Source organism: Vicugna pacos, chromosome 30 (genome assembly GCF_048564905.1).
Source record: "Vicugna pacos chromosome 30, VicPac4, whole genome shotgun sequence".
Lineage (NCBI taxonomy): Eukaryota > Metazoa > Chordata > Mammalia > Artiodactyla > Camelidae > Vicugna > Vicugna pacos.
Window position 1 is genome coordinate 34,811,535 of NC_133016.1, and position 72,089 is coordinate 34,883,623.

The following is a 72,089-nucleotide window of genomic DNA, read 5'->3' on the forward strand; positions in this document are numbered from 1 at the left end:
GGGGAGACACGAAGAGAAGCTGGCCGAAAAGCTGGCTGAACGGATTGAGGAGAGATGCGAACACATGGATGAGAGATGTTCTGCTACAATGGAGAATACTGGCGTGGAGACAGCTGTAGAGGATACCAGGCTCAAAAGACCTTCATGAGACATATTGAACCTCGCTGATACTGGCAGAAACATACGGAGTGCCAACGTGGACTTGAGGAAGTTCCTCAATTCTCTTCTCCAAGAACGGGTCCAAGGTCCCTGACGTCTGCAAGAGAAGAGATGGCAGAGATGATCAAAACGCTCCTGTTCTTGGAAGAGGTCATGGGAATCCACACTTCCCAAGGGGCCTTCCCAAGCCATTCAGACCAGAATTCACCAAGCCCAGGTAAGCCTTTTCCCAGGTTTGGGCCTAGCTAGCAAGCACTTGCCTTCCCTCCCCTCCACACAGGCATCCATTTTGAAGGATCAGTAGCTGAGCTGCAATGAAGCCATTACGAGTAAAACAAGCCCCTCCTAGAATCAGAGTTCCTCCAGCTTCACACTCTGTGAACAACAGTGAACTCCTTAAAGGTCCAATAAACTTGGCTGAAATAGATAGGAATTGAATACTTAGCTCACACCTAGAAACGATGGCCTTCCGCTAGATTCAGCAAATGTTGTGTTTATGTCTTCCCTGGGGTGAAGGGAGTGTGGTAAGAGAGGGGAATCTGACTGAACTTGAATCTGTATTAGGCCTCAATTTTTCAAGACAGTATAGGTAAATAGTACAAGTCAGAAAGAGAACTGTGCTGTAAAAGTCGCCAATGATATAAAAGACACAGCTTATGTGGATCGTCTTTCACTTGAGTCAAGCCCCCGTGGGCACTATATCATGCGGGTGCAGACTTGGTTGCGTTAAATGGCTTTACCCAACATGATCGGATGATTAAGCGTTCTCATCACTGATAGAAGAACACCTGGTTCTCCATAGACTAGCATAATTGCAGCAGGGTTCTCCTAGCTAGAATGCCTCTAGGTGCTTTTGGATTCAAACCTAAATGTATATATTTGGTTTCTTTCCTCTTGTATTTTCCTAGAGAGGGATGTTACCCCTTGAAATGCCAATATTGGCCAGTAGGTGTCATTGGGAGTAAAGGGCACCAATGCACAAGTGTATCCAAGTTTGGGGGTTATTTCAAGTTTCCAATAGTTATTTCATGGTTCCTGTTGGTTTCGGAGGCCTCAACCGTAAAGAGCCGACATGAACCCTTTAACAGTTTGGACTGCCAATTTGCATTCTATCTGTCTAGGTTTTCCGTCGAGCTGACAAAATGTTACCAAAATTGACAAGTCTGGCTTCTAGGTCGATTGAGTGTGTTTCAAAAAATAACTTCATTTTCGTATAACTCCCAAAACATGTAAATGAATTCTTTTAAACTTCTTAAAGACTGCAAATGTGATATCAACACAATGTCAAAACAGGTGTATTCGGACCATCCCTCCCACCACGGCTGTATAGAAACAAAGAGCTAAGCAAATATCACATTTCTGTGAAATGTATCTGGATAGTGTTGATTCATCGATGCCCAGTTGGCAGAGAAGAAGTGCAACCTGCACTCACTCGCTCCCATGAACAGAGCAATGGAAACATCCACTCACCCAGCCCTTGGCACAGGACACTTGCCGAAGAGAGGTCTGTTACTTCCAAAGGCAGGATGAGGCCTCAGGGCACCTGGAAGCAGGAGAAGGCAAAGCAGGAAATGGAATCCAGTGAGGGTCTGACCCCTGGTGATGGAGCAACAAGGGTGAAACTCTGTTTAACTTGGACGCACACTCTCAAGCGGACAGGAGACATGGGATAGAAGGTGATGTGCTGAGATTTACAAGAGTGCACAGCAGATGCTTGGCTGACAGAACTCAAAGAAACCAGCGCAAAATATCCCCACAGTTGATTCGGAGTCCAAGATCCCAGCTGCCACATTTGAGGTAGCAGAGGCAACGTTCTGTGAGGGATAGGGCTACGAATGATGGCACACGCTGAGTCTCAGGGATCTGGAGTGCATTGTGGGATGTGGTGGGTCGAATCAAGAGAGCAAACCAAAATGTGTACCAATGATAAAGCATCAAAACTGGTCACGTGGTTGAGATTACCAATATGTCCCATGGCCACACCCAGTGCATCTGCAGGACCAGGGACCAATTGGGCATTTTGCCAATAGAGCACGTGTGGGGCTGAATCAGAGATATCGTTCATCTGGTCTGAGGGATCCAGGGGGCCTTGGTTTTGAAATCAGAATGAAAAGACTTAGGATCTGCTACATTCATAACCTGGGCTGGGATTATGGTTTGGTTTGAGGCACAGGATGCGCAACAGCTGTGTGGTTGCCTTCGTGCACCCGTGCCACAAGGATGAGAGGACAAGGAAGAGTGGTCCAAGTCCACAGCGTTAGAAGAGGAAGCATTACCTACAGCATTATCTCCCTAAAGCGGATGCTACATTTTGGATGGCACCAGCACGGTACGGCACCGAGGACACCAAGGTAGGTCTGCGGGATCATTCCAGCAGGCCCTGATATGTGACATCCATAGATATGCTTCCACTGGTGTTTCTGTAGACAGAGAAGCTCTGAGAAGAACTGCTTTCATTGGGACATTCCCGTGGAACTACAAAGCACAAGCGCACTCTCAGTTTGCTGTTTTGGAAACACTCCAAAATGACATAGAGCAGAATGCAGAGCTGAGAACCTTTAAAAGCTTCATTTCCACAAGAGGAAGTGTCCTGCGCACTTTCAGAATTGTGAGATAAGCATCATCAAAATGAAGTTATGCAAATCGAAATAGTATTGGTTTTTCATCAAAACTAATGCAACAACAGCAATTGGAGATATACCAGACAACACACACAGGAACACGATATGGCATCAATGTCTAGGAGAAATTGTCCGCACAGAAATCCCATGGAATTGCGTAGAGCCAAAAGTCTAAAATTTTCACTTAACAAAGCCCTAGAAGTCCACATTACATACCTGATATTACCTGAGCAGTAGAGGTGAAGAAGTACAGTAAAAGAAACAGGAAGTACCATTTTCAGTTCCAAAGATATTGAAGGCCCAAAAGATAAGCTTTCAAACAACTAGACTGCAAAACGCTATCCAGACCATGTGTTGAAAATGGAGGTCAGGAAATCACTGAAAAACAACAGTGTCTCAGAATCACATAAGGCAGAATACCGGAAAAGGGGAAGAGAAAGTCTAAAGACGAGCCAAAAAATATCAGGAAACTCAATGGATGTGATAATATCAGGGCTAAAATTTAGTCGTAAGCAGACTAGATAATGCAGAGGGACGCGTGAATGACTGTGAAGACATGGGATCAGAAAAACCTCGGTCAGAAGCAGACATAGGAAAGCAAGTGCAAAGCAATGTAAACATTGCTGTTGAACCCTGGGTTAAGACAGGGCATGAAAGACTAGAATTCATAAGGGTCCCAGATGGAAAAGCAAGAGATAAGGAAACAAAAAATGTCTGAAAATTTATCTGTAGAAAAATCAGACTGAAACTTCCTGAAAGCCAAGAAAGAATCATGTATGCGAATTCAGGAATTACACAGCATCCAAAGGAGGTGGAATCCCAATAGACCTACCAGCAGCTGTATGATTCAAATCAACAAAGCTCACGAATATCACAGTGATTTAAAATGCACCTGGAGGAAACAACATAGTCACAAGGGAACCTCAAGAGGGGATTCAGCTGATATCTCGGCAGCAATATTGCAGGAGAGGGAGGAGTGCCAGGACACAGACCATATCCTGAATGGCCAAATGCTGCCACCTAGGGGAGCCTATGCCACATGACCGCCAGTCCTAATAACGGCAGAGCTAGAAAATTCCACAAACCGGCAAATCTTAAAAGAATTCAGCAGTTCAAAACTTATCCTACAAGAATGGTTGAGAAATCTACCCTGAATAGAAAAGCAGCAAGATGAAATGGAAAGAAGAAACCATTATTGGAAATGCAAGAAGAGCAGGAGTGGCAAAGAAGAAACAAGAAGAAGGCAAGGAGGACATCAAAACCCTAAAGATGGGAGAGGGAAGCAGGAAATCATAGGTGATTGGAAGCACTCTCTTAAGTGAATCAGCTTATTTGACTCTCTGTTTCAAGCTTAAGGAGAGATGCATGGCCTGTCGTGTTTGCAATACAAGCGAGAAGCAGACCAACAAAGAATCAAACCAACAAACAAACACCAAAATGGTACGGTTGGCTGATATTTACCAAGGGAACCATGATTATTCAAAAGAAAATACTTAAGGTGATGTCAAGGATCATTCAGCATGCATCGACCCATTATCGCGGCTTGCATGTACTCAGCACACTGCTATTCGGAGGCGTGCATTCATATTCGTAAATTTTGATTCATAAGAACATATCGTGACCTAACCCTAATGCCGATTTGGAATCAAATGGATTCCTAGTCCGTGATGTAGACTTGTATGTCTTCCAACAGGATGAAGGAATGCCATATTCTAGGCTACGTAGAGAAGAATTGTAAGAAGCCTATAACAAAGGCAAGTAGCTCTGCCAAAGTGTACTAAGAGCAAAAGAGACTGACAGCAAAGTGCACATTGGGGTTGGTTTCATTTCTTGGAATTTCAGCCCCCATGAAACCAATGGATCCATGTCCTGAGAGTGCGGGTGTTTCAGCAGAAATCAGGCGACGCATATGTATTCCGGGTGTACGGATATTATAGGAACATAAGTCTCCTTTAGTGGGTCTCTGTGTACTGTGAACTGTTAGAAAGTTTAAAGACGTGTGAAACCATCAACTGAAAAGGGACACACTTCCCTCCATTGGTACTGTGCATAGAGATCTGAACAAAAGGAAAGAGGGAAGAAGAAAGGCCCATGGGACGCTAGTGGGTAGAATCACATTTACCTTAGGAACTTCTCGTCGGATGCAGCCCCTCCCCCAACACTGACAAGATGCAGCAGCCATTGGGGATGGCAGTTAGCGGTTGGATTCCAGGTGGAATGTTGGTGTGTACCGCGAGGCTTGTTGTGGCTGTTGGATCCTAGGTAACCGGGCAGAGTTCTGTGGGTGGATCAGTGTGATGGAGGGGCTGCCGCCCTCTGTGGAGCTTGGCTTAGGTGTTTGGTCCGGGAAGCTGTGTAAGTTCGAGATACTGCTGCTGCCCAAAGACCTGAGGTCACAGGTCAGTTTCCAGAACCTGAAAGGGCAGACAGTGGAAGATCTGCCTGTCATCAGCTTACTGGTGAGGCTCCGAGGTACTTTCAGACTTGCCCAGTCCTGGTGAAGTCAACTTTAGGGGAGACACGAAGAGAAGCTGGCCGAAAAGCTGGCTGAACGGATTGAGGAGAGATGCGAACACATGGATGAGAGATGTTCTGCTACAATGGAGAATACTGGCGTGGAGACAGCTGTAGAGGATACCAGGCTCAAAAGACCTTCATGAGACATATTGAACCTCGCTGATACTGGCAGAAACATACGGAGTGCCAACGTGGACTTGAGGAAGTTCCTCAATTCTCTTCTCCAAGAACGGGTCCAAGGTCCCTGACGTCTGCAAGAGAAGAGATGGCAGAGATGATCAAAACGCTCCTGTTCTTGGAAGAGGTCATGGGAATCCACACTTCCCAAGGGGCCTTCCCAAGCCATTCAGACCAGAATTCACCAAGCCCAGGTAAGCCTTTTCCCAGGTTTGGGCCTAGCTAGCAAGCACTTGCCTTCCCTCCCCTCCACACAGGCATCCATTTTGAAGGATCAGTAGCTGAGCTGCAATGAAGCCATTACGAGTAAAACAAGCCCCTCCTAGAATCAGAGTTCCTCCAGCTTCACACTCTGTGAACAACAGTGAACTCCTTAAAGGTCCAATAAACTTGGCTGAAATAGATAGGTATTGAATACTTAGCTCACACCTAGAAACGATGGCCTTCTGCTAGATTCAGCAAATGTTGTGTTTATGTCTTCCCTGGGGTGAAGGGAGTGTGGTAAGAGAGGGGAATCTGACTGAACTTGAATCTGTATTAGGCCTCAATTTTTCAAGACAGTATAGGTAAATAGTACAAGTCAGAAAGAGAACTGTGCTGTAAAAGTCGCCAATGATATAAAAGACACAGCTTATGTGGATCGTCTTTCACTTGAGTCAAGCCCCCGTGGGCACTATATCATGCGGGTGCAGACTTGGTTGCGTTAAATGGCTTTACCCAACATGATCGGATGATTAAGCGTTCTCATCACTGATAGAAGAACACCTGGTTCTCCATAGACTAGCATAATTGCAGCAGGGTTCTCCTAGCTAGAATGCCTCTAGGTGCTTTTGGATTCAAACCTAAATGTATATATTTGGTTTGTTTCCTCTTGTATTTTTAGAGAGGGATGTTACCCCTTGAAATGCCAATATTGGCCAGTAGGTGTCATTGGGAGTAAAGGGCACCAATGCACAAGTGTATCCAAGTTTGGGGGTTATTTCAAGTTTCCAATAGTTATTTCATGGTTCCTGTTGGTTTCGGAGGCTTCAACCGTAAAGAGCCGACATGAACCCTTTAACAGTTTGGACTGCCAATTTGCATTCTATCTGTCTAGGTTTTCCGTCGAGCTGACAAAATGTTACCAAAATTGACAAGTCTGGCTTCTAGGTCGATTGAGTGTGTTTCAAAAATAACTTCATTTTCGTATAACTCCCAAAACATGTAAATGAATTCTTTTAAACTTCTTAAAGACTGCAAATGAGATATCAACACAATGTCAAAACAGGTGTATTCGGACCATCCCTCCCACCACGGCTGTATAGAAACAAAGAGCTAAGCAAATATCACATTTCTGTGAAATGTATCTGGATAGTGTTGATTCATCAATGCGCAGTTGGCAGAGAAGAAGTGCAACCTGCACTCACTCGCTCCCATGAACAGAGCAATGGAAACATCCACTCACCCAGCCCTTGGCACAGGACACTTGCCGAAGAGAGGTCTGTTACTTCCAAAGACAGGATGAGGCCTCAGGACACCTGGAAGCAGGAGAAGGCAAAGCAGGAAATGGAATCCAGTGAGGGTCTGACCCCTGGTGATGGAGCAACAAGGGTGAAACTCTGTTTAACTTGGACGCACACTCTCAAGCGGACAGGAGACATGGGATAGAAGGTGATGTGCTGAGATTTACAAGAGTGCACAGCAGATGCTTGGCTGACAGAACTCAAAGAAACCAGCGCAAAATATCCCCACAGTTGATTCGGAGTCCAAGATCCCAGCTGCCAAATTTGAGGTAGCAGAGGCAACGTTCTGTGAGGGATAGGGCTACGAATGATGGCACACGCTGAGTCTCAGGGATCTGGAGTGCATTGTGGGATGTGGTGGGTCGAATCAAGAGAGCAAACCAAAATGTGTACCAATGATAAAGCATCAAAACTGGTCACGTGGTTGAGATTACCAATATGTCCCATGGCCACACCCAGTGCATCTGCAGGACCAGGGACCAATTGGGCATTCTGCCAATAGAGCACGTGTGGGGCTGAATCAGAGATATCGTTCATCTGGTCTGAGGGATCCAGGGGGCCTTGGTTTTGAAATCAGAATGAAAAGACTTAGGATCTGCTACATTCATAACCTGGGCTGGGATTATGGTTTGGTTTGAGGCACAGGATGCGCAACAGCTGTGTGGTTGCCTTCGTGCACCCGTGCCACAAGGATGAGAGGACAAGGAAGAGTGGTCCAAGTCCACAGCGTTAGAAGAGGAAGCATTACCTACAGCATTATCTCCCTAAAGCGGATGCTACATTTTGGATGGCACCAGCACGGTACGGCACCGAGGACACCAAGGTAGGTCTGCGGGATCATTCCAGCAGGCCCTGATATGTGACATCCATAGATATGCTTCCACTGGTGTTTCTGTAGACAGAGAAGCTCTGAGAAGAACTGCTTTCATTGGCACATTCCCGTGGAACTACAAAGCACAAGCGCACTCTCAGTTTGCTGTTTTGGAAACACTCCAAAATGACATAGAGCAGAATGCAGAGCTGAGAACCTTTAAAAGCTTCATTTCCACAAGAGGAAGTGTCCTGCGCACTTTCAGAATTGTGAGATAAGCATTATCAAAATGAAGTTATGCAAATCGAAATAGTATTGGTTTTTCATCAAAACTAATGCAACAACAGCAATTGGAGATATACCAGACAACACACACAGGAACACGATATGGCATCAATGTCTAGGAGAAATTGTCCGCACAGAAATCCCATGGAATTGCGTAGAGCCAAAAGTCTAAAATTTTCACTTAACAAAGCCCTAGAAGTCCACATTACATACCTGATATTACCTGAGCAGTAGAGGTGAAGAAGTACAGTAAAAGAAACAGGAAGTACCATTTTCAGTTCCAAAGATATTGAAGGCCCAAAAGATAAGCTTTCAAACAACTAGACTGCAAAACGCTATCCAGACCATGTGTTGAAAATGGAGGTCAGGAAATCACTGAAAAACAACAGTGTCTCAGAATCACATAAGGCAGAATACCGGAAAAGGGGAAGAGAAAGTCTAAAGACGAGCCAAAAAATATCAGGAAACTCAATGGATGTGATAATATCAGGGCTAAAATTTAGTCGTAAGCAGACTAGATAATGCAGAGGGACGCGTGAATGACTGTGAAGACATGGGATCAGAAAAACCTCGGTCAGAAGCAGACATAGGAAAGCAAGTGCAAAGCAATGTAAACATTGCTGTTGAACCCTGGGTTAAGACAGGGCATGAAAGACTAGAATTCATAAGGGTCCCAGATGGAAAAGCAAGAGATAAGGAAACAAAAAATGTCTGAAAATTTATCTGTAGAAAAATCAGACTGAAACTTCCTGAAAGCCAAGAAAGAATCATGTATGCGAATTCAGGAATTACACAGCATCCAAAGGAGGTGGAATCCCAATAGACCTACCAGCAGCTGTATGATTCAAATCAACAAAGCTCACGAATATCACAGTGATTTAAAATGCACCTGGAGGAAACAACATAGTCACAAGGGAACCTCAAGAGGGGATTCAGCTGATATCTCGGCAGCAATATTGCAGGAGAGGGAGGAGTGCCAGGACACAGACCATATCCTGAATGGCCAAATGCTGCCACCTAGGGGAGCCTATGCCACATGACCGCCAGTCCTAATAACGGCAGAGCTAGAAAATTCCACAAACCGGCAAATCTTAAAAGAATTCAGCAGTTCAAAACTTATCCTACAAGAATGGTTGAGAAATCTACCCTGAATAGAAAAGCAGCAAGATGAAATGGAAAGAAGAAACCATTATTGGAAATGCAAGAAGAGCAGGAGTGGCAAAGAAGAAACAAGAAGAAGGCAAGGAGGACATCAAAACCCTAAAGATGGGAGAGGGAAGCAGGAAATCATAGGTGATTGGAAGCACTCTCTTAAGTGAATCAGCTTATTTGACTCTCTGTTTCAAGCTTAAGGAGAGATGCATGGCCTGTCGTGTTTGCAATACAAGCGAGAAGCAGACCAACAAAGAATCAAACCAACAAACAAACACCAAAATGGTACGGTTGGCTGATATTTACCAAGGGAACCATGATTATTCAAAAGAAAATACTTAAGGTGATGTCAAGGATCATTCAGCATGCATCGACCCATTATCGCGGCTTGCATGTACTCAGCACACTGCTATTCGGAGGCGTGCATTCATATTCGTAAATTTTGATTCATAAGAACATATCGTGACCTAACCCTAATGCCGATTTGGAATCAAATGGATTCCTAGTCCGTGATGTAGACTTGTATGTCTTCCAACAGGATGAAGGAATGCCATATTCTAGGCTACGTAGAGAAGACTTGTAAGAAGCCTATAACAAAGGCAAGTAGCTCTGCCAAAGTGTACTAAGAGCAAAAGAGACTGACAGCAAAGTGCACATTGGGGTTGGTTTCATTTCTTGGAATTTCAGCCCCCATGAAACCAATGGATCCATGTCCTGAGAGTGCGGGTGTTTCAGCAGAAATCAGGCGACGCATATGTATTCCGGGTGTACGGATATTATAGGAACATAAGTCTCCTTTAGTGGGTCTCTGTGTACTGTGAACTGTTAGAAAGTTTAAAGACGTGTGAAACCATCAACTGAAAAGGGACACACTTCCCTCCATTGGTACTGTGCATAGAGATCTGAACAAAAGGAAAGAGGGAAGAAGAAAGGCCCATGGGACGCTAGTGGGTAGAATCACATTTACCTTAGGAACTTCTCGTCGGATGCAGCCCCTCCCCCAACACTGACAAGATGCAGCAGCCATTGGGGATGGCAGTTAGCGGTTGGATTCCAGGTGGAATGTTGGTGTGTACCGCGAGGCTTGTTGTGGCTGGTGGATCCTAGGTAACCGGGCAGAGTTCTGTGGGTGGATCAGTGTGATGGAGGGGCTGCCGCCCTCTGTGGAGCTTGGCTTAGGTGTTTGGTCCGGGAAGCTGTGTAAGTTCGAGATACTGCTGCTGCCCAAAGACCTGAGGTCACAGGTCAGTTTCCAGAACCTGAAAGGGCAGACAGTGGAAGATCTGCCTGTCATCAGCTTACTGGTGAGGCTCCGAGGTACTTTCAGACTTGCCCAGTCCTGGTGAAGTCAACTTTAGGGGAGACACGAAGAGAAGCTGGCCGAAAAGCTGGCTGAACGGATTGAGGAGAGATGCGAACACATGGATGAGAGATGTTCTGCTACAATGGAGAATACTGGCGTGGAGACAGCTGTAGAGGATACCAGGCTCAAAAGACCTTCATGAGACATATTGAACCTCGCTGATACTGGCAGAAACATACGGAGTGCCAACGTGGACTTGAGGAAGTTCCTCAATTCTCTTCTCCAAGAACGGGTCCAAGGTCCCTGACGTCTGCAAGAGAAGAGATGGCAGAGATGATCAAAACGCTCCTGTTCTTGGAAGAGGTCATGGGAATCCACACTTCCCAAGGGGCCTTCCCAAGCCATTCAGACCAGAATTCACCAAGCCCAGGTAAGCCTTTTCCCAGGTTTGGGCCTAGCTAGCAAGCACTTGCCTTCCCTCCCCTCCACACAGGCATCCATTTTGAAGGATCAGTAGCTGAGCTGCAATGAAGCCATTACGAGTAAAACAAGCCCCTCCTAGAATCAGAGTTCCTCCAGCTTCACACTCTGTGAACAACAGTGAACTCCTTAAAGGTCCAATAAACTTGGCTGAAATAGATAGGTATTGAATACTTAGCTCACACCTAGAAACGATGGCCTTCTGCTAGATTCAGCAAATGTTGTGTTTATGTCTTCCCTGGGGTGAAGGGAGTGTGGTAAGAGAGGGGAATCTGACTGAACTTGAATCTGTATTAGGCCTCAATTTTTCAAGACAGTATAGGTAAATAGTACAAGTCAGAAAGAGAACTGTGCTGTAAAAGTCGCCAATGATATAAAAGACACAGCTTATGTGGATCGTATTTCACTTGAGTCAAGCCCCCGTGGGCACTATATCATGCGGGTGCAGACTTGGTTGCGTTAAATGGCTTTACCCAACATGATCGGATGATTAAGCGTTCTCATCACTGATAGAAGAACACCTGGTTCTCCATAGACTAGCATAATTGCAGCAGGGTTCTCCTAGCTAGAATGCCTCTAGGTGCTTTTGGATTCAAACCTAAATGTATATATTTGGTTTGTTTCCTCTTGTATTTTTAGAGAGGGATGTTACCCCTTGAAATGCCAATATTGGCCAGTAGGTGTCATTGGGAGTAAAGGGCACCAATGCACAAGTGTATCCAAGTTTGGGGGTTATTTCAAGTTTCCAATAGTTATTTCATGGTTCCTGTTGGTTTCGGAGGCTTCAACCGTAAAGAGCCGACATGAACCCTTTAACAGTTTGGACTGCCAATTTGCATTCTATCTGTCTAGGTTTTCCGTCGAGCTGACAAAATGTTACCAAAATTGACAAGTCTGGCTTCTAGGTCGATTGAGTGTGTTTCAAAAATAACTTCATTTTCGTATAACTCCCAAAACATGTAAATGAATTCTTTTAAACTTCTTAAAGACTGCAAATGAGATATCAACACAATGTCAAAACAGGTGTATTCGGACCATCCCTCCCACCACGGCTGTATAGAAACAAAGAGCTAAGCAAATATCACATTTCTGTGAAATGTATCTGGATAGTGTTGATTCATCAATGCGCAGTTGGCAGAGAAGAAGTGCAACCTGCACTCACTCGCTCCCATGAACAGAGCAATGGAAACATCCACTCACCCAGCCCTTGGCACAGGACACTTGCCGAAGAGAGGTCTGTTACTTCCAAAGACAGGATGAGGCCTCAGGACACCTGGAAGCAGGAGAAGGCAAAGCAGGAAATGGAATCCAGTGAGGGTCTGACCCCTGGTGATGGAGCAACAAGGGTGAAACTCTGTTTAACTTGGACGCACACTCTCAAGCGGACAGGAGACATGGGATAGAAGGTGATGTGCTGAGATTTACAAGAGTGCACAGCAGATGCTTGGCTGACAGAACTCAAAGAAACCAGCGCAAAATATCCCCACAGTTGATTCGGAGTCCAAGATCCCAGCTGCCAAATTTGAGGTAGCAGAGGCAACGTTCTGTGAGGGATAGGGCTACGAATGATGGCACACGCTGAGTCTCAGGGATCTGGAGTGCATTGTGGGATGTGGTGGGTCGAATCAAGAGAGCAAACCAAAATGTGTACCAATGATAAAGCATCAAAACTGGTCACGTGGTTGAGATTACCAATATGTCCCATGGCCACACCCAGTGCATCTGCAGGACCAGGGACCAATTGGGCATTTTGCCAATAGAGCACGTGTGGGGCTGAATCAGAGATATCGTTCATCTGGTCTGAGGGATCCAGGGGGCCTTGGTTTTGAAATCAGAATGAAAAGACTTAGGATCTGCTACATTCATAACCTGGGCTGGGATTATGGTTTGGTTTGAGGCACAGGATGCGCAACAGCTGTGTGGTTGCCTTCGTGCACCCGTGCCACAAGGATGAGAGGACAAGGAAGAGTGGTCCAAGTCCACAGCGTTAGAAGAGGAAGCATTACCTACAGCATTATCTCCCTAAAGCGGATGCTACATTTTGGATGGCACCAGCACGGTACGGCACCGAGGACACCAAGGTAGGTCTGCGGGATCATTCCAGCAGGCCCTGATATGTGACATCCATAGATATGCTTCCACTGGTGTTTCTGTAGACAGAGAAGCTCTGAGAAGAACTGCTTTCATTGGCACATTCCCGTGGAACTACAAAGCACAAGCGCACTCTCAGTTTGCTGTTTTGGAAACACTCCAAAATGACATAGAGCAGAATGCAGAGCTGAGAACCTTTAAAAGCTTCATTTCCACAAGAGGAAGTGTCCTGCGCACTTTCAGAATTGTGAGATAAGCATTATCAAAATGAAGTTATGCAAATCGAAATAGTATTGGTTTTTCATCAAAACTAATGCAACAACAGCAATTGGAGATATACCAGACAACACACACAGGAACACGATATGGCATCAATGTCTAGGAGAAATTGTCCGCACAGAAATCCCATGGAATTGCGTAGAGCCAAAAGTCTAAAATTTTCACTTAACAAAGCCCTAGAAGTCCACATTACATACCTGATATTACCTGAGCAGTAGAGGTGAAGAAGTACAGTAAAAGAAACAGGAAGTACCATTTTCAGTTCCAAAGATATTGAAGGCCCAAAAGATAAGCTTTCAAACAACTAGACTGCAAAACGCTATCCAGACCATGTGTTGAAAATGGAGGTCAGGAAATCACTGAAAAACAACAGTGTCTCAGAATCACATAAGGCAGAATACCGGAAAAGGGGAAGAGAAAGTCTAAAGACGAGCCAAAAAATATCAGGAAACTCAATGGATGTGATAATATCAGGGCTAAAATTTAGTCGTAAGCAGACTAGATAATGCAGAGGGACGCGTGAATGACTGTGAAGACATGGGATCAGAAAAACCTCGGTCAGAAGCAGACATAGGAAAGCAAGTGCAAAGCAATGTAAACATTGCTGTTGAACCCTGGGTTAAGACAGGGCATGAAAGACTAGAATTCATAAGGGTCCCAGATGGAAAAGCAAGAGATAAGGAAACAAAAAATGTCTGAAAATTTATCTGTAGAAAAATCAGACTGAAACTTCCTGAAAGCCAAGAAAGAATCATGTATGCGAATTCAGGAATTACACAGCATCCAAAGGAGGTGGAATCCCAATAGACCTACCAGCAGCTGTATGATTCAAATCAACAAAGCTCACGAATATCACAGTGATTTAAAATGCACCTGGAGGAAACAACATAGTCACAAGGGAACCTCAAGAGGGGATTCAGCTGATATCTCGGCAGCAATATTGCAGGAGAGGGAGGAGTGCCAGGACACAGACCATATCCTGAATGGCCAAATGCTGCCACCTAGGGGAGCCTATGCCACATGACCGCCAGTCCTAATAACGGCAGAGCTAGAAAATTCCACAAACCGGCAAATCTTAAAAGAATTCAGCAGTTCAAAACTTATCCTACAAGAATGGTTGAGAAATCTACCCTGAATAGAAAAGCAGCAAGATGAAATGGAAAGAAGAAACCATTATTGGAAATGCAAGAAGAGCAGGAGTGGCAAAGAAGAAACAAGAAGAAGGCAAGGAGGACATCAAAACCCTAAAGATGGGAGAGGGAAGCAGGAAATCATAGGTGATTGGAAGCACTCTCTTAAGTGAATCAGCTTATTTGACTCTCTGTTTCAAGCTTAAGGAGAGATGCATGGCCTGTCGTGTTTGCAATACAAGCGAGAAGCAGACCAACAAAGAATCAAACCAACAAACAAACACCAAAATGGTACGGTTGGCTGATATTTACCAAGGGAACCATGATTATTCAAAAGAAAATACTTAAGGTGATGTCAAGGATCATTCAGCATGCATCGACCCATTATCGCGGCTTGCATGTACTCAGCACACTGCTATTCGGAGGCGTGCATTCATATTCGTAAATTTTGATTCATAAGAACATATCGTGACCTAACCCTAATGCCGATTTGGAATCAAATGGATTCCTAGTCCGTGATGTAGACTTGTATGTCTTCCAACAGGATGAAGGAATGCCATATTCTAGGCTACGTAGAGAAGACTTGTAAGAAGCCTATAACAAAGGCAAGTAGCTCTGCCAAAGTGTACTAAGAGCAAAAGAGACTGACAGCAAAGTGCACATTGGGGTTGGTTTCATTTCTTGGAATTTCAGCCCCCATGAAACCAATGGATCCATGTCCTGAGAGTGCGGGTGTTTCAGCAGAAATCAGGCGACGCATATGTATTCCGGGTGTACGGATATTATAGGAACATAAGTCTCCTTTAGTGGGTCTCTGTGTACTGTGAACTGTTAGAAAGTTTAAAGACGTGTGAAACCATCAACTGAAAAGGGACACACTTCCCTCCATTGGTACTGTGCATAGAGATCTGAACAAAAGGAAAGAGGGAAGAAGAAAGGCCCATGGGACGCTAGTGGGTAGAATCACATTTACCTTAGGAACTTCTCGTCGGATGCAGCCCCTCCCCCAACACTGACAAGATGCAGCAGCCATTGGGGATGGCAGTTAGCGGTTGGATTCCAGGTGGAATGTTGGTGTGTACCGCGAGGCTTGTTGTGGCTGGTGGATCCTAGGTAACCGGGCAGAGTTCTGTGGGTGGATCAGTGTGATGGAGGGGCTGCCGCCCTCTGTGGAGCTTGGCTTAGGTGTTTGGTCCGGGAAGCTGTGTAAGTTCGAGATACTGCTGCTGCCCAAAGACCTGAGGTCACAGGTCAGTTTCCAGAACCTGAAAGGGCAGACAGTGGAAGATCTGCCTGTCATCAGCTTACTGGTGAGGCTCCGAGGTACTTTCAGACTTGCCCAGTCCTGGTGAAGTCAACTTTAGGGGAGACACGAAGAGAAGCTGGCCGAAAAGCTGGCTGAACGGATTGAGGAGAGATGCGAACACATGGATGAGAGATGTTCTGCTACAATGGAGAATACTGGCGTGGAGACAGCTGTAGAGGATACCAGGCTCAAAAGACCTTCATGAGACATATTGAACCTCGCTGATACTGGCAGAAACATACGGAGTGCCAACGTGGACTTGAGGAAGTTCCTCAATTCTCTTCTCCAAGAACGGGTCCAAGGTCCCTGACGTCTGCAAGAGAAGAGATGGCAGAGATGATCAAAACGCTCCTGTTCTTGGAAGAGGTCATGGGAATCCACACTTCCCAAGGGGCCTTCCCAAGCCATTCAGACCAGAATTCACCAAGCCCAGGTAAGCCTTTTCCCAGGTTTGGGCCTAGCTAGCAAGCACTTGCCTTCCCTCCCCTCCACACAGGCATCCATTTTGAAGGATCAGTAGCTGAGCTGCAATGAAGCCATTACGAGTAAAACAAGCCCCTCCTAGAATCAGAGTTCCTCCAGCTTCACACTCTGTGAACAACAGTGAACTCCTTAAAGGTCCAATAAACTTGGCTGAAATAGATAGGTATTGAATATTTAGCTCACACCTAGAAACGATGGCCTTCTGCTAGATTCAGCAAATGTTGTGTTTATGTCTTCCCTGGGGTGAAGGGAGTGTGGTAAGAGAGGGGAATCTGACTGAACTTGAATCTGTATTAGGCCTCAATTTTTCAAGACAGTATAGGTAAATAGTACAAGTCAGAAAGAGAACTGTGCTGTAAAAGTCGCCAATGATATAAAAGACACAGCTTATGTGGATCGTCTTTCACTTGAGTCAAGCCCCCGTGGGCACTATATCATGCGGGTGCAGACTTGGTTGCGTTAAATGGCTTTACCCAACATGATCGGATGATTAAGCGTTCTCATCACTGATAGAAGAACACCTGGTTCTCCATAGACTAGCATAATTGCAGCAGGGTTCTCCTAGCTAGAATGCCTCTAGGTGCTTTTGGATTCAAACCTAAATGTATATATTTGGTTTGTTTCCTCTTGTATTTTTAGAGAGGGATGTTACCCCTTGAAATGCCAATATTGGCCAGTAGGTGTCATTGGGAGTAAAGGGCACCAATGCACAAGTGTATCCAAGTTTGGGGGTTATTTCAAGTTTCCAATAGTTATTTCATGGTTCCTGTTGGTTTCGGAGGCTTCAACCGTAAAGAGCCGACATGAACCCTTTAACAGTTTGGACTGCCAATTTGCATTCTATCTGTCTAGGTTTTCCGTCGAGCTGACAAAATGTTACCAAAATTGACAAGTCTGGCTTCTAGGTCGATTGAGTGTGTTTCAAAAAATAACTTCATTTTCGTATAACTCCCAAAACATGTAAATGAATTCTTTTAAACTTCTTAAAGACTGCAAATGAGATATCAACACAATGTCAAAACAGGTGTATTCGGACCATCCCTCCCACCACGGCTGTATAGAAACAAAGAGCTAAGCAAATATCACATTTCTGTGAAATGTATCTGGATAGTGTTGATTCATCGATGCCCAGTTGGCAGAGAAGAAGTGCAACCTGCACTCACTCGCTCCCATGAACAGAGCAATGGAAACATCCACTCACCCAGCCCTTGGCACAGGACACTTGCCGAAGAGAGGTCTGTTACTTCCAAAGGCAGGATGAGGCCTCAGGGCACCTGGAAGCAGGAGAAGGCAAAGCAGGAAATGGAATCCAGTGAGGGTCTGACCCCTGGTGATGGAGCAACAAGGGTGAAACTCTGTTTAACTTGGACGCACACTCTCAAGCGGACAGGAGACATGGGATAGAAGGTGATGTGCTGAGATTTACAAGAGTGCACAGCAGATGCTTGGCTGACAGAACTCAAAGAAACCAGCGCAAAATATCCCCACAGTTGATTCGGAGTCCAAGATCCCAGCTGCCACATTTGAGGTAGCAGAGGCAACGTTCTGTGAGGGATAGGGCTACGAATGATGGCACACGCTGAGTCTCAGGGATCTGGAGTGCATTGTGGGATGTGGTGGGTCGAATCAAGAGAGCAAACCAAAATGTGTACCAATGATAAAGCATCAAAACTGGTCACGTGGTTGAGATTACCAATATGTCCCATGGCCACACCCAGTGCATCTGCAGGACCAGGGACCAATTGGGCATTTTGCCAATAGAGCACGTGTGGGGCTGAATCAGAGATATCGTTCATCTGGTCTGAGGGATCCAGGGGGCCTTGGTTTTGAAATCAGAATGAAAAGACTTAGGATCTGCTACATTCATAACCTGGGCTGGGATTATGGTTTGGTTTGAGGCACAGGATGCGCAACAGCTGTGTGGTTGCCTTCGTGCACCCGTGCCACAAGGATGAGAGGACAAGGAAGAGTGGTCCAAGTCCACAGCGTTAGAAGAGGAAGCATTACCTACAGCATTATCTCCCTAAAGCGGATGCTACATTTTGGATGGCACCAGCACGGTACGGCACCGAGGACACCAAGGTAGGTCTGCGGGATCATTCCAGCAGGCCCTGATATGTGACATCCATAGATATGCTTCCACTGGTGTTTCTGTAGACAGAGAAGCTCTGAGAAGAACTGCTTTCATTGGGACATTCCCGTGGAACTACAAAGCACAAGCGCACTCTCAGTTTGCTGTTTTGGAAACACTCCAAAATGACATAGAGCAGAATGCAGAGCTGAGAACCTTTAAAAGCTTCATTTCCACAAGAGGAAGTGTCCTGCGCACTTTCAGAATTGTGAGATAAGCATCATCAAAATGAAGTTATGCAAATCGAAATAGTATTGGTTTTTCATCAAAACTAATGCAACAACAACAATTGGAGATATACCAGACAACACACACAGGAACACGATATGGCATCAATGTCTAGGAGAAATTGTCCGCACAGAAATCCCATGGAATTGCGTAGAGCCAAAAGTCTAAAATTTTCACTTAACAAAGCCCTAGAAGTCCACATTACATACCTGATATTACCTGAGCAGTAGAGGTGAAGAAGTACAGTAAAAGAAACAGGAAGTACCATTTTCAGTTCCAAAGATATTGAAGGCCCAAAAGATAAGCTTTCAAACAACTAGACTGCAAAACGCTATCCAGACAATGTGTTGAAAATGGAGGTCAGGAAATCACTGAAAAACAACAGTGTCTCAGAATCACATAAGGCAGAATACCGGAAAAGGGGAAGAGAAAGTCTAAAGACGAGCCAAAAAATATCAGGAAACTCAATGGATGTGATAATATCAGGGCTAAAATTTAGTCGTAAGCAGACTAGATAATGCAGAGGGACGCGTGAATGACTGTGAAGACATGGGATCAGAAAAACCTCGGTCAGAAGCAGACATAGGAAAGCAAGTGCAAAGCAATGTAAACATTGCTGTTGAACCCTGGGTTAAGACAGGGCATGAAAGACTAGAATTCATAAGGGTCCCAGATGGAAAAGCAAGAGATAAGGAAACAAAAAATGTCTGAAAATTTATCTGTAGAAAAATCAGACTGAAACTTCCTGAAAGCCAAGAAAGAATCATGTATGCGAATTCAGGAATTACACAGCATCCAAAGGAGGTGGAATCCCAATAGACCTACCAGCAGCTGTATGATTCAAATCAACAAAGCTCACGAATATCACAGTGATTTAAAATGCACCTGGAGGAAACAACATAGTCACAAGGGAACCTCAAGAGGGGATTCAGCTGATATCTCGGCAGCAATATTGCAGGAGAGGGAGGAGTGCCAGGACACAGACCATATCCTGAATGGCCAAATGCTGCCACCTAGGGGAGCCTATGCCACATGACCGCCAGTCCTAATAACGGCAGAGCTAGAAAATTCCACAAACCGGCAAATCTTAAAAGAATTCAGCAGTTCAAAACTTATCCTACAAGAATGGTTGAGAAATCTACCCTGAATAGAAAAGCAGCAAGATGAAATGGAAAGAAGAAACCATTATTGGAAATGCAAGAAGAGCAGGAGTGGCAAAGAAGAAACAAGAAGAAGGCAAGGAGGACATCAAAACCCTAAAGATGGGAGAGGGAAGCAGGAAATCATAGGTGATTGGAAGCACTCTCTTAAGTGAATCAGCTTATTTGACTCTCTGTTTCAAGCTTAAGGAGAGATGCATGGCCTGTCGTGTTTGCAATACAAGCGAGAAGCAGACCAACAAAGAATCAAACCAACAAACAAACACCAAAATGGTACGGTTGGCTGATATTTACCAAGGGAACCATGATTATTCAAAAGAAAATACTTAAGGTGATGTCAAGGATCATTCAGCATGCATCGACCCATTATCGCGGCTTGCATGTACTCAGCACACTGCTATTCGGAGGCGTGCATTCATATTCGTAAATTTTGATTCATAAGAACATATCGTGACCTAACCCTAATGCCGATTTGGAATCAAATGGATTCCTAGTCCGTGATGTAGACTTGTATGTCTTCCAACAGGATGAAGGAATGCCATATTCTAGGCTACGTAGAGAAGAATTGTAAGAAGCCTATAACAAAGGCAAGTAGCTCTGCCAAAGTGTACTAAGAGCAAAAGAGACTGACAGCAAAGTGCACATTGGGGTTGGTTTCATTTCTTGGAATTTCAGCCCCCATGAAACCAATGGATCCATGTCCTGAGAGTGCGGGTGTTTCAGCAGAAATCAGGCGACGCATATGTATTCCGGGTGTACGGATATTATAGGAACATAAGTCTCCTTTAGTGGGTCTCTGTGTACTGTGAACTGTTAGAAAGTTTAAAGACGTGTGAAACCATCAACTGAAAAGGGACACACTTCCCTCCATTGGTACTGTGCATAGAGATCTGAACAAAAGGAAAGAGGGAAGAAGAAAGGCCCATGGGACGCTAGTGGGTAGAATCACATTTACCTTAGGAACTTCTCGTCGGATGCAGCCCCTCCCCCAACACTGACAAGATGCAGCAGCCATTGGGGATGGCAGTTAGCGGTTGGATTCCAGGTGGAATGTTGGTGTGTACCGCGAGGCTTGTTGTGGCTGTTGGATCCTAGGTAACCGGGCAGAGTTCTGTGGGTGGATCAGTGTGATGGAGGGGCTGCCGCCCTCTGTGGAGCTTGGCTTAGGTGTTTGGTCCGGGAAGCTGTGTAAGTTCGAGATACTGCTGCTGCCCAAAGACCTGAGGTCACAGGTCAGTTTCCAGAACCTGAAAGGGCAGACAGTGGAAGATCTGCCTGTCATCAGCTTACTGGTGAGGCTCTGAGGTACTTTCAGACTTGCCCAGTCCTGGTGAAGTCAACTTTAGGGGAGACACGAAGAGAAGCTGGCCGAAAAGCTGGCTGAACGGATTGAGGAGAGATGCGAACACATGGATGAGAGATGTTCTGCTACAATGGAGAATACTGGCGTGGAGACAGCTGTAGAGGATACCAGGCTCAAAAGACATTCATGAGACATATTGAACCTCGCTGATACTGGCAGAAACATACGGAGTGCCAACGTGGACTTGAGGAAGTTCCTCAATTCTCTTCTCCAAGAACGGGTCCAAGGTCCCTGACGTCTGCAAGAGAAGAGATGGCAGAGATGATCAAAACGCTCCTGTTCTTGGAAGAGGTCATGGGAATCCACACTTCCCAAGGGGCCTTCCCAAGCCATTCAGACCAGAATTCACCAAGCCCAGGTAAGCCTTTTCCCAGGTTTGGGCCTAGCTAGCAAGCACTTGCCTTCCCTCCCCTCCACACAGGCATCCATTTTGAAGGATCAGTAGCTGAGCTGCAATGAAGCCATTACGAGTAAAACAAGCCCCTCCTAGAATCAGAGTTCCTCCAGCTTCACACTCTGTGAACAACAGTGAACTCCTTAAAGGTCCAATAAACTTGGCTGAAATAGATAGGAATTGAATACTTAGCTCACACCTAGAAACGATGGCCTTCCGCTAGATTCAGCAAATGTTGTGTTTATGTCTTCCCTGGGGTGAAGGGAGTGTGGTAAGAGAGGGGAATCTGACTGAACTTGAATCTGTATTAGGCCTCAATTTTTCAAGACAGTATAGGTAAATAGTACAAGTCAGAAAGAGAACTGTACTGTAAAAGTCGCCAATGATATAAAAGACACAGCTTATGTGGATCGTATTTCACTTGAGTCAAGCCCCCGTGGGCACTATATCATGCGGGTGCAGACTTGGTTGCGTTAAATGGCTTTACCCAACATGATCGGATTATTAAGCGTTCTCATCACTGATAGAAGAACACCTGGTTCTCCATAGACTAGCATAATTGCAGCAGGGTTCTCCTAGCTAGAATGCCTCTAGGTGCTTTTGGATTCAAACCTAATTGTATGTATTTGGTTTCTTTCCTCTTGTATTTTCCTAGAGAGGGATGTTACCCCTTGAAATGCCAATATTGGCCAGTAGGTGTCATTGGGAGTAAAGGGCACCAATGCACAAGTGTATCCAAGTTTGGGGGTTATATCAAGTTTCCAATAGTTATTTCATGGTTCCTGTTGGTTTCGGAGGCTTCAACCGTAAAGAGCCGACATGAACCCTTTAACAGTTTGGACTGCCAATTTGCATTCTATCTGTCTAGGTTTTCCGTCGAGCTGACAAAATGTTACCAAAATTGACAAGTCTGGCTTCTAGGTCGATTGAGTGTGTTTCAAAAAATAACTTCATTTTCGTATAACTCCCAAAACATGTAAATGAATTCTTTTAAACTTCTTAAAGACTGCAAATGAGATATCAACACAATGTCAAAACAGGTGTATTCGGACCATCCCTCCCACCACGGCTGTATAGAAACAAAGAGCTAAGCAAATATCACATTTCTGTGAAATGTATCTGGATAGTGTTGATTCATCGATGCCCAGTTGGCAGAGAAGAAGTGCAACCTGCACTCACTCGCTCCCATGAACAGAGCAATGGAAACATCCACTCACCCAGCCCTTGGCACAGGACACTTGCCGAAGAGAGGTCTGTTACTTCCAAAGGCAGGATGAGGCCTCAGGGCACCTGGAAGCAGGAGAAGGCAAAGCAGGAAATGGAATCCAGTGAGGGTCTGACCCCTGGTGATGGAGCAACAAGGGTGAAACTCTGTTTAACTTGGACGCACACTCTCAAGCGGACAGGAGACATGGGATAGAAGGTGATGTGCTGAGATTTACAAGAGTGCACAGCAGATGCTTGGCTGACAGAACTCAAAGAAACCAGCGCAAAATATCCCCACAGTTGATTCGGAGTCCAAGATCCCAGCTGCCACATTTGAGGTAGCAGAGGCAACGTTCTGTGAGGGATAGGGCTACGAATGATGGCACACGCTGAGTCTCAGGGATCTGGAGTGCATTGTGGGATGTGGTGGGTCGAATCAAGAGAGCAAACCAAAATGTGTACCAATGATAAAGCATCAAAACTGGTCACGTGGTTGAGATTACCAATATGTCCCATGGCCACACCCAGTGCATCTGCAGGACCAGGGACCAATTGGGCATTTTGCCAATAGAGCACGTGTGGGGCTGAATCAGAGATATCGTTCATCTGGTCTGAGGGATCCAGGGGGCCTTGGTTTTGAAATCAGAATGAAAAGACTTAGGCTCTGCTACATTCATAACCTGGGCTGGGATTATGGTTTGGTTTGAGGCACAGGATGCGCAACAGCTGTGTGGTTGCCTTCGTGCACCCGTGCCACAAGGATGAGAGGACAAGGAAGAGTGGTCCAAGTCCACAGCGTTAGAAGAGGAAGCATTACCTACAGCATTATCTCCCTAAAGCGGATGCTACATTTTGGATGGCACCAGCACGGTACGGCACCGAGGACACCAAGGTAGGTCTGCGGGATCATTCCAGCAGGCCCTGATATGTGACATCCATAGATATGCTTCCACTGGTGTTTCTGTAGACAGAGAAGCTCTGAGAAGAACTGCTTTCATTGGGACATTCCCGTGGAACTACAAAGCACAAGCGCACTCTCAGTTTGCTGTTTTGGAAACACTCCAAAATGACATAGAGCAGAATGCAGAGCTGAGAACCTTTAAAAGCTTCATTTCCACAAGAGGAAGTGTCCTGCGCACTTTCAGAATTGTGAGATAAGCATCATCAAAATGAAGTTATGCAAATCGAAATAGTATTGGTTTTTCATCAAAACTAATGCAACAACAACAATTGGAGATATACCAGACAACACACACAGGAACACGATATGGCATCAATGTCTAGGAGAAATTGTCCGCACAGAAATCCCATGGAATTGCGTAGAGCCAAAAGTCTAAAATTTTCACTTAACAAAGCCCTAGAAGTCCACATTACATACCTGATATTACCTGAGCAGTAGAGGTGAAGAAGTACAGTAAAAGAAACAGGAAGTACCATTTTCAGTTCCAAAGATATTGAAGGCCCAAAAGATAAGCTTTCAAACAACTAGACTGCAAAACGCTATCCAGACCATGTGTTGAAAATGGAGGTCAGGAAATCACTGAAAAACAACAGTGTCTCAGAATCACATAAGGCAGAATACCGGAAAAGGGGAAGAGAAAGTCTAAAGACGAGCCAAAAAATATCAGGAAACTCAATGGATGTGATAATATCAGGGCTAAAATTTAGTCGTAAGCAGACTAGATAATGCAGAGGGACGCGTGAATGACTGTGAAGACATGGGATCAGAAAAACCTCGGTCAGAAGCAGACATAGGAAAGCAAGTGCAAAGCAATGTAAACATTGCTGTTGAACCCTGGGTTAAGACAGGGCATGAAAGACTAGAATTCATAAGGGTCCCAGATGGAAAAGCAAGAGATAAGGAAACAAAAAATGTCTGAAAATTTATCTGTAGAAAAATCAGACTGAAACTTCCTGAAAGCCAAGAAAGAATCATGTATGCGAATTCAGGAATTACACAGCATCCAAAGGAGGTGGAATCCCAATAGACCTACCAGCAGCTGTATGATTCAAATCAACAAAGCTCACGAATATCACAGTGATTTAAAATGCACCTGCAGGAAACAACATAGTCACAAGGGAACCTCAAGAGGGGATTCAGCTGATATCTCGGCAGCAATATTGCAGGAGAGGGAGGAGTGCCAGGACACAGACCATATCCTGAATGGCCAAATGCTGCCACCTAGGGGAGCCTATGCCACATGACCGCCAGTCCTAATAACGGCAGAGCTAGAAAATTCCACAAACCGGCAAATCTTAAAAGAATTCAGCAGTTCAAAACTTATCCTACAAGAATGGTTGAGAAATCTACCCTGAATAGAAAAGCAGCAAGATGAAATGGAAAGAAGAAACCATTATTGGAAATGCAAGAAGAGCAGGAGTGGCAAAGAAGAAACAAGAAGAAGGCAAGGAGGACATCAAAACCCTAAAGATGGGAGAGGGAAGCAGGAAATCATAGGTGATTGGAAGCACTCTCTTAAGTGAATCAGCTTATTTGACTCTCTGTTTCAAGCTTAAGGAGAGATGCATGGCCTGTCGTGTTTGCAATACAAGCGAGAAGCAGACCAACAAAGAATCAAACCAACAAACAAACACCAAAATGGTACGGTTGGCTGATATTTACCAAGGGAACCATGATTATTCAAAAGAAAATACTTAAGGTGATGTCAAGGATCATTCAGCATGCATCGACCCATTATCGCGGCTTGCATGTACTCAGCACACTGCTATTCGAAGGCGTGCATTCATATTCGTAAATTTTGATTCATAAGAACATATCGTGACCTAACCCTAATGCCGATTTGGAATCAAATGGATTCCTAGTCCGTGATGTAGACTTGTATGTCTTCCAACAGGATGAAGGAATGCCATATTCTAGGCTACGTAGAGAAGAATTGTAAGAAGCCTATAACAAAGGCAAGTAGCTCTGCCAAAGTGTACTAAGAGCAAAAGAGACTGACAGCAAAGTGCACATTGGGGTTGGTTTCATTTCTTGGAATTTCAGCCCCCATGAAACCAATGGATCCATGTCCTGAGAGTGCGGGTGTTTCAGCAGAAATCAGGCGACGCATATGTATTCCGGGTGTACGGATATTATAGGAACATAAGTCTCCTTTAGTGGGTCTCTGTGTACTGTGAACTGTTAGAAAGTTTAAAGACGTGTGAAACCATCAACTGAAAAGGGACACACTTCCCTCCATTGGTACTGTGCATAGAGATCTGAACAAAAGGAAAGAGGGAAGAAGAAAGGCCCATGGGACGCTAGTGGGTAGAATCACATTTACCTTAGGAACTTCTCGTCGGATGCAGCCCCTCCCCCAACACTGACAAGATGCAGCAGCCATTGGGGATGGCAGTTAGCGGTTGGATTCCAGGTGGAATGTTGGTGTGTACCGCGAGGCTTGTTGTGGCTTTTGGATCCTAGGTAACCGGGCAGAGTTCTGTGGGTGGATCAGTGTGATGGAGGGGCTGCCGCCCTCTGTGGAGCTTGGCTTAGGTGTTTGGTCCGGGAAGCTGTGTAAGTTCGAGATACTGCTGCTGCCCAAAGACCTGAGGTCACAGGTCAGTTTCCAGAACCTGAAAGGGCAGACAGTGGAAGATCTGCCTGTCATCAGCTTACTGGTGAGGCTCCGAGGTACTTTCAGACTTGCCCAGTCCTGGTGAAGTCAACTTTAGGGGAGACACGAAGAGAAGCTGGCCGAAAAGCTGGCTGAACGGATTGAGGAGAGATGCGAACACATGGATGAGAGATGTTCTGCTACAATGGAGAATACTGGCGTGGAGACAGCTGTAGAGGATACCAGGCTCAAAAGACCTTCATGAGACATATTGAACCTCGCTGATACTGGCAGAAACATACGGAGTGCCAACGTGGACTTGAGGAAGTTCCTCAATTCTCTTCTCCAAGAACGGGTCCAAGGTCCCTGACGTCTGCAAGAGAAGAGATGGCAGAGATGATCAAAACGCTCCTGTTCTTGGAAGAGGTCATGGGAATCCACACTTCCCAAGGGGCCTTCCCAAGCCATTCAGACCAGAATTCACCAAGCCCAGGTAAGCCTTTTCCCAGGTTTGGGCCTAGCTAGCAAGCACTTGCCTTCCCTCCCCTCCACACAGGCATCCATTTTGAAGGATCAGTAGCTGAGCTGCAATGAAGCCATTACGAGTAAAACAAGCCCCTCCTAGAATCAGAGTTACTCCAGCTTCACACTCTGTGAACAACAGTGAACTCCTTAAAGGTCCAATAAACTTGGCTGAAATAGATAGGAATTGAATACTTAGCTCACACCTAGAAACGATGGCCTTCCGCTAGATTCAGCAAATGTTGTGTTTATGTCTTCCCTGGGGTGAAGGGAGTGTGGTAAGAGAGGGGAATCTGACTGAACTTGAATCTGTATTAGGCCTCAATTTTTCAAGACAGTATAGGTAAACAGTACAAGTCAGAAAGAGAACTGTACTGTAAAAGTCGCCAATGATATAAAAGACACAGCTTATGTGGATCGTCTTTCACTTGAGTCAAGCCCCCGTGGGCACTATATCATGCGGGTGCAGACTTGGTTGCGTTAAATGGCTTTACCCAACATGATCGGATGATTAAGCGTTCTCATCACTGATAGAAGAACACCTGGTTCTCCATAGACTAGCATAATTGCAGCAGGGTTCTCCTAGCTAGAATGCCTCTAGGTGCTTTTGGATTCAAACCTAAATGTATATATTTGGTTTCTTTCCTCTTGTAATTTCCTAGAGAGGGATGTTACCCCTTGAAATGCCAATATTGGCCAGTAGGTGTCATTGGGAGTAAAGGGCACCAATGCACAAGTGTATCCAAGTTTGGGGGTTATTTCAAGTTTCCAATAGTTATTTCATGGTTCCTGTTGGTTTCGGAGGCTTCAACCGTAAAGAGCCGACATGAACCCTTTAACAGTTTGGACTGCCAATTTGCATTCTATCTGTCTAGGTTTTCCGTCGAGCTGACAAAATGTTACCAAAATTGACAAGTCTGGCTTCTAGGTCGATTGAGTGTGTTTCAAAAAATAACTTCATTTTCGTATAACTCCCAAAACATGTAAATGAATTCTTTTAAACTTCTTAAAGACTGCAAATGAGATATCAACACAATGTCAAAACAGGTGTATTCGGACCATCCCTCCCACCACGGCTGTATAGAAACAAAGAGCTAAGCAAATATCACATTTCTGTGAAATGTATCTGGATAGTGTTGATTCATCGATGCCCAGTTGGCAGAGAAGAAGTGCAACCTGCACTCACTCGCTCCCATGAACAGAGCAATGGAAACATCCACTCACCCAGCCCTTGGCACAGGACACTTGCCGAAGAGAGGTCTGTTACTTCCAAAGGCAGGATGAGGCCTCAGGGCACCTGGAAGCAGGAGAAGGCAAAGCAGGAAATGGAATCCAGTGAGGGTCTGACCCCTGGTGATGGAGCAACAAGGGTGAAACTCTGTTTAACTTGGACGCACACTCTCAAGCGGACAGGAGACATGGGATAGAAGGTGATGTGCTGAGATTTACAAGAGTGCACAGCAGATGCTTGGCTGACAGAACTCAAAGAAACCAGCGCAAAATATCCCCACAGTTGATTCGGAGTCCAAGATCCCAGCTGCCACATTTGAGGTAGCAGAGGCAACGTTCTGTGAGGGATAGGGCTACGAATGATGGCACACGCTGAGTCTCAGGGATCTGGAGTGCATTGTGGGATGTGGTGGGTCGAATCAAGAGAGCAAACCAAAATGTGTACCAATGATAAAGCATCAAAACTGGTCACGTGGTTGAGATTACCAATATGTCCCATGGCCACACCCAGTGCATCTGCAGGACCAGGGACCAATTGGGCATTTTGCCAATAGAGCACGTGTGGGGCTGAATCAGAGATATCGTTCATCTGGTCTGAGGGATCCAGGGGGCCTTGGTTTTGAAATCAGAATGAAAAGACTTAGGCTCTGCTACATTCATAACCTGGGCTGGGATTATGGTTTGGTTTGAGGCACAGGATGCGCAACAGCTGTGTGGTTGCCTTCGTGCACCCGTGCCACAAGGATGAGAGGACAAGGAAGAGTGGTCCAAGTCCACAGCGTTAGAAGAGGAAGCATTACCTACAGCATTATCTCCCTAAAGCGGATGCTACATTTTGGATGGCACCAGCACGGTACGGCACCGAGGACACCAAGGTAGGTCTGCGGGATCATTCCAGCAGGCCCTGATATGTGACATCCATAGATATGCTTCCACTGGTGTTTCTGTAGACAGAGAAGCTCTGAGAAGAACTGCTTTCATTGGGACATTCCCGTGGAACTACAAAGCACAAGCGCACTCTCAGTTTGCTGTTTTGGAAACACTCCAAAATGACATAGAGCAGAATGCAGAGCTGAGAACCTTTAAAAGCTTCATTTCCACAAGAGGAAGTGTCCTGCGCACTTTCAGAATTGTGAGATAAGCATTATCAAAATGAAGTTATGCAAATCGAAATAGTATTGGTTTTTCATCAAAACTAATGCAACAGCAGCAATTGGAGATATACCAGACAACACACACAGGAACACGATATGGCATCAATGTCTAGGAGAAATTGTCCGCACAGAAATCCCATGGAATTGCGTAGAGCCAAAAGTCTAAAATTTTCACTTAACAAAGCCCTAGAAGTCCACATTACATACCTGATATTACCTGAGCAGTAGAGGTGAAGAAGTACAGTAAAAGAAACAGGAAGTACCATTTTCAGTTCCAAAGATATTGAAGGCCCAAAAGATAAGCTTTCAAACAACTAGACTGCAAAACGCTATCCAGACCATGTGTTGAAAATGGAGGTCAGGAAATCACTGAAAAACAACAGTGTCTCAGAATCACATAAGGCAGAATACCGGAAAAGGGGAAGAGAAAGTCTAAAGACGAGCCAAAAAATATCAGGAAACTCAATGGATGTGATAATATCAGGGCTAAAATTTAGTCGTAAGCAGACTAGATAATGCAGAGGGATGCGTGAATGACTGTGAAGACATGGGATCAGAAAAACCTCGGTCAGAAGCAGACATAGGAAAGCAAGTGCAAAGCAATGTAAACATTGCTGTTGAACCCTGGGTTAAGACAGGGCATGAAAGACTAGAATTCATAAGGGTCCCAGATGGAAAAGCAAGAGATAAGGAAACAAAAAATGTCTGAAAATTTATCTGTAGAAAAATCAGACTGAAACTTCCTGAAAGCCAAGAAAGAATCATGTATGCGAATTCAGGAATTACACAGCATCCAAAGGAGGTGGAATCCCAATAGACCTACCAGCAGCTGTATGATTCAAATCAACAAAGCTCACGAATATCACAGTGATTTAAAATGCACCTGCAGGAAACAACATAGTCACAAGGGAACCTCAAGAGGGGATTCAGCTGATATCTCGGCAGCAATATTGCAGGAGAGGGAGGAGTGCCAGGACACAGACCATATCCTGAATGGCCAAATGCTGCCACCTAGGGGAGCCTATGCCACATGACCGCCAGTCCTAATAACGGCAGAGCTAGAAAATTCCACAAACCGGCAAATCTTAAAAGAATTCAGCAGTTCAAAACTTATCCTACAAGAATGGTTGAGAAATCTACCCTGAATAGAAAAGCAGCAAGATGAAATGGAAAGAAGAAACCATTATTGGAAATGCAAGAAGAACAGGAGTGGCAAAGAAGAAACAAGAAGAAGGCAAGGAGGACATCAAAACCCTAAAGATGGGAGAGGGAAGCAGGAAATCATAGGTGATTGGAAGCACTCTCTTAAGTGAATCAGCTTATTTGACTCTCTGTTTCAAGCTTAAGGAGAGATGCATGGCCTGTCGTGTTTGCAATACAAGCGAGAAGCAGACCAACAAAGAATCAAACCAACAAACAAACACCAAAATGGTACGGTTGGCTGATATTTACCAAGGGAACCATGATTATTCAAAAGAAAATACTTAAGGTGATGTCAAGGATCATTCAGCATGCATCGACCCATTATCGCGGCTTGCATGTACTCAGCACACTGCTATTCGGAGGCGTGCATTCATATTCGTAAATTTTGATTCATAAGAACATATCGTGACCTAACCCTAATGCCGATTTGGAATCAAATGGATTCCTAGTCCGTGATGTAGACTTGTATGTCTTCCAACAGGATGAAGGAATGCCATATTCTAGGCTACGTAGAGAAGAATTGTAAGAAGCCTATAACAAAGGCAAGTAGCTCTGCCAAAGTGTACTAAGAGCAAAAGAGACTGACAGCAAAGTGCACATTGGGGTTGGTTTCATTTCTTGGAATTTCAGCCCCCATGAAACCAATGGATCCATGTCCTGAGAGTGCGGGTGTTTCAGCAGAAATCAGGCGACGCATATGTATTCCGGGTGTACGGATATTATAGGAACATAAGTCTCCTTTAGTGGGTCTCTGTGTACTGTGAACTGTTAGAAAGTTTAAAGACGTGTGAAACCATCAACTGAAAAGGGACACACTTCCCTCCATTGGTACTGTGCATAGAGATCTGAACAAAAGGAAAGAGGGAAGAAGAAAGGCCCATGGGACGCTAGTGGGTAGAATCACATTTACCTTAGGAACTTCTCGTCGGATGCAGCCCCTCCCCCAACACTGACAAGATGCAGCAGCCATTGGGGATGGCAGTTAGCGGTTGGATTCCAGGTGGAATGTTGGTGTGTACCGCGAGGCTTGTTGTGGCTGTTGGATCCTAGGTAACCGGGCAGAGTTCTGTGGGTGGATCAGTGTGATGGAGGGGCTGCCGCCCTCTGTGGAGCTTGGCTTAGGTGTTTGGTCCGGGAAGCTGTGTAAGTTCGAGATACTGCTGCTGCCCAAAGACCTGAGGTCACAGGTCAGTTTCCAGAACCTGAAAGGGCAGACAGTGGAAGATCTGCCTGTCATCAGCTTACTGGTGAGGCTCCGAGGTACTTTCAGACTTGCCCAGTCCTGGTGAAGTCAACTTTAGGGGAGACACGAAGAGAAGCTGGCCGAAAAGCTGGCTGAACGGATTGAGGAGAGATGCGAACACATGGATGAGAGATGTTCTGCTGCAATGGAGAATACTGGCGTGGAGACAGCTGTAGAGGATACCAGGCTCAAAAGACATTCATGAGACATATTGAACCTCGCTGATACTGGCAGAAACATACGGAGTGCCAACGTGGACTTGAGGAAGTTCCTCAATTCTCTTCTCCAAGAACGGGTCCAAGGTCCCTGACGTCTGCAAGAGAAGAGATGGCAGAGATGATCAAAACGCTCCTGTTCTTGGAAGAGGTCATGGGAATCCACACTTCCCAAGGGGCCTTCCCAAGCCACTCAGACCAGAATTCACCAAGCCCAGGTAAGCCTTTTCCCAGGTTTGGGCCTAGCTAGCAAGCACTTGCCTTCCCTCCCCTCCACACAGGCATCCATTTTGAAGGATCAGTAGCTGAGCTGCAATGAAGCCATTACGAGTAAAACAAGCCCCTCCTAGAATCAGAGTTCCTCCAGGTTCACACTCTGTGAACAACAGTGAACTCCTTAAAGGTCCAATAAACTTGGCTGAAATAGATAGGAATTGAATACTTAGCTCACACCTAGAAACGATGGCCTTCCGCTAGATTCAGCAAATGTTGTGTTTATGTCTTCCCTGGGGTGAAGGGAGTGTGGTAAGAGAGGGGAATCTGACTGAACTTGAATCTGTATTAGGCCTCAATTTTTCAAGACAGTATAGGTAAATAGTACAAGTCAGAAAGAGAACTGTACTGTAAAAGTCGCCAATGATATAAAAGACACAGCTTATGTGGATCGTCTTTCACTTGAGTCAAGCCCCCGTGGGCACTGTATCATGCGGGTGCAGACTTGGTTGCGTTAAATGGCTTTACCCAACATGATCGGATGATTAAGCGTTCTCATCACTGATAGAAGAACACCTGGTTCTCCATAGACTAGCATAATTGCAGCAGGGTTCTCCTAGCTAGAATGCCTCTAGGTGCTTTTGGATTCAAACCTAAATGTATATATTTGGTTTCTTTCCTCTTGTATTTTCCTAGAGAGGGATGTTACCCCTTGAAATGCCAATATTGGCCAGTAGGTGTCATTGGGAGTAAAGGGCACCAATGCACAAGTGTATCCAAGTTTGGGGGTTATTTCAAGTTTCCAATAGTTATTTCATGGTTCCTGTTGGTTTCGGAGGCTTCAACCGTAAAGAGCCGACATGAACCCTTTAACAGTTTGGACTGCCAATTTGCATTCTATCTGTCTAGGTTTTCCGTCGAGCTGACAAAATGTTACCAAAATTGACAAGTCTGGCTTCTAGGTCGATTGAGTGTGTTTCAAAAAATAACTTCATTTTCGTATAACTCCCAAAACATGTAAATGAATTCTTTTAAACTTCTTAAAGACTGCAAATGAGATATCAACACAATGTCAAAACAGGTGTATTCGGACCATCCCTCCCACCACGGCTGTATAGAAACAAAGAGCTAAGCAAATATCACATTTCTGTGAAGTGTATCTGGATAGTGTTGATTCATCGATGCCCAGTTGGCAGAGAAGAAGTGCAACCTGCACTCACTCGCTCCCATGAACAGAGCAATGGAAACATCCACTCACCCAGCCCTTGGCACAGGACACTTGCCGAAGAGAGGTCTGTTACTTCCAAAGACAGGATGAGGCCTCAGGACACCTGGAAGCAGGAGAAGGCAAAGCAGGAAATGGAATCCAGTGAGGGTCTGACCCCTGGTGATGGAGCAACAAGGGTGAAACTCTGTTTAACTTGGACGCACACTCTCAAGCGGACAGGAGACATGGGATAGAAGGTGATGTGCTGAGATTTACAAGAGTGCACAGCAGATGCTTGGCTGACAGAACTCAAAGAAACCAGCGCAAAATATCCCCACAGTTGATTCGGAGTCCAAGATCCCAGCTGCCACATTTGAGGTAGCAGAGGCAACGTTCTGTGAGGGATAGGGCTACGAATGATGGCACACGCTGAGTCTCAGGGATCTGGAGTGCATTGTGGGATGTGGTGGGTCGAATCAAGAGAGCAAACCAAAATGTGTACCAATGATAAAGCATCAAAACTGGTCACGTGGTTGAGATTACCAATATGTCCCATGGCCACACCCAGTGCATCTGCAGGACCAGGGACCAATTGGGCATTTTGCCAATAGAGCACGTGTGGGGCTGAATCAGAGATATCGTTCATCTGGTCTGAGGGATCCAGGGGGCCTTGGTTTTGAAATCAGAATGAAAAGACTTAGGATCTGCTACATTCATAACCTGGGCTGGGATTATGGTTTGGTTTGAGGCACAGGATGCGCAACAGCTGTGTGGTTGCCTTCGTGCACCCGTGCCACAAGGATGAGAGGACAAGGAAGAGTGGTCCAAGTCCACAGCGTTAGAAGAGGAAGCATTACCTACAGCATTATCTCCCTAAAGCGGATGCTACATTTTGGATGGCACCAGCACGGTACGGCACCGAGGACACCAAGGTAGGTCTGCGGGATCATTCCAGCAGGCCCTGATATGTGACATCCATAGATATGCTTCCACTGGTGTTTCTGTAGACAGAGAAGCTCTGAGAAGAACTGCTTTCATTGGGACATTCCCGTGGAACTACAAAGCACAAGCGCACTCTCAGTTTGCTGTTTTGGAAACACTCCAAAATGACATAGAGCAGAATGCAGAGCTGAGAACCTTTAAAAGCTTCATTTCCACAAGAGGAAGTGTCCTGCGCACTTTCAGAATTGTGAGATAAGCATTATCAAAATGAAGTTATGCAAATCGAAATAGTATTGGTTTTTCATCAAAACTAATGCAACAACAGCAATTGGAGATATACCAGACAACACACACAGGAACACGATATGGCATCAATGTCTAGGAGAAATTGTCCGCACAGAAATCCCATGGAATTGCGTAGAGCCAAAAGTCTAAAATTTTCACTTAACAAAGCCCTAGAAGTCCACATTACATACCTGATATTACCTGAGCAGTAGAGGTGAAGAAGTACAGTAAAAGAAACAGGAAGTACCATTTTCAGTTCCAAAGATATTGAAGGCCCAAAAGATAAGCTTTCAAACAACTAGACTGCAAAACGCTATCCAGACCATGTGTTGAAAATGGAGGTCAGGAAATCACTGAAAAACAACAGTGTCTCAGAATCACATAAGGCAGAATACCGGAAAAGGGGAAGAGAAAGTCTAAAGACGAGCCAAAAAATATCAGGAAACTCAATGGATGTGATAATATCAGGGCTAAAATTTAGTCGTAAGCAGACTAGATAATGCAGAGGGACGCGTGAATGACTGTGAAGACATGGGATCAGAAAAACCTCGGTCAGAAGCAGACATAGGAAAGCAAGTGCAAAGCAATGTAAACATTGCTGTTGAACCCTGGGTTAAGACAGGGCATGAAAGACTAGAATTCATAAGGGTCCCAGATGGAAAAGCAAGAGATAAGGAAACAAAAAATGTCTGAAAATTTATCTGTAGAAAAATCAGACTGAAACTTCCTGAAAGCCAAGAAAGAATCATGTATGCGAATTCAGGAATTACACAGCATCCAAAGGAGGTGGAATCCCAATAGACCTACCAGCAGCTGTATGATTCAAATCAACAAAGCTCACGAATATCACAGTGATTTAAAATGCACCTGCAGGAAACAACATAGTCACAAGGGAACCTCAAGAGGGGATTCAGCTGATATCTCGGCAGCAATATTGCAGGAGAGGGAGGAGTGCCAGGACACAGACCATATCCTGAATGGCCAAATGCTGCCACCTAGGGGAGCCTATGCCACATGACCGCCAGTCCTAATAACGGCAGAGCTAGAAAATTCCACAAACCGGCAAATCTTAAAAGAATTCAGCAGTTCAAAACTTATCCTACAAGAATGGTTGAGAAATCTACCCTGAATAGAAAAGCAGCAAGATGAAATGGAAAGAAGAAACCATTATTGGAAATGCAAGAAGAGCAGGAGTGGCAAAGAAGAAACAAGAAGAAGGCAAGGAGGACATCAAAACCCTAAAGATGGGAGAGGGAAGCAGGAAATCATAGGTGATTGGAAGCACTCTCTTAAGTGAATCAGCTTATTTGACTCTCTGTTTCAAGCTTAAGGAGAGATGCATGGCCTGTCGTGTTTGCAATACAAGCGAGAAGCAGACCAACAAAGAATCAAACCAACAAACAAACACCAAAATGGTACGGTTGGCTGATATTTACCAAGGGAACCATGATTATTCAAAAGAAAATACTTAAGGTGATGTCAAGGATCATTCAGCATGCATCGACCCATTATCGCGGCTTGCATGTACTCAGCACACTGCTATTCGAAGGCGTGCATTCATATTCGTAAATTTTGATTCATAAGAACATATCGTGACCTAACCCTAATGCCGATTTGGAATCAAATGGATTCCTAGTCCGTGATGTAGACTTGTATGTCTTCCAACAGGATGAAGGAATGCCATATTCTAGGCTACGTAGAGAAGAATTGTAAGAAGCCTATAACAAAGGCAAGTAGCTCTGCCAAAGTGTACTAAGAGCAAAAGAGACTGACAGCAAAGTGCACATTGGGGTTGGTTTCATTTCTTGGAATTTCAGCCCCCATGAAACCAATGGATCCATGTCCTGAGAGTGCGGGTGTTTCAGCAGAAATCAGGCGACGCATATGTATTCCGGGTGTACGGATATTATAGGAACATAAGTCTCCTTTAGTGGGTCTCTGTGTACTGTGAACTGTTAGAAAGTTTAAAGACGTGTGAAACCATCAACTGAAAAGGGACACACTTCCCTCCATTGGTACTGTGCATAGAGATCTGAACAAAAGGAAAGAGGGAAGAAGAAAGGCCCATGGGACGCTAGTGGGTAGAATCACATTTACCTTAGGAACTTCTCGTCGGATGCAGCCCCTCCCCCAACACTGACAAGATGCAGCAGCCATTGGGGATGGCAGTTAGCGGTTGGATTCCAGGTGGAATGTTGGTGTGTACCGCGAGGCTTGTTGTGGCTGTTGGATCCTAGGTAACCGGGCAGAGTTCTGTGGGTGGATCAGTGTGATGGAGGGGCTGCCGCCCTCTGTGGAGCTTGGCTTAGGTGTTTGGTCCGGGAAGCTGTGTAAGTTCGAGATACTGCTGCTGCCCAAAGACCTGAGGTCACAGGTCAGTTTCTAGAACCTGAAAGGGCAGACAGTGGAAGATCTGCCTGTCATCAGCTTACTGGTGAGGCTCCGAGGTACTTTCAGACTTGCCCAGTCCTGGTGAAGTCAACTTTAGGGGAGACACGAAGAGAAGCTGGCCGAAAAGCTGGCTGAACGGATTGAGGAGAGATGCGAACACATGGATGAGAGATGTTCTGCTGCAATGGAGAGTACTGGCGTGGAGACAGCTGTAGAGGATACCAGGCTCAAAAGACATTCATGAGACATATTGAACCTCGCTGATACTGGCAGAAACATACGGAGTGCCAATGTGGACTTGAGGAAGTTCCTCAATTCTCTTCTCCAAGAACGGGTCCAAGGTCCCTGACGTCTGCAAGAGAAGAGATGGCAGAGATGATCAAAACGCTCCTGTTCTTGGAAGAGGTCATGGGAATCCACACTTCCCAAGGGGCCTTCCCAAGCCATTCAGACCAGAATTCACCAAGCCCAGGTAAGCCTTTTCCCAGGTTTGGGCCTAGCTAGCAAGCACTTGCCTTCCCTCCCCTCCACACAGGCATCCATTTTGAAGGATCAGTAGCTGAGCTGCAATGAAGCCATTACGAGTAAAACAAGCCCCTCCTAGAATCAGAGTTCCTCCAGGTTCACACTCTGTGAACAACAGTGAACTCCTTAAAGGTCCAATAAACTTGGCTGAAATAGATAGGAATTGAATACTTAGCTCACACCTAGAAACGATGGCCTTCCGCTAGATTCAGCAAATGTTGTGTTTATGTCTTCCCTGGGGTGAAGGGAGTGTGGTAAGAGAGGGGAATCTGACTGAACTTGAATCTGTATTAGGCCTCAATTTTTCAAGACAGTATAGGTAAATAGTACAAGTCAGAAAGAGAACTGTACTGTAAAAGTCGCCAATGATATAAAAGACACAGCTTATGTGGATCGTCTTTCACTTGAGTCAAGCCCCCGTGGGCACTGTATCATGCGGGTGCAGACTTGGTTGCGTTAAATGGCTTTACCCAACATGATCGGATGATTAAGCGTTCTCATCACTGATAGAAGAACACCTGGTTCTCCATAGACTAGCATAATTGCAGCAGGGTTCTCCTAGCTAGAATGCCTCTAGGTGCTTTTGGATTCAAACCTAAATGTATATATTTGGTTTCTTTCCTCTTGTATTTTCCTAGAGAGGGATGTTACCCCTTGAAATGCCAATATTGGCCAGTAGGTGTCATTGGGAGTAAAGGGCACCAATGCACAAGTGTATCCAAGTTTGGGGGTTATTTCAAGTTTCCAATAGTTATTTCATGGTTCCTGTTGGTTTCGGAGGCTTCAACCGTAAAGAGCCGACATGAACCCTTTAACAGTTTGGACTGCCAATTTGCATTCTATCTGTCTAGGTTTTCCGTCGAGCTGACAAAATGTTACCAAAATTGACAAGTCTGGCTTCTAGGTCGATTGAGTGTGTTTCAAAAAATAACTTCATTTTCGTATAACTCCCAAAACATGTAAATGAATTCTTTTAAACTTCTTAAAGACTGCAAATGAGATATCAACACAATGTCAAAACAGGTGTATTCGGACCATCCCTCCCACCACGGCTGTATAGAAACAAAGAGCTAAGCAAATATCACATTTCTGTGAAGTGTATCTGGATAGTGTTGATTCATCGATGCCCAGTTGGCAGAGAAGAAGTGCAACCTGCACTCACTCGCTCCCATGAACAGAGCAATGGAAACATCCACTCACCCAGCCCTTGGCACAGGACACTTGCCGAAGAGAGGTCTGTTACTTCCAAAGACAGGATGAGGCCTCAGGACACCTGGAAGCAGGAGAAGGCAAAGCAGGAAATGGAATCCAGTGAGGGTCTGACCCCTGGTGATGGAGCAACAAGGGTGAAACTCTGTTTAACTTGGACGCACACTCTCAAGCGGACAGGAGACATGGGATAGAAGGTGATGTGCTGAGATTTACAAGAGTGCACAGCAGATGCTTGGCTGACAGAACTCAAAGAAACCAGCGCAAAATATCCCCACAGTTGATTCGGAGTCCAAGATCCCAGCTGCCACATTTGAGGTAGCAGAGGCAACGTTCTGTGAGGGATAGGGCTACGAATGATGGCACACGCTGAGTCTCAGGGATCTGGAGTGCATTGTGGGATGTGGTGGGTCGAATCAAGAGAGCAAACCAAAATGTGTACCAATGATAAAGCATCAAAACTGGTCACGTGGTTGAGATTACCAATATGTCCCATGGCCACACCCAGTGCATCTGCAGGACCAGGGACCAATTGGGCATTTTGCCAATAGAGCACGTGTGGGGCTGAATCAGAGATATCGTTCATCTGGTCTGAGGGATCCAGGGGGCCTTGGTTTTGAAATCAGAATGAAAAGACTTAGGATCTGCTACATTCATAACCTGGGCTGGGATTATGGTTTGGTTTGAGGCACAGGATGCGCAACAGCTGTGTGGTTGCCTTCGTGCACCCGTGCCACAAGGATGAGAGGACAAGGAAGAGTGGTCCAAGTCCACAGCGTTAGAAGAGGAAGCATTACCTACAGCATTATCTCCCTAAAGCGGATGCTACATTTTGGATGGCACCAGCACGGTACGGCACCGAGGACACCAAGGTAGGTCTGCGGGATCATTCCAGCAGGCCCTGATATGTGACATCCATAGATATGCTTCCACTGGTGTTTCTGTAGACAGAGAAGCTCTGAGAAGAACTGCTTTCATTGGGACATTCCCGTGGAACTACAAAGCACAAGCGCACTCTCAGTTTGCTGTTTTGGAAACACTCCAAAATGACATAGAGCAGAATGCAGAGCTGAGAACCTTTAAAAGCTTCATTTCCACAAGAGGAAGTGTCCTGCGCACTTTCAGAATTGTGAGATAAGCATTATCAAAATGAAGTTATGCAAATCGAAATAGTATTGGTTTTTCATCAAAACTAATGCAACAACAGCAATTGGAGATATACCAGACAACACACACAGGAACACGATATGGCATCAATGTCTAGGAGAAATTGTCCGCACAGAAATCCCATGGAATTGCGTAGAGCCAAAAGTCTAAAATTTTCACTTAACAAAGCCCTAGAAGTCCACATTACATACCTGATATTACCTGAGCAGTAGAGGTGAAGAAGTACAGTAAAAGAAACAGGAAGTACCATTTTCAGTTCCAAAGATATTGAAGGCCCAAAAGATAAGCTTTCAAACAACTAGACTGCAAAACGCTATCCAGACCATGTGTTGAAAATGGAGGTCAGGAAATCACTGAAAAACAACAGTGTCTCAGAATCACATAAGGCAGAATACCGGAAAAGGGGAAGAGAAAGTCTAAAGACGAGCCAAAAAATATCAGGAAACTCAATGGATGTGATAATATCAGGGCTAAAATTTAGTCGTAAGCAGACTAGATAATGCAGAGGGACGCGTGAATGACTGTGAAGACATGGGATCAGAAAAACCTCGGTCAGAAGCAGACATAGGAAAGCAAGTGCAAAGCAATGTAAACATTGCTGTTGAACCCTGGGTTAAGACAGGGCATGAAAGACTAGAATTCATAAGGGTCCCAGATGGAAAAGCAAGAGATAAGGAAACAAAAAATGTCTGAAAATTTATCTGTAGAAAAATCAGACTGAAACTTCCTGAAAGCCAAGAAAGAATCATGTATGCGAATTCAGGAATTACACAGCATCCAAAGGAGGTGGAATCCCAATAGACCTACCAGCAGCTGTATGATTCAAATCAACAAAGCTCACGAATATCACAGTGATTTAAAATGCACCTGCAGGAAACAACATAGTCACAAGGGAACCTCAAGAGGGGATTCAGCTGATATCTCGGCAGCAATATTGCAGGAGAGGGAGGAGTGCCAGGACACAGACCATATCCTGAATGGCCAAATGCTGCCACCTAGGGGAGCCTATGCCACATGACCGCCAGTCCTAATAACGGCAGAGCTAGAAAATTCCACAAACCGGCAAATCTTAAAAGAATTCAGCAGTTCAAAACTTATCCTACAAGAATGGTTGAGAAATCTACCCTGAATAGAAAAGCAGCAAGATGAAATGGAAAGAAGAAACCATTATTGGAAATGCAAGAAGAGCAGGAGTGGCAAAGAAGAAACAAGAAGAAGGCAAGGAGGACATCAAAACCCTAAAGATGGGAGAGGGAAGCAGGAAATCATAGGTGATTGGAAGCACTCTCTTAAGTGAATCAGCTTATTTGACTCTCTGTTTCAAGCTTAAGGAGAGATGCATGGCCTGTCGTGTTTGCAATACAAGCGAGAAGCAGACCAACAAAGAATCAAACCAACAAACAAACACCAAAATGGTACGGTTGGCTGATATTTACCAAGGGAACCATGATTATTCAAAAGAAAATACTTAAGGTGATGTCAAGGATCATTCAGCATGCATCGACCCATTATCGCGGCTTGCATGTACTCAGCACACTGCTATTCGAAGGCGTGCATTCATATTCGTAAATTTTGATTCATAAGAACATATCGTGACCTAACCCTAATGCCGATTTGGAATCAAATGGATTCCTAGTCCGTGATGTAGACTTGTATGTCTTCCAACAGGATGAAGGAATGCCATATTCTAGGCTACGTAGAGAAGAATTGTAAGAAGCCTATAACAAAGGCAAGTAGCTCTGCCAAAGTGTACTAAGAGCAAAAGAGACTGACAGCAAAGTGCACATTGGGGTTGGTTTCATTTCTTGGAATTTCAGCCCCCATGAAACCAATGGATCCATGTCCTGAGAGTGCGGGTGTTTCAGCAGAAATCAGGCGACGCATATGTATTCCGGGTGTACGGATATTATAGGAACATAAGTCTCCTTTAGTGGGTCTCTGTGTACTGTGAACTGTTAGAAAGTTTAAAGACGTGTGAAACCATCAACTGAAAAGGGACACACTTCCCTCCATTGGTACTGTGCATAGAGATCTGAACAAAAGGAAAGAGGGAAGAAGAAAGGCCCATGGGACGCTAGTGGGTAGAATCACATTTACCTTAGGAACTTCTCGTCGGATGCAGCCCCTCCCCCAACACTGACAAGATGCAGCAGCCATTGGGGATGGCAGTTAGCGGTTGGATTCCAGGTGGAATGTTGGTGTGTACCGCGAGGCTTGTTGTGGCTGTTGGATCCTAGGTAACCGGGCAGAGTTCTGTGGGTGGATCAGTGTGATGGAGGGGCTGCCGCCCTCTGTGGAGCTTGGCTTAGGTGTTTGGTCCGGGAAGCTGTGTAAGTTCGAGATACTGCTGCTGCCCAAAGACCTGAGGTCACAGGTCAGTTTCTAGAACCTGAAAGGGCAGACAGTGGAAGATCTGCCTGTCATCAGCTTACTGGTGAGGCTCCGAGGTACTTTCAGACTTGCCCAGTCCTGGTGAAGTCAACTTTAGGGGAGACACGAAGAGAAGCTGGCCGAAAAGCTGGCTGAACGGATTGAGGAGAGATGCGAACACATGGATGAGAGATGTTCTGCTGCAATGGAGAGTACTGGCGTGGAGACAGCTGTAGAGGATACCAGGCTCAAAAGACCTTCATGAGACATATTGAACCTCGCTGATACTGGCAGAAACATACGGAGTGCCAACGTGGACTTGAGGAAGTTCCTCAATTCTCTTCTCCAAGAACGGGTCCAAGGTCCCTGACGTCTGCAAGAGAAGAGATGGCAGAGATGATCAAAACGCTCCTGTTCTTGGAAGAGGTCATGGGAATCCACACTTCCCAAGGGGCCTTCCCAAGCCATTCAGACCAGAATTCACCAAGCCCAGGTAAGCCTTTTCCCAGGTTTGGGCCTAGCTAGCAAGCACTTGCCTTCCCTCCCCTCCACACAGGCATCCATTTTGAAGGATCAGTAGCTGAGCTGCAATGAAGCCATTACGAGTAAAACAAGCCCCTCCTAGAATCAGAGTTCCTCCAGCTTCACACTCTGTGAACAACAGTGAACTCCTTAAAGGTCCAATAAACTTGGCTGAAATAGATAGGAATTGAATACTTAGCTCACACCTAGAAACGATGGCCTTCCGCTAGATTCAGCAAATGTTGTGTTTATGTCTTCCCTGGGGTGAAGGGAGTGTGGTAAGAGAGGGGAATCTGACTGAACTTGAATCTGTATTAGGCCTCAATTTTTCAAGACAGTATAGGTAAATAGTACAAGTCAGAAAGAGAACTGTACTGTAAAAGTCGCCAATGATATAAAAGACACAGCTTATGTGGATCGTCTTTCACTTGAGTCAAGCCCCCGTGGGCACTATATCATGCGGGTGCAGACTTGGTTGCGTTAAATGGCTTTACCCAACATGATCGGATGATTAAGCGTTCTCATCACTGATAGAAGAACACCTGGTTCTCCATAGACTAGCATAATTGCAGCAGGGTTCTCCTAGCTAGAATGCCTCTAGGTGCTTTTGGATTCAAACCTAAATGTATATATTTGGTTTCTTTCCTCTTGTAATTTCCTAGAGAGGGATGTTACCCCTTGAAATGCCAATATTGGCCAGTAGGTGTCATTGGGAGTAAAGGGCACCAATGCACAAGTGTATCCAAGTTTGGGGGTTATTTCAAGTTTCCAATAGTTATTTCATGGTTCCTGTTGGTTTCGGAGGCTTCAACCGTAAAGAGCCGACATGAACCCTTTAACAGTTTGGACTGCCAATTTGCATTCTATCTGTCTAGGTTTTCCGTCGAGCTGACAAAATGTTACCAAAATTGACAAGTCTGGCTTCTAGGTCGATTGAGTGTGTTTCAAAAAATAACTTCATTTTCGTATAACTCCCAAAACATGTAAATGAATTCTTTTAAACTTCTTAAAGACTGCAAATGAGATATCAACACAATGTCAAAACAGGTGTATTCGGACCATCCCTCCCACCACGGCTGTATAGAAACAAAGAGCTAAGCAAATATCACATTTCTGTGAAATGTATCTGGATAGTGTTGATTCATCGATGCCCAGTTGGCAGAGAAGAAGTGCAACCTGCACTCACTCGCTCCCATGAACAGAGCAATGGAAACATCCACTCACCCAGCCCTTGGCACAGGACACTTGCCGAAGAGAGGTCTGTTACTTCCAAAGGCAGGATGAGGCCTCAGGGCACCTGGAAGCAGGAGAAGGCAAAGCAGGAAATGGAATCCAGTGAGGGTCTGACCCCTGGTGATGGAGCAACAAGGGTGAAACTCTGTTTAACTTGGACGCACACTCTCAAGCGGACAGGAGACATGGGATAGAAGGTGATGTGCTGAGATTTACAAGAGTGCACAGCAGATGCTTGGCTGACAGAACTCAAAGAAACCAGCGCAAAATATCCCCACAGTTGATTCGGAGTCCAAGATCCCAGCTGCCACATTTGAGGTAGCAGAGGCAACGTTCTGTGAGGGATAGGGCTACGAATGATGGCACACGCTGAGTCTCAGGGATCTGGAGTGCATTGTGGGATGTGGTGGGTCGAATCAAGAGAGCAAACCAAAATGTGTACCAATGATAAAGCATCAAAACTGGTCACGTGGTTGAGATTACCAATATGTCCCATGGCCACACCCAGTGCATCTGCAGGACCAGGGACCAATTGGGCATTTTGCCAATAGAGCACGTGTGGGGCTGAATCAGAGATATCGTTCATCTGGTCTGAGGGATCCAGGGGGCCTTGGTTTTGAAATCAGAATGAAAAGACTTAGGCTCTGCTACATTCATAACCTGGGCTGGGATTATGGTTTGGTTTGAGGCACAGGATGCGCAACAGCTGTGTGGTTGCCTTCGTGCACCCGTGCCACAAGGATGAGAGGACAAGGAAGAGTGGTCCAAGTCCACAGCGTTAGAAGAGGAAGCATTACCTACAGCATTATCTCCCTAAAGCGGATGCTACATTTTGGATGGCACCAGCACGGTACGGCACCGAGGACACCAAGGTAGGTCTGCGGGATCATTCCAGCAGGCCCTGATATGTGACATCCATAGATATGCTTCCACTGGTGTTTCTGTAGACAGAGAAGCTCTGAGAAGAACTGCTTTCATTGGGACATTCCCGTGGAACTACAAAGCACAAGCGCACTCTCAGTTTGCTGTTTTGGAAACACTCCAAAATGACATAGAGCAGAATGCAGAGCTGAGAACCTTTAAAAGCTTCATTTCCACAAGAGGAAGTGTCCTGCGCACTTTCAGAATTGTGAGATAAGCATCATCAAAATGAAGTTATGCAAATCGAAATAGTATTGGTTTTTCATCAAAACTAATGCAACAACAACAATTGGAGATATACCAGACAACACACACAGGAACACGATATGGCATCAATGTCTAGGAGAAATTGTCCGCACAGAAATCCCATGGAATTGCGTAGAGCCAAAAGTCTAAAATTTTCACTTAACAAAGCCCTAGAAGTCCACATTACATACCTGATATTACCTGAGCAGTAGAGGTGAAGAAGTACAGTAAAAGAAACAGGAAGTACCATTTTCAGTTCCAAAGATTTTGAAGGCCCAAAAGATAAGCTTTCAAACAACTAGACTGCAAAACGATATCCAGACCATGTGTTGAAAATGGAGGTCAGGAAATCACTGAAAAACAACAGTGTCTCAGAATCACATAAGGCAGAATACCGGAAAAGGGGAAGAGAAAGTCTAAAGACGAGCCAAAAAATATCAGGAAACTCAATGGATGTGATAATATCAGGGCTAAAATTTAGTCGTAAGCAGACTAGATAATGCAGAGGGACGCGTGAATGACTGTGAAGACATGGGATCAGAAAAACCTCGGTCAGAAGCAGACATAGGAAAGCAAGTGCAAAGCAATGTAAACATTGCTGTTGAACCCTGGGTTAAGACAGGGCATGAAAGACTAGAATTCATAAGGGTCCCAGATGGAAAAGCAAGAGATAAGGAAACAAAAAATGTCTGAAAATTTATCTGTAGAAAAATCAGACTGAAACTTCCTGAAAGCCAAGAAAGAATCATGTATGCGAATTCAGGAATTACACAGCATCCAAAGGAGGTGGAATCCCAATAGACCTACCAGCAGCTGTATGATTCAAATCAACAAAGCTCACGAATATCACAGTGATTTAAAATGCACCTGGAGGAAACAACATAGTCACAAGGGAACCTCAAGAGGGGATTCAGCTGATATCTCGGCAGCAATATTGCAGGAGAGGGAGGAGTGCCAGGACACAGACCATATCCTGAATGGCCAAATGCTGCCACCTAGGGGAGCCTATGCCACATGACCGCCAGTCCTAATAACGGCAGAGCTAGAAAATTCCACAAACCGGCAAATCTTAAAAGAATTCAGCAGTTCAAAACTTATCCTACAAGAATGGTTGAGAAATCTACCCTGAATAGAAAAGCAGCAAGATGAAATGGAAAGAAGAAACCATTATTGGAAATGCAAGAAGAGCAGGAGTGGCAAAGAAGAAACAAGAAGAAGGCAAGGAGGACATCAAAACCCTAAAGATGGGAGAGGGAAGCAGGAAATCATAGGTGATTGGAAGCACTCTCTTAAGTGAATCAGCTTATTTGACTCTCTGTTTCAAGCTTAAGGAGAGATGCATGGCCTGTCGTGTTTGCAATACAAGCGAGAAGCAGACCAACAAAGAATCAAACCAACAAACAAACACCAAAATGGTACGGTTGGCTGATATTTACCAAGGGAACCATGATTATTCAAAAGAAAATACTTAAGGTGATGTCAAGGATCATTCAGCATGCATCGACCCATTATCGCGGCTTGCATGTACTCAGCACACTGCTATTCGGAGGCGTGCATTCATATTCGTAAATTTTGATTCATAAGAACATATCGTGACCTAACCCTAATGCCGATTTGGAATCAAATGGATTCCTAGTCCGTGATGTAGACTTGTATGTCTTCCAACAGGATGAAGGAATGCCATATTCTAGGCTACGTAGAGAAGAATTGTAAGAAGCCTATAACAAAGGCAAGTAGCTCTGCCAAAGTGTACTAAGAGCAAAAGAGACTGACAGCAAAGTGCACATTGGGGTTGGTTTCATTTCTTGGAATTTCAGCCCCCATGAAACCAATGGATCCATGTCCTGAGAGTGCGGGTGTTTCAGCAGAAATCAGGCGACGCATATGTATTCCGGGTGTACGGATATTATAGGAACATAAGTCTCCTTTAGTGGGTCTCTGTGTACTGTGAACTGTTAGAAAGTTTAAAGACGTGTGAAACCATCAACTGAAAAGGGACACACTTCCCTCCATTGGTACTGTGCATAGAGATCTGAACAAAAGGAAAGAGGGAAGAAGAAAGGCCCATGGGACGCTAGTGGGTAGAATCACATTTACCTTAGGAACTTCTCGTCGGATGCAGCCCCTCCCCCAACACTGACAAGATGCAGCAGCCATTGGGGATGGCAGTTAGCGGTTGGATTCCAGGTGGAATGTTGGTGTGTACCGCGAGGCTTGTTGTGGCTTTTGGATCCTAGGTAACCGGGCAGAGTTCTGTGGGTGGATCAGTGTGATGGAGGGGCTGCCGCCCTCTGTGGAGCTTGGCTTAGGTGTTTGGTCCGGGAAGCTGTGTAAGTTCGAGATACTGCTGCTGCCCAAAGACCTGAGGTCACAGGTCAGTTTCCAGAACCTGAAAGGGCAGACAGTGGAAGATCTGCCTGTCATCAGCTTACTGGTGAGGCTCTGAGGTACTTTCAGACTTGCCCAGTCCTGGTGAAGTCAACTTTAGGGGAGACACGAAGAGAAGCTGGCCGAAAAGCTGGCTGCACGGATTGAGGAGAGATGCGAACACATGGATGAGAGATGTTCTGCTACAATGGAGAATACTGGCGTGGAGACAGCTGTAGAGGATACCAGGCTCAAAAGACCTTCATGAGACATATTGAACCTCGCTGATACTGGCAGAAACATACGGAGTGCCAACGTGGACTTGAGGAAGTTCCTCAATTCTCTTCTCCAAGAACGGGTCCAAGGTCCCTGACGTCTGCAAGAGAAGAGATGGCAGAGATGATCAAAACGCTCCTGTTCTTGGAAGAGGTCATGGGAATCCACACTTCCCAAGGGGCCTTCCCAAGCCATTCAGACCAGAATTCACCAAGCCCAGGTAAGCCTTTTCCCAGGTTTGGGCCTAGCTAGCAAGCACTTGCCTTCCCTCTCCTCCACACAGGCATCCATTTTGAAGGATCAGTAGCTGAGCTGCAATGAAGCCATTACGAGTAAAACAAGCCCCTCCTAGAATCAGAGTTCCTCCAGCTTCACACTCTGTGAACAACAGTGAACTCCTTAAAGGTCCAATAAACTTGGCTGAAATAGATAGGAATTGAATACTTAGCTCACACCTAGAAACGATGGCCTTCCGCTAGATTCAGCAAATGTTGTGTTTATGTCTTCCCTGGGGTGAAGGGAGTGTGGTAAGAGAGGGGAATCTGACTGAACTTGAATCTGTATTAGGCCTCAATTTTTCAAGACAGTATAGGTAAATAGTACAAGTCAGAAAGAGAACTGTACTGTAAAAGTCGCCAATGATATAAAAGACACAGCTTATGTGGATCGTCTTTCACTTGAGTCAAGCCCCCGTGGGCACTATATCATGCGGGTGCAGACTTGGTTGCGTTAAATGGCTTTACCCAACATGATCGGATGATTAAGCGTTCTCATCACTGATAGAAGAACACCTGGTTCTCCATAGACTAGCATAATTGCAGCAGGGTTCTCCTAGCTAGAATGCCTCTAGGTGCTTTTGGATTCAAACCTAAATGTATATATTTGGTTTCTTTCCTCTTGTATTTTCCTAGAGAGGGATGTTACCCCTTGAAATGCCAATATTGGCCAGTAGGTGTCATTGGGAGTAAAGGGCACCAATGCACAAGTGTATCCAAGTTTGGGGGTTATTTCAAGTTTCCAATAGTTATTTCATGGTTCCTGTTGGTTTCGGAGGCTTCAACCGTAAAGAGCCGACATGAACCCTTTAACAGTTTGGACTGCCAATTTGCATTCTATCTGTCTAGGTTTTCCGTCGAGCTGACAAAATGTTACCAAAATTGACAAGTCTGGCTTCTAGGTCGATTGAGTGTGTTTCAAAAAATAACTTCATTTTCGTATAACTCCCAAAACATGTAAATGAATTCTTTTAAACTTCTTAAAGACTGCAAATGAGATATCAACACAATGTCAAAACAGGTGTATTCGGACCATCCCTCCCACCACGGCTGTATAGAAACAAAGAGCTAAGCAAATATCACATTTCTGTGAAGTGTATCTGGATAGTGTTGATTCATCGATGCCCAGTTGGCAGAGAAGAAGTGCAACCTGCACTCACTCGCTCCCATGAACAGAGCAATGGAAACATCCACTCACCCAGCCCTTGGCACAGGACACTTGCCGAAGAGAGGTCTGTTACTTCCAAAGACAGGATGAGGCCTCAGGACACCTGGAAGCAGGAGAAGGCAAAGCAGGAAATGGAATCCAGTGAGGGTCTGACCCCTGGTGATGGAGCAACAAGGGTGAAACTCTGTTTAACTTGGACGCACACTCTCAAGCGGACAGGAGACATGGGATAGAAGGTGATGTGCTGAGATTTACAAGAGTGCACAGCAGATGCTTGGCTGACAGAACTCAAAGAAACCAGCGCAAAATATCCCCACAGTTGATTCGGAGTCCAAGATCCCAGCTGCCACATTTGAGGTAGCAGAGGCAACGTTCTGTGAGGGATAGGGCTACGAATGATGGCACACGCTGAGTCTCAGGGATCTGGAGTGCATTGTGGGATGTGGTGGGTCGAATCAAGAGAGCAAACCAAAATGTGTACCAATGATAAAGCATCAAAACTGGTCACGTGGTTGAGATTACCAATATGTCCCATGGCCACACCCAGTGCATCTGCAGGACCAGGGACCAATTGGGCATTTTGCCAATAGAGCACGTGTGGGGCTGAATCAGAGATATCGTTCATCTGGTCTGAGGGATCCAGGGGGCCTTGGTTTTGAAATCAGAATGAAAAGACTTAGGATCTGCTACATTCATAACCTGGGCTGGGATTATGGTTTGGTTTGAGGCACAGGATGCGCAACAGCTGTGTGGTTGCCTTCGTGCACCCGTGCCACAAGGATGAGAGGACAAGGAAGAGTGGTCCAAGTCCACAGCGTTAGAAGAGGAAGCATTACCTACAGCATTATCTCCCTAAAGCGGATGCTACATTTTGGATGGCACCAGCACGGTACGGCACCGAGGACACCAAGGTAGGTCTGCGGGATCATTCCAGCAGGCCCTGATATGTGACATCCATAGATATGCTTCCACTGGTGTTTCTGTAGACAGAGAAGCTCTGAGAAGAACTGCTTTCATTGGGACATTCCCGTGGAACTACAAAGCACAAGCGCACTCTCAGTTTGCTGTTTTGGAAACACTCCAAAATGACATAGAGCAGAATGCAGAGCTGAGAACCTTTAAAAGCTTCATTTCCACAAGAGGAAGTGTCCTGCGCACTTTCAGAATTGTGAGATAAGCATTATCAAAATGAAGTTATGCAAATCGAAATAGTATTGGTTTTTCATCAAAACTAATGCAACAACAGCAATTGGAGATATACCAGACAACACACACAGGAACACGATATGGCATCAATGTCTAGGAGAAATTGTCCGCACAGAAATCCCATGGAATTGCGTAGAGCCAAAAGTCTAAAATTTTCACTTAACAAAGCCCTAGAAGTCCACATTACATACCTGATATTACCTGAGCAGTAGAGGTGAAGAAGTACAGTAAAAGAAACAGGAAGTACCATTTTCAGTTCCAAAGATATTGAAGGCCCAAAAGATAAGCTTTCAAACAACTAGACTGCAAAACGCTATCCAGACCATGTGTTGAAAATGGAGGTCAGGAAATCACTGAAAAACAACAGTGTCTCAGAATCACATAAGGCAGAATACCGGAAAAGGGGAAGAGAAAGTCTAAAGACGAGCCAAAAAATATCAGGAAACTCAATGGATGTGATAATATCAGGGCTAAAATTTAGTCGTAAGCAGACTAGATAATGCAGAGGGACGCGTGAATGACTGTGAAGACATGGGATCAGAAAAACCTCGGTCAGAAGCAGACATAGGAAAGCAAGTGCAAAGCAATGTAAACATTGCTGTTGAACCCTGGGTTAAGACAGGGCATGAAAGACTAGAATTCATAAGGGTCCCAGATGGAAAAGCAAGAGATAAGGAAACAAAAAATGTCTGAAAATTTATCTGTAGAAAAATCAGACTGAAACTTCCTGAAAGCCAAGAAAGAATCATGTATGCGAATTCAGGAATTACACAGCATCCAAAGGAGGTGGAATCCCAATAGACCTACCAGCAGCTGTATGATTCAAATCAACAAAGCTCACGAATATCACAGTGATTTAAAATGCACCTGGAGGAAACAACATAGTCACAAGGGAACCTCAAGAGGGGATTCAGCTGATATCTCGGCAGCAATATTGCAGGAGAGGGAGGAGTGCCAGGACACAGACCATATCCTGAATGGCCAAATGCTGCCACCTAGGGGAGCCTATGCCACATGACCGCCAGTCCTAATAACGGCAGAGCTAGAAAATTCCACAAACCGGCAAATCTTAAAAGAATTCAGCAGTTCAAAACTTATCCTACAAGAATGGTTGAGAAATCTACCCTGAATAGAAAAGCAGCAAGATGAAATGGAAAGAAGAAACCATTATTGGAAATGCAAGAAGAGCAGGAGTGGCAAAGAAGAAACAAGAAGAAGGCAAGGAGGACATCAAAACCCTAAAGATGGGAGAGGGAAGCAGGAAATCATAGGTGATTGGAAGCACTCTCTTAAGTGAATCAGCTTATTTGACTCTCTGTTTCAAGCTTAAGGAGAGATGCATGGCCTGTCGTGTTTGCAATACAAGCGAGAAGCAGACCAACAAAGAATCAAACCAACAAACAAACACCAAAATGGTACGGTTGGCTGATATTTACCAAGGGAACCATGATTATTCAAAAGAAAATACTTAAGGTGATGTCAAGGATCATTCAGCATGCATCGACCCATTATCGCGGCTTGCATGTACTCAGCACACTGCTATTCGAAGGCGTGCATTCATATTCGTAAATTTTGATTCATAAGAACATATCGTGACCTAACCCTAATGCCGATTTGGAATCAAATGGATTCCTAGTCCGTGATGTAGACTTGTATGTCTTCCAACAGGATGAAGGAATGCCATATTCTAGGCTACGTAGAGAAGAATTGTAAGAAGCCTATAACAAAGGCAAGTAGCTCTGCCAAAGTGTACTAAGAGCAAAAGAGACTGACAGCAAAGTGCACATTGGGGTTGGTTTCATTTCTTGGAATTTCAGCCCCCATGAAACCAATGGATCCATGTCCTGAGAGTGCGGGTGTTTCAGCAGAAATCAGGCGACGCATATGTATTCCGGGTGTACGGATATTATAGGAACATAAGTCTCCTTTAGTGGGTCTCTGTGTACTGTGAACTGTTAGAAAGTTTAAAGACGTGTGAAACCATCAACTGAAAAGGGACACACTTCCCTCCATTGGTACTGTGCATAGAGATCTGAACAAAAGGAAAGAGGGAAGAAGAAAGGCCCATGGGACGCTAGTGGGTAGAATCACATTTACCTTAGGAACTTCTCGTCGGATGCAGCCCCTCCCCCAACACTGACAAGATGCAGCAGCCATTGGGGATGGCAGTTAGCGGTTGGATTCCAGGTGGAATGTTGGTGTGTACCGCGAGGCTTGTTGTGGCTGTTGGATCCTAGGTAACCGGGCAGAGTTCTGTGGGTGGATCAGTGTGATGGAGGGGCTGCCGCCCTCTGTGGAGCTTGGCTTAGGTGTTTGGTCCGGGAAGCTGTGTAAGTTCGAGATACTGCTGCTGCCCAAAGACCTGAGGTCACAGGTCAGTTTCTAGAACCTGAAAGGGCAGACAGTGGAAGATCTGCCTGTCATCAGCTTACTGGTGAGGCTCCGAGGTACTTTCAGACTTGCCCAGTCCTGGTGAAGTCAACTTTAGGGGAGACACGAAGAGAAGCTGGCCGAAAAGCTGGCTGAACGGATTGAGGAGAGATGCGAACACATGGATGAGAGATGTTCTGCTGCAATGGAGAGTACTGGCGTGGAGACAGCTGTAGAGGATACCAGGCTCAAAAGACATTCATGAGACATATTGAACCTCGCTGATACTGGCAGAAACATACGGAGTGCCAATGTGGACTTGAGGAAGTTCCTCAATTCTCTTCTCCAAGAACGGGTCCAAGGTCCCTGACGTCTGCAAGAGAAGAGATGGCAGAGATGATCAAAACGCTCCTGTTCTTGGAAGAGGTCATGGGAATCCACACTTCCCAAGGGGCCTTCCCAAGCCATTCAGACCAGAATTCACCAAGCCCAGGTAAGCCTTTTCCCAGGTTTGGGCCTAGCTAGCAAGCACTTGCCTTCCCTCCCCTCCACACAGGCATCCATTTTGAAGGATCAGTAGCTGAGCTGCAATGAAGCCATTACGAGTAAAACAAGCCCCTCCTAGAATCAGAGTTCCTCCAGCTTCACACTCTGTGAACAACAGTGAACTCCTTAAAGGTCCAATAAACTTGGCTGAAATAGATAGGAATTGAATACTTAGCTCACACCTAGAAACGATGGCCTTCCGCTAGATTCAGCAAATGTTGTGTTTATGTCTTCCCTGGGGTGAAGGGAGTGTGGTAAGAGAGGGGAATCTGACTGAACTTGAATCTGTATTAGGCCTCAATTTTTCAAGACAGTATAGGTAAATAGTACAAGTCAGAAAGAGAACTGTACTGTAAAAGTCGCCAATGATATAAAAGACACAGCTTATGTGGATCGTCTTTCACTTGAGTCAAGCCCCCGTGGGCACTATATCATGCGGGTGCAGACTTGGTTGCGTTAAATGGCTTTACCCAACATGATCGGATGATTAAGCGTTCTCATCACTGATAGAAGAACACCTGGTTCTCCATAGACTAGCATAATTGCAGCAGGGTTCTCCTAGCTAGAATGCCTCTAGGTGCTTTTGGATTCAAACCTAAATGTATACATTTGGTTTCTTTCCTCTTGTATTTTCCTAGAGAGGGATGTTACCCCTTGAAATGCCAATATTGGCCAGTAGGTGTCATTGGGAGTAAAGGGCACCAATGCACAAGTGTATCCAAGTTTGGGGGTTATTTCAAGTTTCCAATAGTTATTTCATGGTTCCTGTTGGTTTCGGAGGCTTCAACCGTAAAGAGCCGACATGAACCCTTTAACAGTTTGGACTGCCAATTTGCATTCTATCTGTCTAGGTTTTCCGTCGAGCTGACAAAATGTTACCAAAATTGACAAGTCTGGCTTCTAGGTCGATTGAGTGTGTTTCAAAAAATAACTTCATTTTCGTATAACTCCCAAAACATGTAAATGAATTCTTTTAAACTTCTTAAAGACTGCAAATGAGATATCAACACAATGTCAAAACAGGTGTATTCGGACCATCCCTCCCACCACGGCTGTATAGAAACAAAGAGCTAAGCAAATATCACATTTCTGTGAAATGTATCTGGATAGTGTTGATTCATCGATGCCCAGTTGGCAGAGAAGAAGTGCAACCTGCACTCACTCGCTCCCATGAACAGAGCAATGGAAACATCCACTCACCCAGCCCTTGGCACAGGACACTTGCCGAAGAGAGGTCTGTTACTTCCAAAGACAGGATGAGGCCTCAGGACACCTGGAAGCAGGAGAAGGCAAAGCAGGAAATGGAATCCAGTGAGGGTCTGACCCCTGGTGATGGAGCAACAAGGGTGAAACTCTGTTTAACTTGGACGCACACTCTCAAGCGGACAGGAGACATGGGATAGAAGGTGATGTGCTGAGATTTACAAGAGTGCACAGCAGATGCTTGGCTGACAGAACTCAAAGAAACCAGCGCAAAATATCCCCACAGTTGATTCGGAGTCCAAGATCCCAGCTGCCACATTTGAGGTAGCAGAGGCAACGTTCTGTGAGGGATAGGGCTACGAATGATGGCACACGCTGAGTCTCAGGGATCTGGAGTGCATTGTGGGATGTGGTGGGTCGAATCAAGAGAGCAAACCAAAATGTGTACCAATGATAAAGCATCAAAACTGGTCACGTGTTTGAGATTACCAATATGTCCCATGGCCACACCCAGTGCATCTGCAGGACCAGGGACCAATTGGGCATTTTGCCAATAGAGCACGTGTGGGGCTGAATCAGAGATATCGTTCATCTGGTCTGAGGGATCCAGGGGGCCTTGGTTTTGAAATCAGAATGAAAAGACTTAGGGTCTGCTACATTCATAACCTGGGCTGGGATTATGGTTTGGTTTGAGGCACAGGATGCGCAACAGCTGTGTGGTTGCCTTCGTGCACCCGTGCCACAAGGATGAGAGGACAAGGAAGAGTGGTCCAAGTCCACAGCGTTAGAAGAGGAAGCATTACCTACAGCATTATTTCCCTAAAGCGGATGCTACATTTTGGATGGCACCAGCACGGTACGGCACCGAGGACACCAAGGTAGGTCTGCGGGATCATTCCAGCAGGCCCTGATATGTGACATCCATAGATATGCTTCCACTGGTGTTTCTGTAGACAGAGAAGCTCTGAGAAGAACTGCTTTCATTGGGACATTCCCGTGGAACTACAAAGCACAAGCGCACTCTCAGTTTGCTGTTTTGGAAACACTCCAAAATGACATAGAGCAGAATGCAGAGCTGAGAACCTTTAAAAGCTTCATTTCCACAAGAGGAAGTGTCCTGCGCACTTTCAGAATTGTGAGATAAGCATTATCAAAATGAAGTTATGCAAATCGAAATAGTATTGGTTTTTCATCAAAACTAATGCAACAACAGCAATTGGAGATATACCAGACAACACACACAGGAACACGATATGGCATCAATGTCTAGGAGAAATTGTCCGCACAGAAATCCCATGGAATTGCGTAGAGCCAAAAGTCTAAAATTTTCACTTAACAAAGCCCTAGAAGTCCACATTACATACCTGATATTACCTGAGCAGTAGAGGTGAAGAAGTACAGTAAAAGAAACAGGAAGTACCATTTTCAGTTCCAAAGATATTGAAGGCCCAAAAGATAAGCTTTCAAACAACTAGACTGCAAAACGCTATCCAGACCATGTGTTGAAAATGGAGGTCAGGAAATCACTGAAAAACAACAGTGTCTCAGAATCACATAAGGCAGAATACCGGAAAAGGGGAAGAGAAAGTCTAAAGACGAGCCAAAAAATATCAGGAAACTCAATGGATGTGATAATATCAGGGCTAAAATTTAGTCGTAAGCAGACTAGATAATGCAGAGGGACGCGTGAATGACTGTGAAGACATGGGATCAGAAAAACCTCGGTCAGAAGCAGACATAGGAAAGCAAGTGCAAAGCAATGTAAACATTGCTGTTGAACCCTGGGTTAAGACAGGGCATGAAAGACTAGAATTCATAAGGGTCCCAGATGGAAAAGCAAGAGATAAGGAAACAAAAAATGTCTGAAAATTTATCTGTAGAAAAATCAGACTGAAACTTCCTGAAAGCCAAGAAAGAATCATGTATGCGAATTCAGGAATTACACAGCATCCAAAGGAGGTGGAATCCCAATAGACCTACCAGCAGCTGTATGATTCAAATCAACAAAGCTCACGAATATCACAGTGATTTAAAATGCACCTGGAGGAAACAACATAGTCACAAGGGAACCTCAAGAGGGGATTCAGCTGATATCTCGGCAGCAATATTGCAGGAGAGGGAGGAGTGCCAGGACACAGACCATATCCTGAATGGCCAAATGCTGCCACCTAGGGGAGCCTATGCCACATGACCGACAGTCCTAATAACGGCAGAGCTAGAAAATTCCACAAACCGGCAAATCTAAAAAGAATTCAGCAGTTCAAAACTTATCCTACAAGAATGGTTGAGAAATCTACCCTGAATAGAAAAGCAGCAAGATGAAATGGAAAGAAGAAACCATTATTGGAAATGCAAGAAGAGCAGGAGTGGCAAAGAAGAAACAAGAAGAAGGCAAGGAGGACATCAAAACCCTAAAGATGGGAGAGGGAAGCAGGAAATCATAGGTGATTGGAAGCACTCTCTTAAGTGAATCAGCTTATTGGACTCTCTGTTTCAAGCTTAAGGAGAGATGCATGGCCTGTCGTGTTTGCAATACAAGCGAGAAGCAGACCAACAAAGAATCAAACCAACAAACAAACACCAAAATGTTACGGTTGGCTGATATTTACCAAGGGAACCATGATTATTCAAAAGAAAATACTTAAGGTGATGTCAAGGATCATTCAGCATGCATCGACCCATTATCGCGGCTTGCATGTACTCAGCACCCTTGTATTCGGAGGCGTGCATTCATATTCGTAAATTTTGATTCATAAGAACATATCGTGACCTAACCCTAATGCCGATTTGGAATCAAATGGATTCCTAGTCCGTGATGTAGACTTGTATGTCTTCCAACAGGATGAAGGAATGCCATATTCTAGGCTACGTAGAGAAGAATTGTAAGAAGCCTATAACAAAGGCAAGTAGCTCTGCCAAAGTGTACTAAGAGCAAAAGAGACTGACAGCAAAGTGCACATTGGGGTTGGTTTCATTTCTTGGAATTTCAGCCCCCATGAAACCAATGGATCCATGTCCTGAGAGTGCGGGTGTTTCAGCAGAAATCAGGCGACGCATATGTATTCCGGGTGTACGGATATTATAGGAACATAAGTCTCCTTTAGTGGGTCTCTGTGTACTGTGAACTGTTAGAAAGTTTAAAGACGTGTGAAACCATCAACTGAAAAGGGACACACTTCCCTCCATTGGTACTGTGCATAGAGATCTGAACAAAAGGAAAGAGGGAAGAAGAAAGGCCCATGGGACGCTAGTGGGTAGAATCACATTTACCTTAGGAACTTCTCGTCGGATGCAGCCCCTCCCCCAACACTGACAAGATGCAGCAGCCATTGGGGATGGCAGTTAGCGGTTGGATTCCAGGTGGAATGTTGGTGTGTACCGCGAGGCTTGTTGTGGCTGTTGGATCCTAGGTAACCGGGCAGAGTTCTGTGGGTGGATCAGTGTGATGGAGGGGCTGCCGCCCTCTGTGGAGCTTGGCTTAGGTGTTTGGTCCGGGAAGCTGTGTAAGTTCGAGATACTGCTGCTGCCCAAAGACCTGAGGTCACAGGTCAGTTTCCAGAACCTGAAAGGGCAGACAGTGGAAGATCTGCCTGTCATCAGCTTACTGGTCAGGCTCCGAGGTACTTTCAGACTTGCCCAGTCCTGGTGAAGTCAACTTTAGGGGAGACACGAAGAGAAGCTGGCCGAAAAGCTGGCTGAACGGATTGAGGAGAGATGCGAACACATGGATGAGAGATTTTCTGCTGCAATGGAGAGTACTGGCGTGGAGACAGCTGTAGAGGATACCAGGCTCAAAAGACATTCATGAGACATATTGAACCTCGCTGATACTGGCAGAAACATACGGAGTGCCAACGTGGACTTGAGGAAGTTCCTCAATTCTCTTCTCCAAGAACGGGTCCAAGGTCCCTGACGTCTGCAAGAGAAGAGATGGCAGAGATGATCAAAACGCTCCTGTTCTTGGAAGAGGTCATGGGAATCCACACTTCCCAAGGGGCCTTCCCAAGCCATTCAGACCAGAATTCACCAAGCCCAGGTAAGCCTTTTCCCAGGTTTGGGCCTAGCTAGCAAGCACTTGCCTTCCCTCCCCTCCACACAGGCATCCATTTTGAAGGATCAGTAGCTGAGCTGCAATGAAGCCATTACGAGTAAAACAAGCCCCTCCTAGAATCAGAGTTCCTCCAGCTTCACACTCTGTGAACAACAGTGAACTCCTTAAAGGTCCAATAAACTTGGCTGAAATAGATAGGAATTGAATACTTAGCTCACACCTAGAAACGATGGCCTTCCGCTAGATTCAGCAAATGTTGTGTTTATGTCTTCCCTGGGGTGAAGGGAGTGTGGTAAGAGAGGGGAATCTGACTGAACTTGAATCTGTATTAGGCCTCAATTTTTCAAGACAGTATAGGTAAATAGTACAAGTCAGAAAGAGAACTCTACTGTAAAAGTCGCCAATGATATAAAAGACACAGCTTATGTGGATCGTCTTTCACTTCAGTCAAGCCCCCGTGGGCACTACATCATGCGGGTGCAGACTTGGTTGCGTTAAATGGCTTTACCCAACATGATCGGATGATTAAGCGTTCTCATCACTGATAGAAGAACACCTGGTTCTCCATAGACTAGCATAATTGCAGCAGGGTTCTCCTAGCTAGAATGCCTCTAGGTGCTTTTGGATTCAAACCTAAATGTATACATTTGGTTTCTTTCCTCTTGTATTTTCCTAGAGAGGGATGTTACCCCTTGAAATGCCAATATTGGCCAGTAGGTGTCATTGGGAGTAAAGGGCACCAATGCACAAGTGTATCCAAGTTTGGGGGTTATTTCAAGTTTCCAATAGTTATTTCATGGTTCCTGTTGGTTTCGGAGGCTTCAACCGTAAAGAGCCGACATGAACCCTTTAACAGTTTGGACTGCCAATTTGCATTCTATCTGTCTAGGTTTTCCGTCGAGCTGACAAAATGTTACCAAAATTGACAAGTCTGGCTTCTAGGTCGATTGAGTGTGTTTCAAAAAATAACTTCATTTTCGTATAACTCCCAAAACATGTAAATGAATTCTTTTAAACTTCTTAAAGACTGCAAATGAGATATCAACACAATGTCAAAACAGGTGTATTCGGACCATCCCTCCCACCACGACTGTATAGAAACCAAGAGCTAAGCAAATATCACATTTCTGTGAAATGTATCTGGATAGTGTTGATTCATCGATGCCCAGTTGGCAGAGAAGAAGTGCAACCTGCACTCACTCGCTCCCATGAACAGAGCAATGGAAACATCCACTCACCCAGCCCTTGGCACAGGACACTTGCCGAAGAGAGGTCTGTTACTTCCAAAGACAGGATGAGGCCTCAGGGCACCTGGAAGCAGGAGAAGGCAAAGCAGGAAATGGAATCCAGTGAGGGTCTGACCCCTGGTGATGGAGCAACAAGGGTGAAACTCTGTTTAACTTGGACGCACACTCTCAAGCGGACAGGAGACATGGGATAGAAGGTGATGTGCTGAGATTTACAAGAGTGCACAGCAGATGCTTGGCTGACAGAACTCAAAGAAACCAGCGCAAAATATCCCCACAGTTGATTCGGAGTCCAAGATCCCAGCTGCCACATTTGAGGTAGCAGAGGCAACGTTCTGTGAGGGATAGGGCTACGAATGATGGCACACGCTGAGTCTCAGGGATCTGGAGTGCATTGTGGGATGTGGTGGGTCGAATCAAGAGAGCAAACCAAAATGTGTACCAATGATAAAGCATCAAAACTGGTCACGTGGTTGAGATTACCAATATGTCCCATGGCCACACCCAGTGCATCTGCAGGACCAGGGACCAATTGGGCATTTTGCCAATAGAGCACGTGTGGGGCTGAATCAGAGATATCGTTCATCTGGTCTGAGGGATCCAGGGGGCCTTGGTTTTGAAATCAGAATGAAAAGACTTAGGATCTGCTACATTCATAACCTGGGCTGGGATTATGGTTTGGTTTGAGGCACAGGATGCGCAACAGCTGTGTGGTTGCCTTCGTGCACCCGTGCCACAAGGATGAGAGGACAAGGAAGAGTGGTCCAAGTCCACAGCGTTAGAAGAGGAAGCATTACCTACAGCATTATCTCCCTAAAGCGGATGCTACATTTTGGATGGCACCAGCACGGTACGGCACCGAGGACACCAAGGTAGGTCTGCGGGATCATTCCAGCAGGCCCTGATATGTGACATCCATAGATATGCTTCCACTGGTGTTTCTGTAGACAGAGAAGCTCTGAGAAGAACTGCTTTCATTGGGACATTCCCGTGGAACTACAAAGCACAAGCGCACTCTCAGTTTGCTGTTTTGGAAACACTCCAAAATGACATAGAGCAGAATGCAGAGCTGAGAACCTTTAAAAGCTTCATTTCCACAAGAGGAAGTGTCCTGCGCACTTTCAGAATTGTGAGATAAGCATTATCAAAATGAAGTTATGCAAATCGAAATAGTATTGGTTTTTCATCAAAACTAATGCAACAACAGCAATTGGAGATACACCAGACAACACACACAGGAACACGATATGGCATCAATGTCTAGGAGAAATTGTCCGCACAGAAATCCCATGGAATTGCGTAGAGCCAAAAGTCTAAAATTTTCACTTAACAAAGCCCTAGAAGTCCACATTACATACCTGATATTACCTGAGCAGTAGAGGTGAAGAAGTACAGTAAAAGAAACAGGAAGTACCATTTTCAGTTCCAAAGATATTGAAGGCCCAAAAGATAAGCTTTCAAACAACTAGACTGCAAAACGCTATCCAGACCATGTGTTGAAAATGGAGGTCAGGAAATCACTGAAAAACAACAGTGTCTCAGAATCACATAAGGCAGAATACCGGAAAAGGGGAAGAGAAAGTCTAAAGACGAGCCAAAAAATATCAGGAAACTCAATGGATGTGATAATATCAGGGCTAAAATTTAGTCGTAAGCAGACTAGATAATGCAGAGGGACGCGTGAATGACTGTGAAGACATGGGATCAGAAAAACCTCGGTCAGAAGCAGACATAGGAAAGCAAGTGCAAAGCAATGTAAACATTGCTGTTGAACCCTGGGTTAAGACAGGGCATGAAAGACTAGAATTCATAAGGGTCCCAGATGGAAAAGCAAGAGATAAGGAAACAAAAAATGTCTGAAAATTTATCTGTAGAAAAATCAGACTGAAACTTCCTGAAAGCCAAGAAAGAATCATGTATGCGAATTCAGGAATTACACAGCATCCAAAGGAGGTGGAATCCCAATAGACCTACCAGCAGCTGTATGATTCAAATCAACAAAGCTCACGAATATCACAGTGATTTAAAATGCACCTGGAGGAAACAACATAGTCACAAGGGAACCTCAAGAGGGGATTCAGCTGATATCTCGGCAGCAATATTGCAAGAGAGGGAGGAGTGCCAGGACACAGACCATATCCTGAATGGCCAAATGCTGCCACCTAGGGGAGCCTATGCCACATGACCGCCAGTCCTAATAACGGCAGAGCTAGAAAATTCCACAAACCGGCAAATCTTAAAAGAATTCAGCAGTTCAAAACTTATCCTACAAGAATGGTTGAGAAATCTACCCTGAATAGAAAAGCAGCAAGATGAAATGGAAAGAAGAAACCATTATTGGAAATGCAAGAAGAGCAGGAGTGGCAAAGAAGAAACAAGAAGAAGGCAAGGAGGACATCAAAACCCTAAAGATGGGAGAGGGAAGCAGGAAATCATAGGTGATTGGAAGCACTCTCTTAAGTGAATCAGCTTATTGGACTCTCTGTTTCAAGCTTAAGGAGAGATGCATGGCCTGTCGTGTTTGCAATACAAGCGAGAAGCAGACCAACAAAGAATCAAACCAACAAACAAACACCAAAATGGTACGGTTGGCTGATATTTACCAAGGGAACCATGATTATTCAAAAGAAAATACTTAAGGTGATGTCAAGGATCATTCAGCATGCATCGACCCATTATCGCGGCTTGCATGTACTCAGCACACTGCTATTCGGAGGCGTGCATTCATATTCGTAAATTTTGATTCATAAGAACATATCGTGACCTAACCCTAATGCCGATTTGGAATCAAATGGATTCCTAGTCCGTGATGTAGAATTGTATGTCTTCCAACAGGATGAAGGAATGCCATATTCTAGGCTACGTAGAGAAGAATTGTAAGAAGCCTATAACAAAGGCAAGTAGCTCTGCCAAAGTGTACTAAGAGCAAAAGAGACTGACAGCAAAGTGCACATTGGGGTTGGTTTCATTTCTTGGAATTTCAGCCCCCATGAAACCAATGGATCCATGTCCTGAGAGTGCGGGTGTTTCAGCAGAAATCAGGCGACGCATATGTATTCCGGGTGTACGGATATTATAGGAACATAAGTCTCCTTTAGTGGGTCTCTGTGTACTGTGAACTGTTAGAAAGTTTAAAGACGTGTGAAACCATCAACTGAAAAGGGACACACTTCCCTCCATTGGTACTGTGCATAGAGATCTGAACAAAAGGAAAGAGGGAAGAAGAAAGGCCCATGGGACGCTAGTGGGTAGAATCACATTTACCTTAGGAACTTCTCGTCGGATGCAGCCCCTCCCCCAACACTGACAAGATGCAGCAGCCATTGGGGATGGCAGTTAGCGGTTGGATTCCAGGTGGAATGTTGGTGTGTACCGCGAGGCTTGTTGTGGCTGTTGGATCCTAGGTAACCGGGCAGAGTTCTGTGGGTGGATCAGTGTGATGGAGGGGCTGCCGACCTCTGTGGAGCTTGGCTTAGGTGTTTGGTCCGGGAAGCTGTGTAAGTTCGAGATACTGCTGCTGCCCAAAGACCTGAGGTCACAGGTCAGTTTCCAGAACCTGAAAGGGCAGACAGTGGAAGATCTGCCTGTCATCAGCTTACTGGTCAGGCTCCGAGGTACTTTCAGACTTGCCCAGTCCTGGTGAAGTCAACTTTAGGGGAGACACGAAGAGAAGCTGGCCGAAAAGCTGGCTGAACGGATTGAGGGGAGATGCGAACACATGGATGAGAGATGTTCTGCTACAATGGAGAATACTGGCGTGGAGACAGCTGTAGAGGATACCAGGCTCAAAAGACATTCATGAGACATATTGAACCTCGCTGATACTGGCAGAAACATATGGAGTGCCAACGTGGACTTGAGGAATTTCTTCAATTCTCTTCTCCAAGAACGGGGCCAAGGTCCCTGACGTCTGCAAGAGAAGAGATGGCAGAGATGATCAAAACGCTCCTGTTCTTGGAAGAGGTCATGGGAATCCACACTTCCCAAGGGGCCTTCCCAAGCCATTCAGACCAGAATTCACCAAGCCCAGGAAAGCCTTTTCCCAGGTTTGGGCCTAGCTAGCAAGCACTTGCCTTCCCTCCCCTCCACACAGGCATCCATTTTGAAGGATCAGTAGCTGAGCTGCAATGAAGCCATTACGAGTAAAACAAGCCCCTCCTAGAATCAGAGTTCCTCCAGCTTCACACTCTATGAACAACAGTGAACTCCTTAAAGGTCCAATAAACTTGGCTGAAATAGATAGGAATTGAATACTTAGCTCACACCTAGAAACGATGGCCTTCCGCTAGATTCAGCAAATGTTGTGTTTATGTCTTCCCTGGGGTGAAGGGAGTGTGGTAAGAGAGGGGAATCTGACTGAACTTGAATCTGTATTAGGCCTCAATTTTTCAAGACAGTATAGGTAAATAGTACAAGTCAGAAAGAGAACTCTACTGTAAAAGTCGCCAATGATATAAAAGACACAGCTTATGTGGATCGTCTTTCACTTGAGTCAAGCCCCCGTGGGCACTATATCATGCGGGTGCAGACTTGGTTGCGTTAAATGGCTTTACCCAACATGATCGGATGATTAAGCGTTCTCATCACTGATAGAAGAACACCTGGTTCTCCATAGACTAGCATAATTGCAGCAGGGTTCTCCTAGCTAGAATGCCTCTAGGTGCTTTTGGATTCAAACCTAAATGTATACATTTGGTTTCTTCCCTCTTGTATTTTCCTAGAGAGGGATGTTACCCCTTGAAATGCCAATATTGGCCAGTAGGTGTCATTGGGAGTATAGGGCACCAATGCACAAGTGTATCCAAGTTTGGGGGTTATTTCAAGTTTCCAATAGTTATTTCATGGTTCCTGTTGGTTTCGGAGGCTTCAACCGTAAAGAGCCGACATGAACCCTTTAACAGTTTGGACTGCCAATTTGCATTCTATCTGTCTAGGTTTTCCGTCGAGCTGACAAAATGTTACCAAAATTGACAAGTCTGGCTTCTAGGTCGATTGAGTGTGTTTCAAAAAATAACTTCATTTTCGTATAACTCCCAAAACATGTAAATGAATTCTTTTAAACTTCTTAAAGACTGCAAATGAGATTTCAACACAATGTCAAAACAGGTGTATTCGGACCATCCCTCCCACCACGACTGTATAGAAACCAAGAGCTAAGCAAATATCACATTTCTGTGAAATGTATCTGGATAGTGTTGATTCATCGATGCCCAGTTGGCAGAGAAGAAGTGCAACCTGCACTCACTCGCTCCCATGAACAGAGCAATGGAAACATCCACTCACCCAGCCCTTGGCACAGGACACTTGCCGAAGAGAGGTCTGTTACTTCCAAAGACAGGATGAGGCCTCAGGACACCTGGAAGCAGGAGAAGGCAAAGCAGGAAATGGAATCCAGTGAGGGTCTGACCCCTGGTGATGGAGCAACAAGGGTGAAACTCTGTTTAACTTGGACGCACACTCTCAAGCGGACAGGAGACATGGGATAGAAGGTGATGTGCTGAGATTTACAAGAGTGCACAGCAGATGCTTGGCTGACAGAACTCAAAGAAACCAGCGCAAAATATCCCCACAGTTGATTCGGAGTCCAAGATCCCAGCTGCCACATTTGAGGTAGCAGAGGCAACGTTCTGTGAGGGATAGGGCTACGAATGATGGCACACGCTGAGTCTCAGGGATCTGGAGTGCATTGTGGGATGTGGTGGGTCGAATCAAGAGAGCAAACCAAAATGTGTACCAATGATAAAGCATCAAAACTGGTCACGTGGTTGAGATTACCAATATGTCCCATGGCCACACCCAGTGCATCTGCAGGACCAGGGACCAATTGGGCATTTTGCCAATAGAGCACGTGTGGGGCTGAATCAGAGATATCGTTCATCTGGTCTGAGGGATCCAGGGGGCCTTGGTTTTGAAATCAGAATGAAAAGACTTAGGATCTGCTACATTCATAACCTGGGCTGGGATTATGGTTTGGTTTGAGGCACAGGATGCGCAACAGCTGTGTGGTTGCCTTCGTGCACCCGTGCCACAAGGATGAGAGGACAAGGAAGAGTGGTCCAAGTCCACAGCGTTAGAAGAGGAAGCATTACCTACAGCATTATCTCCCTAAAGCGGATGCTACATTTTGGATGGCACCAGCACGGTACGGCACCGAGGACACCAAGGTAGGTCTGCGGGATCATTCCAGCAGGCCCTGATATGTGACATCCATAGATATGCTTCCACTGGTGTTTCTGTAGACAGAGAAGCTCTGAGAAGAACTGCTTTCATTGGGACATTCCCGTGGAACTACAAAGCACAAGCGCACTCTCAGTTTGCTGTTTTGGAAACACTCCAAAATGACATAGAGCAGAATGCAGAGCTGAGAACCTTTAAAAGCTTCATTTCCACAAGAGGAAGTGTCCTGCGCACTTTCAGAATTGTGAGATAAGCATTATCAAAATGAAGTTATGCAAATCGAAATAGTATTGGTTTTTCATCAAAACTAATGCAACAACAGCAATTGGAGATACACCAGACAACACACACAGGAACACGATATGGCATCAATGTCTAGGAGAAATTGTCCGCACAGAAATCCCATGGAATTGCGTAGAGCCAAAAGTCTAAAATTTTCACTTAACAAAGCCCTAGAAGTCCACATTACATACCTGATATTACCTGAGCAGTAGAGGTGAAGAAGTACAGTAAAAGAAACAGGAAGTACCATTTTCAGTTCCAAAGATATTGAAGGCCCAAAAGATAAGCTTTCAAACAACTAGACTGCAAAACGCTATCCAGACCATGTGTTGAAAATGGAGGTCAGGAAATCACTGAAAAACAACAGTGTCTCAGAATCACATAAGGCAGAATACCGGAAAAGGGGAAGAGAAAGTCTAAAGACGAGCCAAAAAATATCAGGAAACTCAATGGATGTGATAATATCAGGGCTAAAATTTAGTCGTAAGCAGACTAGATAATGCAGAGGGACGCGTGAATGACTGTGAAGACATGGGATCAGAAAAACCTCGGTCAGAAGCAGACATAGGAAAGCAAGTGCAAAGCAATGTAAACATTGCTGTTGAACCCTGGGTTAAGACAGGGCATGAAAGACTAGAATTCATAAGGGTCCCAGATGGAAAAGCAAGAGATAAGGAAACAAAAAATGTCTGAAAATTTATCTGTAGAAAAATCAGACTGAAACTTCCTGAAAGCCAAGAAAGAATCATGTATGCGAATTCAGGAATTACACAGCATCCAAAGGAGGTGGAATCCCAATAGACCTACCAGCAGCTGTATGATTCAAATCAACAAAGCTCACGAATATCACAGTGATTTAAAATGCACCTGGAGGAAACAACATAGTCACAAGGGAACCTCAAGAGGGGATTCAGCTGATATCTCGGCAGCAATATTGCAGGAGAGGGAGGAGTGCCAGGACACAGACCATATCCTGAATGGCCAAATGCTGCCACCTAGGGGAGCCTATGCCACATGACCGCCAGTCCTAATAACGGCAGAGCTAGAAAATTCCACAAACCGGCAAATCTTAAAAGAATTCAGCAGTTCAAAACTTATCCTACAAGAATGGTTGAGAAAACTACCCTGAATAGAAAAGCAGCAAGATGAAATGGAAAGAAGAAACCATTATTGGAAATGCAAGAAGAGCAGGAGTGGCAAAGAAGAAACAAGAAGAAGGCAAGGAGGACATCAAAATCCTAAAGATGGGAGAGGGAAGCAGGAAATCATAGGTGATTGGAAGCACTCTCTTAAGTGAATCAGCTTATTGGACTCTCTGTTTCAAGCTTAAGGAGAGATGCATGGCCTGTCGTGTTTGCAATACAAGCGAGAAGCAGACCAACAAAGAATCAAACCAACAAACAAACACCAAAATGGTACGGTTGGCTGATATTTACCAAGGGAACCATGATTATTCAAAAGAAAATACTTAAGGTGATGTCAAGGATCATTCAGCATGCATCGACCCATTATCGCGGCTTGCATGTACTCAGCACACTTGTATTCGGAGGCGTGCATTCATATTCGTAAATTTTGATTCATAAGAGCATATCGTGACCTAACACTAATGCCGATTTGGAATCAAATGGATTCCTAGTCCGTGATGTAGACTTGTATGTCTTCCAACAGGATGAAGGAATGCCATATTCTAGGCTACGTAGAGAAGAAATGTAAGAAGCCTATAACAAAGGCAAGTAGCTCTGCCAAAGTGTACTAAGTGCAAAAGAGACCGACAGCAAAGTGCACATTGGGGTTGGTTTCATTTCTTGGAATTTCAGCCCCCATGAATCCAATGGATCCATGTCCTGAGAGTGTGGGTGTTTCAGCAGAAATCAGGCGACGCATATGTATTCTGGGTGTACGGATCTTATAGGAACATAAGTCTCCTTTAGTGGGTCCCTGTGTACTGTGAACTGTTAGAAAGTTTAAAGACGTGTGAAACCATCAACTGAAAAGGGACACACTTCCCTCCATTGGTACGGTGCATAGAGCTCTGAACAAAAGGAAAGAGGGAAGAAGAAAGGCCCATGGGACGCTAGTGGGTAGAATCACATTTACCTTAGGAACCTCTCGTCGGATGCAGCCCCTCCCCCAACACTGACAAGATGCAGCAGCCATTGGGGATGGCAGTTAGCGGTTGGATTCCAGGTGGAATGTTGGTGTTTACCGCGAGGCTTGTTGTGGCTGTTGGATCCTAGGTAACCGGGCAGAGTTCTGTGGGTGGATCAGTGTGATGGAGGGGCTGCCGCCCTCTGTGGGGCTTGGCTTAGGTGTTTGGTCCGGGAAGCTGTGTAAGTTCGAGATACTGCTGCTGCCCAAAGACCTGAGGTCACAGGTCAGTTTCCAGAACCTGAAAGGGCAGACAGTGGAAGATCTGCCTGTCATCAGCTTACTGGTCAGGCTCCGAGGTACTTTCAGACTTGCCCAGTCCTGGTGAAGTCGACTTTAGGGGAGACACGAAGAGAAGCTGGCCGATAAGCTGGCTGCACGGATTGAGGAGAGATGCGAACACATGGATGAGAGATGTTCTGCTACAATGGAGAATACTGGCGTGGAGACAGCTGTAGAGGATACCAGGCTCAAAAGACATTCATGAGACATATTGAAACTCACTGATACAGGCAGAAACATACGGAGTGCCAACGTGGACTTGAGGAAGTTCCTCAATTCTCTTCTCCAAGAACGGGTCCAAGGTCCCTGACGTCTGAAGGAGAAGAAATGGCAGAGATGATCAAAACGCTCCTGTTCTTGGAAGAGGTCGTGAGAATCCACACGTCCCAAGGGGCATTCCCAAGCCATTCAGACCAAAATTCAACAAGCCCAGGTAAGCCTTTTCCCAGGTTTGGGCCTAGCTAGTGAGCACTTGCCCTTGCCTCCCCTCCACTCAGGCATCCATTTTGAAGGATCAGTACCTGAGCTGCAATGAAGCCATTACGAGAAGAGCAAGCCCCTCCTAGAATCAGAGTTCCTCCAGCTTCACTCTCTGTGAACAACAGTGAACACCTTAAAGGTCAAATAGTCTCGGCTGAAATAGATAAAATTGAATACTTAGCTCACACCTAGAAACGATGTCCTTCCGCTAGATTCAGCAAATGTTGTGTTTATGTCTTCCCTGGGGTGAAGGGAGTGTGGTAAGTGAGGGGAATCTTTGACTGAACATGAATCTGTATTAGGCTTCAGTTTTTCAAGACAGTGAAGGTAAATAGTACAAGTCAGAAAGTGAACTGAACTGTAAAAGTCGCCAATGACATTAAAGACACAGCTTATGTGGATCGTCTTTCACTTGAGTCAAGCCCCCGGGGGCACTATATCATGGGGGTGCAGACTTGGTTGCGTTAAATGGCTTTAAACTACAGGATCGGATGATTAAGCGTTCTCAACACTGATAGAAAAACACCTGGTTCTCAATAGACTAGCATAACTGCAGCAGGATTCTCCTAGCTAGAATGCCTCTAGGTGCTTTTGGATTCAAACCTAAATGTATATATTTGGTTTGTTTCCTCTTGTATTTTCCTAGAGAGGGATGTTACCCCTTGAAATGCCAACATTGGCCAGTAGGTGTCATTGGGATACAGGGCACCACATGCACAAGTGTATCCAAGGTTGGGGGTTATTCCATGTTTCCAAAAGTTATTTCATGGTTCCTGTTGGTTTCGGAGGCTTCAACCTTAAAGAGCTGACATGACCCCTTGAACAGTTTGGACTGCTAGTTTGCATTCTATCTGTCTAGCTTTTCCGTAGAGCTTACACAATGTTACCAAAATTGACAAGTCTGGCTTCTAGGTCGATTGAGTGTGTTTCAAAAAATAACTCCATTTTCGTATAACTCCCAAAACATGTAAATGAGTTCTGTTAAACTTCTTAAAGACTGCAAATGGGATATCAACACAATGTCAAAATAGTTGTCTTCGGACAATCCCTCCCACCACGGCTGTATAGAAACAAAGAGCTAAGCAAATATCACATTTCTGTGAAATGTATCTGGATAGTGTTGATTCATCGATGCCCAGTTGGCAGAGAAGAAGTGCAACCTGCACTCACTCGCTCCCATGTACAGAGCAATGGAAACATCCACTCACCCAGCCCTTAGCATAGGACACTGGCCGAAGAGAGGTCTGTTACTCCCAAAGACAGGATGAGGCCTCAGGACACCTGGAAGCAGGAGAATGCAAAGCAGGGAATGGAAACCAGTGCAGGTTCGGACCCCTGGTGATGGAGCAACAAGGGTGAAACTCTGTTTAACTTGGACGCACACTCTCAAGTGGACAGGAGACATGGGTTTGAAGGTGATGTGCTGAGATTTACAAGAGTGCACAGCAGATGCTTGGCTGAGAGAACTCAAAGAAACCAGCGCAAAATATCCCCACAGTTAATTCTGAGACCAAGATCCCAGCTGCCAAGTTTGAGGTAGCAGAGGCAATGGTCAGTGACGCATAGAGCTACGGATGATGGCACACGCTGAGTCTCAGGGATCTGGAGTGCGTTGTGGGATGTGGTGGGTCGAATCAAGAGAGCAAACCGAACTGTGTACCAATAATAAATCAACCACACTGGTCGCGCGGTTGCGATTACCGATATGTCCCATGGCCACACCCAGTATATCTGCAGGACCAGGGACCAATTAGGAATTTTGCCAATAGAGCACGTGTGGGGCTGAATCAGAGATATCGTGCATCTGGTCTGAGGGATCCAGGGGGCCTTGAATTTGAAATCAGAATGAAAAGCCTTAGGATATGCTACATTCATAACCTGGGCTGGGATTATGGTTTGGTTTGAGTCACAGGATGCGCAACAACTCTGTGGTTGCCTTCGTGCACCCGTGCCACAAGGATGAGAGGACAAGGAAGAGTGGTCCAAGTCCACAGCATGAGAAGAGGAAGCATTCCCTTCAGCCCTATCTCCCAAAAGCGGATGCTACATTTTGGATGGCACCGGCACGGTACGACACCTAGGACAACAAGGAAGGTCTGCGGGATCATTCCAGCAGGCCCTGATATGTGACATCCATAGATATGCTTCCACTGGTGTTTCTGTAGACAGAGAAGCTCTGGAAAGAACTCATTTCATTGGGACATTCCCGTGGCAATAAAAAGCAGAAGAGCACTCTCAGTTTGCTGTTTTGGAAACACTCCAAAATGACATAGAGAAGAATGCAGAGCTGAGAACTTTTAGAAGCTTGATTTCCACAAGCGGAAGTGTCCTGTGCACTTTCAGAAGTGTGAGATAAGTATAATCAAAATGAAGTTATGCTAATCGAAGTAGAATGGGTTGTTCATCACAACTAATGCCACACCAGCAATTGGAGATATACCAAACAACACACACAGGTACAGGTTATGGCATCAATGCCTAGGAGAAATTGTCCTCACAGAAATCCCATGGAATTGCGTATAGACAAGAGTCTAAATTTTTCAATTAACAAAGCCCTAGAAGTCTACATTAGATACCTGATATTACCTGACCAGTAGAGATGAAGAAGAACAGTAAAAGAAACAGGAAGTACCATTTTCAGTTCCAAAGATATTGTAGGAGAAAAAGATAAGCTTTCAAACAACTAGTCTGCAAAACGCTATCCAGAACAAGTGTTGAAAATGAAGGTCAGGAAAACACTGAAGAACACCAGTGTCTCAGAATCACAAAAGGCAGAATACCAGAAAAGGGGAAGAGAAAGTCTCAACACGAGCCAATAATATCAGGAAACTCAATGGTTGTGATAATATCAGGGCTAAAATTCAGTCCTTAGCAGACT